At 40.0% G+C, this 72089-nt stretch overlaps 1 long non-coding RNA gene across 1 annotated transcript; it reads left to right on the top strand.

Moving 5' to 3' along the window:
• Positions 1-22104: 22104 nt before the first annotated feature.
• Positions 22105-71879, top strand: LOC127015136 (uncharacterized). The gene is made up of 4 exons (XR_007766284.1): positions 22105-22259; positions 52707-52837; positions 60117-60180; positions 71737-71879. It is a non-coding gene; the product is annotated as an uncharacterized LOC127015136 (long non-coding RNA).
• Positions 71880-72089: the final 210 nt, after the last annotated feature.

Here is a 72089-nt window from a genome sequence, read left to right as displayed (position 1 = left end):
TTATTATCCCTAAGGATAATGGCTCCTGCAAAATGGCTTGGGATTTCATGGCTGTCATGGCAAACATGGGCTTGTAGCATGTGCTTTATATATAAGGCAGATAGGCATACGCGCTGTAGTTTGGGGGCTAGTGCAGAGAAATTATGGCCCTAGGCCGTTTATTCCTACAAACACTGGGCCTGGATTGTATCGTTCTTAGCCTTTAGAGGCTGGCGATTCTAGCTAGGTTTCAGGTGTACCTTGGAGTTAAAAAATATTTTTTCTAGTTGCATTATGTTATCAGCAGCCTGGAGAGACGCGGAGATTGGGACCACTGGAGATACCGAGGTGTTAATAGCCAACCAGTTCTGAGGCATTTTCATCTGAAACCAAACTTTGTTGCTGTGCAGCATTTTTAATTCATGTTATTTGGCCATGCACAGCAGGTGTGAGCACTTCTGTGGAAGAATGCACAGCAAGGAGGCTACAAACATAATAACCTCTATAATTTTATACGGTCTAGTTCACTAAAGTTCTCTTATGAGGCAAAGTACCAGCTTTCCTTAAAGCAGTGGTTAGCTCTTATGAACTTAGCTTTTAAAGGAAGTCTTGCTAATATTCCCCCATGTCCTTCCTATTTTCTCTCCCTTCTCCTCCCCAAATTCTTCCCTCTCTGACAGCCACATGGCAAGTGTAACATTTAGTTTTGCCCACCAGGCAAAAAGTTTGGGATTTGCTGCTGTAGTTTGTCCCGTGGAGTAAGTTTTAGGGTAAATGCTTCTGTGTTTGAATGGTGATTATGGAGAGTGAAGAGAATGTAAGGGTAGAACTATTGCAATGAATTCATGCTTGATTTTTCAAGAGGCTGTGTTTTCAGTCACCTACCTTATAACATCTCTTATAATTAGGTCACTTATGTAAAAATGGATATAAGTTTCTGATGTTAGACAGTCAAGTTTTGCAATTTTGGCTCTGGTCCATTCCCATGTAAAGGTGAGATTGCTTCGTGCATTATGTTCTTCAGTGCTATGTTCTAACGAGTCTGTGCGTCTTAAGCAATGGGTCTGTCCCACTTACAGTGCTAATTCAGCTCCCTGCGTGTTGTGTGCCAAAGGATCCCAAAGCTCTCATTTACATTTCCTTAAAGTATGTCTAATTTTTAATTAAACACTAAAAGAGGAAACATTTTTAGCTTCCTAAGAAATCTTGCCCCTACTTTTGGAGTAAGCATATAGCAAACTCAATGCTCAGCAGTAATGATGTTTGAGAAATATAATAAGAAAAAGGAAATTACATTAAATAGCTTCATTACAAAGAATATCCAATAAAAGTATCAGTTCAGAGGGTCTCTATTTCTGAGTCAACATAATATCTGGACCTGTGAACTTTCAAAGATCAGATTAGTGTACAGAAACCCAGTATCTATCTTGTGCAACCATCTGAGATTCTGCTGGGCAAATATGGCAAGATATATCAACTCAAGTTACAATTGGCTAAAACTTGCTCTCTTGAAATCTGCAGCATTATGTGGGCCAGACCGATCTTTAGTTTAACACTGAAAATAATACTGGAATAGATTACCCAAGGGATGCGAAGCATTCTCCACCCCTTTGAGTCCTTCAATCAGTACTGAATGCCTTTCTGAAAGCGATGCTCTAGCTAAGCCCAAAACTACAGTTTGTAACAAGAATTTTTGTGCAAAATCACTGACTTAAGTTGCAGAAAAGGTTACACTGGACAGTCAGTGGGTCCTTCTGTCTCTAAAGTCTGTGGCCCCAAGAGCATGCACAGCAGAAGATGCTAGGAGTAGGCTCCTTGGTCTGCATGAGTGGCAGCTGCAAGTGGGGGCCTGCATTTGCAAGAATGCAAGGACTTGCCAAATATTTTGTATCCCATGGGGTACAACACAACCTAAAGATTGTCAAAGGGTTGACAACCCTTTTTTTCACACAGACTAAAGCAGTGAGAAAGATGAACTCTTCTGGCTGCGTGCTACGTTCTGTGCCTCTGCTGGCCCTGCGCATACAAAGGTTCGTAACCTCCCCCTGTCTCCCTGTCTCCGGAGCCCTGCCACCCATGCCAACATCTTCCAAACGCTTTTTAACCCTTTATCAACAAGTTATCTCTTACTCAAAGAAGATGTTAGCGAGCTGGCTGGCATCCAAGAAAGCCAAATCCTGTCAACCGAATATCCTGCAGCTGTGTGCAGAGCACACCATTACCAATCGGGATAACAGAGCTTTTGGAAATTTGTTGTCTATGTAGACCAATTGTCCCTACAATCAGTAATGACCAAATATGAATTCTACTTTGTACTGAATGAATGGACACATGAACAGATTAAAATTAGCCAACATAATTTTGTGACTTAAACGAGAAGGGAAAAACCACCATCAGGAGAAAACTATCTTCAGACATGTACCTGTCCACCCTCCATTGCAAAAAAGCACTGACCTCTTTCTTTATTACACAGCTTGCCTTTATGTACTTTGAATGCATCTAAATAACGAAGAGATTTGAATATTTTCTTGATATTGTTAAGGGTTCAGCTCTACAGGCAATTTTACAGCACCCCCAATTGAATCTGAAGTAGCCTTGTTCTGCACTCTTTGTGGAGCCCTAGACGTGGTGATTTTTCTTATGGGACTCCATCAGCCCTGGAGATGTGGCTAATGCCCAGTCTACGACCTTGAAAAGGGCAGAATGGCCCAATACTTCCCAATTGAGATTTTTTAAGACTTTTGAGACTTTAATTTGGCAGCAGGATGAGAAACTCTATATATCTCTTTGCTTTTGGGAAAACAGTTACTTGTAGATAAGGTGCAGCACTTCTGTTCTTGCACAGTATCTAAAAGGGTAACTTAAATGTTAGCTTTTCAACTTTAGTGGATACTTGCTAATGCAGAGCAATGTTAGGCAAAAGCAGTCAAACACATAAGTAATTCAGGGGATTTTTTGCTCCTATTTAAACAATTCTTGACTGAAGCTGAGAATAGACAACAGATGAAGAGACGTGCCAGGTTCTGAACTGGTTAAAGTGCTCTTTTCACCTCTGCTTCCACTAAACTGATACTTCTATTGGATATTCTTTGTAATGGAGCAGTATAAGGCAATTTCCTTTCTCTTTTTGTATTTGTTAAACATAATTCTTGTTGATTGTGGTTTAGTTATACTTGCATCAAAAGTAGGGGCAAGAGTTCTTAGGAAGCTAAAAATAGTCCATATAATGATCTCAATAGGAGGGAGATTATCAAATTGAAGAGGAAAAAGTATAGGGAATTAAGATGTCAAATACTGTAAGGCCATGTTAATAGTCACTCCATGTACTCTGGAAAACCAAGTATCCTAAATGCTCTGAAAAAACCCAAAGTGTACCTCAGGAAGGCCCCACTCGGCTGTTCTCTTCTAATTTCCTTACAGTTCCATTCAGCCCTTTTATAACATAGAAAATTTAACTTTAAATCAATTTAGGGAGGAACATAGAGAAATAATATTTAAAACTGGAATTTTCAAAAGAATGTGCAAGAATTTGGGAACCCTAATTCTTCTGGGAATAGATGCATATCATCATCTTCACATGCCTAAATTATATGCCCTTAGGCTATGAATTTCAAATATACCTTTATCTTCCAGCACTCTGGTATACAAATAAAGATGTTTCTATAGCAATTCTAATTTCAGGAAAAGGACAAAATGCTAACTGAATATGATCAGAGTGTTATAGATATTAAGGTGATGCACATTATCTAAGAGGGGCTAGGATGTAATATTAGCTGTTTTCTCCCCAGCTTTTCAATAAAAAATATAGAGGAAAACACACGCCCATGTAACAAGTCTTCATTGACCTTACCAATGCTTTTGATGCTATTAGACTTCCAGCTCTGTGAAAACTGTTGGCAATATTTCCAAACTCCTGGATGTCCAGAAAAGTTTGTGAAATTATCTGTCATCTGCACAATGGTGTGCTGGATAGAGGCTGTGGCTGGCACTCTGTTGGATCCATTTGTAATAGCAAAAGGAGTCAAGCAAAGGTATATTTTGGCACAGACTGTTCTTTGGACTGTTCTTTGTAGTAATGATTGATGATGCCACTAGAGACATGATGCCAGGAATATTTATTAAATTTTGAACATCTGGCAAGCTCTTTAACCTGAGCAGATTGAAGGCCTCCACAACACTGAAGGAGAAGGTTATATGTGAACTTCTTTGCGCAGGTGGTTGTGCTTTCGTTGCACACACTATAGAAGACCTCTAGTTCACGACCAACAAATTTGCTGTGGCAGCTAAAGTCTGCAGATTTATCGTCAGTCAGAAGAAAAACAAGGTTATGCGCTAGTCCATAGCTGGAAAAGCATGTGCAAGACATAGCCTCAGAATCAACGTATTAGTGTGGGTAATGGATTTAATTTATTTTTTAAGAGACTATCAGATGTCTAAGAAATCATATGCTGAATTAAAAATACATGTTTTGCATGTGAGATTGCATCATAAATTGACGCCTGCGTGGTATCCCACAGAATACCAGAGTTAGTGTTTATTTTGCTGTAGTAATTTCCACATTAGTCTGTGGCTGTGAAACATGGACAAGTCATTGCTGGCACATCAAAGAGCTGGAAAAATTCCACCACCAGCACCTTCAAGCTATTACGCATATCAAGTTATAGGATAAGAATCACAAATAACAAGATTTTGCAAAGAGATTGCACAAACAGTATTGAAGCAATCATTATAAAAGCATTATTTTACTGGACTGGACATGTCCTCTGTATTTAGAACATAAAGCTCCCACAGTATATGTTGCATAGTAAACTTACAACAGGCAGCAGATCAGAAGTCAGAGAAAAGGAGAGGCATTTGTCCAGAAAAAATCACTCCCTGGTTGCTACACAGATGCCATCATTTGGGAAACTCAGCACCAGCTATTAATATAGAGTACTACAGCATAAAGTGAGACATGTTGGTCAATGGAGCTGAAAAATAATTCATAACGGAAAACTTGTGAATAATTTTGCCCTTGTTGAACATCTGTGATTAAATCACAGTATCTTTATATGTGGTTGTACTAAATTCAGTTTTGAAAGAAATCAAATCATAGCTGAGGAACATTTAGGCATCATTCTCGCCGTGTCCAACGGATGATGAAGTTCTGCTTTAGGAAACCATCACAGAGAGTAATGTTAGAGACAGCAGTAGTTACTGGTGATGGTACTCTCTGTCCAGCCCCTGGGATTACATATGCTCTAGGTTTCAGGCAGGCGTAGCTCTGCTAATGGAGTGGAAATCAGTTGAGAGCGAATTGGGCTGAAAGAGAAGAAACCCTCATGTGGTGCTAAACAAGCTCCACAGCAGCCAGAAAGAGAAGGCACAAGCTCAGCTTCCATTCTGGAAACACTGCAAGTGAGTAAGCCTGGCTCCAGGAAAATGCATTTTTCTTTCCACACCTCTCTGAGAAGGCATTGGTTCATAGGGAATGGAGAGCTGCAGTCAGTGACTCCTGGGATCCCAGAGCGAAGCGCACAGGGGAGTGGGCTGGAGACTGTGTGATGTGGAAGTTCCTTGTGGATCAGGATTTCTTCTCGTTTCCCCTGTTTCAGAGATCACTGCAAGAGGCACACTCGCGCACAGGCCTCGTCTCCAGCAAACAAAGGGATAAATGTTCAGGGGTGTTGTTCCCTCCTGCTTCCTTAACGTGCAAGTTTATAATAAAAAGGAGATTGGAGAGAAGGAAATAATCAAATCAACTGCTGTCATTTACATTTAATTGCTGTGTTTGCCATTTCAGCACTAAGCATTGAAACGTGCTCAAGACGGTCTGAGAAACGCAGCATTTGGTTCTGTAGTTGTTCTTTAAACAAGAGTTATTCAAATAACAACCTAAGATGGCAGGCGCTCCAGAGTAGTTACTGTGCTAAACAGGTCAAATGAAGAGCACAAAGCACATCTCAGATTTTAGGATGTGTCTATAATAAATATAAACAAGCCGATGAGAATATACTGTTTGCTGAAATGAAACTTCAAAACCAGGGATTGTTGTACATAACCTATAGGAAATGAAGTGAAAGCAGTTCAGTGTGTGTAAAATTGATAGGCAGTTTTTATCTTGCTATCCTTTTTATCTAGAGCATCTGAAATTTGGTAAATATATTCACTTGCCCTACTTCTGAGAGAAATTTTCATCAGATTTTCAGTAATTCGATATCACGTATTTTATGGTCTTACTCTGTGTTGTTGGAATAGCCAAAAAGGAATAAAATGATAAATCGAATTACTTTAGGTTGGGTGGATTTTATGGGAAAGAAAGATAGACTGGATGTCTTAGGAGTAATCCTCTAGACCACATTTGAAAACTTTTAGACTAGTAAAAAGCCCAGTCATTGGCATGCAGTATTTCATCTCTGAAACAAGATATTGTTTACTGAAATAAAAAAAATCAACAGTGTCTTAGTGTAAAACCTGTCTAGATTTTTAATGAAATATTAGGAGGAGGAAATACTTTTGTCCTGGCAAGACCTCAAGGGTGCTTTTCGTAATTTCTCAGTTCATTTTATTCTCTTATCTAAAGTATGTAAAAGGGATTCTGTATTTCAGTTATGAAAATGTGCATATTTTATACCACACAAGAGAACCTTTTCTTTCTCCCCCCCCCCCCCCCCCTTTTTTGGTAAATATTCTTTCAGAAGAAACACAATCGATGTAGTCAGAGCTAACAAGCAGATGGATGTATTTGAATGCCATTATCTTATGTACAATGATATTATCTCTTTCATGAAAAATTCAGCAGTTTGGGCTGCTTTAGTCAAGGAGAAGGAGGAAGTAGGAAAGAAAAAATAGTGAGAAAAACATGATCAGACTTGGAATCCCTGAGGGGGTCACATTGCATCATTTAGCAGGAGAATAAGCAATGCAGAAGGAGCAAAGTTGGTGGAGTTGCTGTCTGCTCTCCTTATGGCGTTCTTGGCTCCGAGCTCTCTTCAAGCCCTGCAGCTGTAGGTGGGCAGCTCTTGGGCCTGCTAAAGCATCACACCATGACATTTTTATCATCAGTCTAGGAGAAGAAAATAAATTTGCTAACAGAATATAGTTGGCAGGCTAATACTGCCTTGTCACATTCCAGACATCTCCAGGTCTGGCCTGAGCCAGAGGAAACAAGAATGAGGGCCAAGAAGTTAATGATGGACATGTTATATAAAGAACAGAAATGCATTAAAAAAGGGGGGAGGCTTCTCTATAGTAGAAATCAGGTATTCCTCATGATTTCAGAAATGGGAGTGCTTGTGCAGATGAAATGCTTAGCACCTGGGAGGTGGAAGGGTTGGTTTCTGTAAAAGCTAACCTTAATTCTCTCTGACTTCTGTCAAATACTTTATTTCCTTTTATTGAAAAAAACCCCACAACTTAAACTTATACTATCAAGGTATAGGGTCTTACCCTGTTCTCAGGTATCCTGCTGTATCAAGTAAACTCCAGCAGCTGATCGAAATCACGTAACTTGTATGCAAAAGATTAGGTTTTGCTCTCTCTGGGAATGGTGTGTCAGAATGATTCCCACTGCCGGTATTTGGTGCTTGTGGCATTTTCTGCTACACAAATGCTTATCTGTTTGACTTCCTCCGTGGTGGTTACACTTGAAGAGAGAGTAGAGATATGCCTTTCGCTGCAGAGTTTTCCAGGGAAAACTGGCTGGAAAAATTTTAAGTTCTTGCCAGGCAACTCTAGAGTTGAACCATGTCAAGAATGGACATTTCATACCACACGTTACAGCAGGAGAGCCTACGATATAACTACTCAGCTAGGCAGCTGAACTATGTCAAATGTTTGGCAGAACAGAAGAATAAAGACTGTGATGAGGAATTTCACATGGGCAAATTGATGTGCGATAGAAGAGTCGCTATTCTCTTCGAAGCTGTGAGATGATTTACATCAGAAGGCAAACTGGTAGATTAAATTTATTTTTACTTGCCTACCCAGTAGAGCGCTCCTTGTGTCTGGGTGAAAAGATGGTGTTCCTGAATTGTGGGATCTGTACGCCAGAAGCGTCATCTTCCAGAGGGTTGCTGTTCTGTAGGACATCCATCCTATTTGACTCAATGACATTTGGAGGGTGGCGTTGAATTTAGCTTTGTTTACGCTAAAGAAAAGAAAATTTCAGAGAAATGAATAATTGAAAAAAGACGTTACGCAAACAGTGCGACTTCTTTGGGGTTCTGGATGTGTCACAGAATGTCTTAATGATGAATGTTTATGAAAATAATTCTCATAAGTGACCAGATAGATTGACTGCAGCTTTCCATAGCTCAGGTTGTGGGAAGAGACATGTAAACCCAAATCAGGCCTTCAAAAGTCCTTGCTGAATATATGATGTTTGTATCCAGTCGCGCTGCCTTTTTCGCTGTGATTTGTCCAGGATCAGAGCACATAAAAGTAAGATTTACTTTGGTGTAAGGTCTTGAATGTCATTGAGATGTCCTGCTTAACTAAATGGTTTATCTTTGCTTGAATTTTAGTTAAAAGAGGACATCAGGCTTAAGTATAATGGTTTGCTTGGACAACTTTAAAATTATTGCCTCTAATCAGGATTCCCTCCCCCCCCCCCCCCCAAATGGTGAGTTACTCAGTTCCTGTGTCATGTCCCTTTGGAAAAATAAAACTGTTAGTTAGGAAAATATTCAGATCATTCCTATAAAAATAACCCCCATTTTCTCTTTTTGATGAAATGAAGTTTGTTGAAAGTGCTGGCATTTGGTGGGCTGAAAGAAAAAGTAGGACTGAAAAAATATTTAATCTAAGTTGTAAAGGAGCTTGGAACCACACCACAAGCATCATAATTAACTTTAATAATTATAAATGTAAATGCAGACAAGCCACAAGGTTTTAATGGTGTGCCACATGCTTCTGCTAATTATTTTAGAGTTTGGACACATTCAGTGCCAGCTAATTATAAACCCTGCTATGGAAATCATCTGTTTATATTAGACTTATTGATCTCTAGTGTTTAAGCAATATGAAAAGGGAAATCTACAATGCTGTACCATCTGCTTTGTATTCCTAATTGCTTTTAAAGAATCAAATATATAAATAGTCAGCTTTTTATATGTTGGGCTTCAAACTCATTCAAGAAACATGTTTTGCAAATCTAAGCAAACAAGAAAAAGATGGAGCATTAATAATTTCTCTCTTCCCCTCCAACTTTTTCTATCCTTGGGTCTCTGCAGTTCACTGACCTCAACATGGGAGAACAAAACGTGCGTGTCCCAGAAGTCCCACATATTGGTCAAGCCAGCTGAGAAGTTATGCAGTTTATCATTTACATCTTTTAATTGCACATTTTCTTTTACTCCTTGCCATCAAACACACCTTATGGCCGTGAACATTTCTTGTTATTCCACTTAATGGATACACAAGAAGAGGGGAAGGGAAATTAATGTTCAAACTAACGATCACCTCCTCTGGGAAGTATTTGGCTTTATGGCAGATTAAGCCTATTGGGCTGCATGATGGGCATTTGGTTGAGGGGGAGGATTCAGACTTTGATTTCCGCCCCCCCCCCCCCTTTCTTTCTTTTTTTGTTAGAACTACCACTATTACGTATTTCTGCTATTTCACAGTAATTTCTTTGTAAAATTGCTGATTTTCATGCCGTATAAAATAACTGTTTTCAGTGCTTTAACTGCTTGCAGTGTCACTTTTACTGGGATAGTCTCTTTTGTTAGATATTTACTATTCTTTGACCCTTCAAAATTGCATTAATATAAAAACCGTGCATTCGGAGTGCTGCTTGGTGCTTGCAGCACTCCTAGGAGATGAGTGTTCCCTAGACCCGTTTCATAGATGGAGGAGGCAGGAGCAGAGCTGAAGTGATTTGTGTGTGAAAACTGCAGGTATTCCTAACTCGCCAGCCCTTTCTGATGTCTTGTCCTCTAGACTTTTTGTTCTGCTTTTGCAGGGTTTTTTTGTGCACAGAGCATTGGAGAAATTATCTCTTTCTAAAGTTAGAAATTCTAACTTAGCCTAATTGTTTTGTTGCCCCAAGAGAAGGTGTCTCATTACTGGGTTCGGCACTTGGGGTACATAATGATGTTACTTCTGGAGGAATCCTGTAGTGGACATAAGAAGGAGACTAAAGATGCAGAAGTGTGTCTGGTGTGAATTGTTGCAACTCCAACTTTTGAAGCCCGCAATGTTACAATAATTTGCATAGGACAGCAGCGTGCCCTAAGAATTGCCGTCTTTTTGACAAATTGAGAAACTGGGCCAGATCCCCAGCTAGTGTCAGTTGTAGTAGCTCTACTGAAATCCGTGGAGCTGTGCCAGGCTGCACCAGCTGGGAGTCTGGCAATAGCCGTTTAAAATTAAACAAGTTAATGCACTTGACTGCTGCAGTTAAGAGGTCCTGAACCTCTGCTGCTTTGCTTATTGAGAAGTTGCTTATGCCTGCTTAGACGACTCACTGCCCTTACAACCCAGTTACGCAGCCTTGCTTTGCACAAGGTGTAAATGTTTATGGTGGGGCACGGTGGAAGAGAGTTGATTTTTAAAAAACACACCTAAGAGCTGTGTTTATGCGTGTGGATCGCACTTTTGCTTTTTTGAAATGATATTGTTCTGTTCCCTGTGTTTGTTAAATCGCTCTGCTTAGCCTGGCACTTCGGAAGAAAAGTCTGCCACATATGGCTTTATGCTTATCCTTTTCTAGTGCACATGCACACCCTTATTTTAATCTCTCTGCGTGTACATTAGTAGTGCAGGCTTGTCTTATTATCTGAGTTTATTATAATTAGGGCTCCTGGTTTTCTGCAATTCAGCAGGGAAAGAAGTGCAGTTTCAGTTTTCTATTGCTTTAAAATTCAGGCTTCTTCCCAAAAGTGAGGTACCAAGCAAAGAAACAACACTGGAATAGGCTTTTGAATGACCTTTCTAGTAAATCGCACATTTATAGTGAACAATGTAATTTGGAAGCTTTTAGAGAGCTAGCCAAACTCCTGATCTGTTTTTCAGATATTATCATCTTTCCTTTTAATCCATCAGCATAAATAGTAACACTGAGAAGAACCACTGATCATGTAGCATCATCTATTCTCCTGGTGTTGGGGAGCAAGTAACAAGAGTGGGGAAGGATGGGTTCCTCTTGGTGACACTTGGTACAGGACATGCTGTGACAATATGGGATTTGGTTTGGCAGCTTGCAGTGGGCCAGAGCCTATGATGCCATGTGGAGAGAAAAATATATCAGTCAGTCCAGAGGAGGCCGCAGCAGGGTGGAATAAGCATAAGCATCTTCCTTTCTGAGGATGGACGTAGGAAGGATTACGGGTTTTTTTTCTACGCACAGACGACAAATATAATTATTATGACCTACTCTTGTTCAAGTCCCCTCTTGGAAATCATCACCTGAGTCAGTGATGATCCGTTTACGTATACTGTTTAACTTTTCCAGAATGTAAATGTTATACCTCTTCTGCAGTACTTTCAGAGGGCTCTTCTGGTGCCATTAGCATTTTAACATTATTATTAAGAACTGCATTACTCACTTTGTACATTCTGATGGCTAGGAAAATGAAAGTGAAATGTCAGATGCAATTAGGAGAGATGCCACCTACTGTATTCCCCCGACTCCTTTGTTTATCGCCTTCCCATATGACCCCTGTTGGGAGTAAAACCTGCAGTAGTCCTCAATGAAGTTATCATGGATGAAGCTTATGTTGTGAGCACAGCTCTGGTGTGGTCTAGATTACTTAGGGCTTTTGAAGATCATGGAAAACACCTAACATTTCATCAAAAAGGGTCTGTGAGCGGAAAATAAGAAGCAAATTAATTACATAGTTTTATTGGACAAGGAAAAAACAATTCTATCCTTTCAATAGCCTTCAGCTATAGCTCTAGGTACTGTTGATGTTAAATAATTTAGTCTTAACTTGCTAGAGTTGGGGATTATTGCTATTGCAGAAGCAAAATTTGATGGAAAGTGTTCTCTGGCTACATTGGACGTGGAAGTGGTTGGTTTTTGATGCTGCTCTTGTCTGGACAAAAGGAATTTGCTTTACAGATTTAGATGGCAGCTGAACACTTTGATGTTTTATAACCTGTAACTAATGCATCACTAAGATCAAGGCCATCTGCCCCCATTTGTTTTCCACCTCTTTGGTATTACATCCCACCATGTAAAGATTACTTGAGTCATCACCCACTCGGCCAAAACATAGGCGTCCAATCTATAACTTAGAATGTAAGCTTACTGCCTAAAAGCTCTGCCAGAATCATAGTGATACCGCAAACCGGGATAGCTTCAACCATGTTGTAACTACAAGGCTTTGTAACCTCCTAGGGTGAGAATACGGTAGTTTGGTACGGTGATGCATCAGTCTCGTTGCACCTGAATGTCGTATTCTCTTCAGAGCAAGTAGATAGGCTTTTGTATAGAGAGTGTCATAAAAGCAGTAAAAACTCTTATTTTTGGCAAGCAGAAGCTGTTTAAGAACCAAACTAAACTGCTATAAAAATATTTTTAAGGAAGAGTAAAACAGTGCTAACCTGCATGGCAAGTTTCAGCTGATACACTGCGAAATGGCAAAGACATTAAACTCCCCTAAGATAAGGGTTATAATAGGAACTCCAGTGACCCTCCAGTACAGTGGGGCTTCCGTAGCACTATAATTAGAGTTATTACGATGAAGTCAGGCATATAAATGTTAACATTCTGCTCATTAAAATAGTTCTTTTCAGAGAATTAAGGATTCTGCATTTTACATTCATAAAGTGAATAATATAAACTTAACTTGCGGTTTCTTTGATTATGTGTTGGAAAGAGTTAAAATTCTCTATGTAGATCACTGTAGTTTTATTATGTAAGATGACCTTAGGAACTGTCATCCCCCTTGAATTTATACAAAGAATTCAAAGTAAAGGTTTTCTAGGTTACACTTCTTTTTTCAACCCTTTGTCCTGTCAGCTCAGTCCTAGATATCTTCATCTGCCGACATGCCCAGATGTGCAATGAATGTTGATTTGAGCTGGCCCCTCAACCCCTCCCTGCTGGTGTCATTAAAACCAGGGAGGTAGCTGCTCCCCTGGCATCTTTGGCAAGGCTTGGCTTTACACTGTGGACTAAATTATTGATGAAGAGCACTTCTGTCGCAGTGTGTTTTACCCACCTTTAAATGAAACAGTGCGGATAGAGCTGTCATTGCCTCCTCACTCCCTGCAACTTCTACATGACATTTATGATGTGGTTCAGATTGCACTGAAGCAATTAATTTCCAGTAGAGCCTGCACTCAGAATGAAGTTCCCTGACAATTACCAAGGGCTGGTTTTTCAGTGAGCATACCACACAGTCATTGATACGGTATACAAAAGAAAACATCACAATATACCGTATAGGTTTGTTGGTCTTTTTTTCTGAATCTGATGCTTAGTGTCTGAACAACCTTTTCACACCAATACCTTTTCTTAACAATGTGGATGAAACCTGGTGTTCGGACCCATGTTTGGGCCTGATCCTGCTGTGCAGTGAATGCCCTCAGATCCCGCTACAATCAGTAGGACCCAAGTTTTGCCATCTGTTAAGAAAAGCCTTACCAAAAATGTCTGTCATTTTTGGTAAGAGACGGCCAATATCTTCACATCAGACATCTGTCTGCACCTGGAAGCAAAGCCTGTTTTTTAATTCTGCATTCAGCCATTAAAATGGTGCTGGTGCTAGCGGAGCTGCTATTTTATATCTCTTCTAGGTGCTGTCTGAACACGAGGATAGACTTTTCTGTAAAGAAGGTGTGCTCCTTGCTTAGGATTTGTGTAGGATAAAGAACGGAATACATTTTGTTTATATATGTTATTTCTCTCATACTTAACGGTCTCCCTAAGACCTTGATAGTGAGCTTGCCACATGAGCCATCTGCCAGTCTGCGATGAGGAAGTTTTTTTTCCAGGCTTGGGATTTATAACCCGTTTTATTGCAGAAGGGAACAGTGACCTGAACGCGGGATTATACCTGCTACTTCTCTTGAATTGGAGCCACTAGCTTCCAGAGTAGCTGCCAGAGATGGACATAAGTAGCCATGGTTTTGTATTTTAGTTGAAGCACAGTACAGCTCTGTCTTCCCTGATGACAGCGCTGTCAAACTAACATGGGGTGAGAATTCGAACTGGCACCTATGCATCAGGGTGATGGGCACTTTAGGAATGCATAGACAAAAATACAGACAGTATATTGATGGATAAACTAATGTGTGGACTTGTACTTACATGCTCAGGCTCAGAGGTGAATATTCTGACAACTGAAACATTTTGACACAAGTACTTATTAAGAAAATGTGTGAACCAGTTTGGATGAAATCGAATGTATCTTTACCCAGACCATGAAACAATCTGCTGGAGATTTGGAAAGACTACTGTAACTTGCCTTTCCTACAGTTCTGGTGTTCCTACTGTACCTCATGGGTTGGCAATATTAGAAGGTGACCCTCTGAAATGTGGTCTGATGTGTTTTGGCCCAGGAGATGCTCTGGTGTGAGTGCTAGGCTCCGCAGAAATATATGGATTTAGGAACCTCTCTTTAAGCATCCCCTTTAAAAAATTGTAGCTGTACTGCAGTTGCCTGTGATTTTTTCCAAATACATGAGATTTAAATTTCGTTCGAGGAAGAGGCACTGGTAAAGGTAAAGGGATTTTTTTCCATGGTATATTTAGCTGGAATGAAACTAGGAGTTCTCAAAAACACCCAATGCCCCTGCCCCCCAAACCTGATTTAAGTTAGAGTTCGAAGTAGCAAAGTGTCTGAAATATTTTGAAGGAAAGGCTAGCTTCCTTCTCCCGACAAGGAAGCTCTTTCCCAGTTGCTTCATTTCTGTTTTGTGGTGAGCTAAAATGTGTGTGTTTGTAAATCGCATGAGGCACTCAAAGTTGTTGGTGTGGCTGTATTTCTGCAAGCTGCCTTAAAATGTCTTATTAGTATCTACCAGAGGTCAGAGGAACTAATATTGAAATTGTTGGAACCTGAGTAAAATATTATAAAAAGTGAGTAAGGAATCTGGCATGTTCTTTATATTTTAGTGAAATCTCACTTTTAATGATTTTACCATCATTTTGCAGTTAAGGTTAAGCAAGAAAGGCTTATGGGATTCATTGCAGTATTATGTCGGAGAATGAGGGATGCTTATACAAGGAATTTTTGGCATAACAAGCAGCCTTTAATGAGCGTTTCAAAACTCCTGTAGATATTTATCAGATCTCTTTGGTGAGACATGAGGAAGGTCTTCTAACTAAACCATTCGCCTTGAAAAATCTTGCTGCTTTTGTCCACTTTTGTCCAATATTTCATCTGGTTAGGGACAGAGCCCATAAGCATGAAGTGTCCTTTCTGCCCTGGATCTGGTAGCACAAATGCCCAAGTGTTCACTGTGATGTTTCAAGTTTGGCTATTTTAGTATCAAGCTTTGCATCTCTGCCAGGACAGTGTATTTCACTCTGGACACCTGTACTGACACACTGTATTAGCTGTGTCTACCTTGCAAATAATTTTCTGATTTATCCAGTAGTTTGTTGGTAAGTGTGTTGGTTTGCCTATTGTGGCTTTAGCAGCAGATGTTAAGATAAGATAGTAGATGGAAAATTCGGTACGGTGTCACTTTCATTTCCGTGTTCTCAGTGGGTAGGCACCAGTAATGCGCTAAATTTAAAAAGGTTTGGGATTTGGTGAACTATTAAAAACCTGTCAATTCATCAGTTGTTTCATAAGGCTGATGGGCTATTGAGCAGTCTTCCTCTGGGCATTGGCATGTCAATGGACAGCAGATGAGGTCCATGCAGCTGAACAGCGCTACTGTCCAATGCTCATGTGCCTGCCCGTTCCCTTTGGTAGCTGCCAGCCCTGACCCCAAACAACCTTAGATCTCTACACAACCCCTTCTTGAACGGTTTTAAGCAAAGGGAAAGAATCAATCATCTTGTCTCTGCTCCCATGTTTTGAGCAAACCAATTTTTCTCCTGTTTCTTTTTTTGGAGGGGGAATAAGGTGATAGACCTGTTCCCTGCTAAGTCCCTCTTTGGAGGAATGTATTTTAGGCTGTGTACTGCCAGGCCATTTCACTTTTTTTTCTGCAGTAGATTAAGAAAGCCCCGGTCTTGCTACTTGTTCTTTAAAACACCCTGGGGATGAAATGCCTCAGAGAAGACTTGATTAGTTTAGTCCCTCTCCTTTTTTCCTCCCCCCGCCCCCCCCCCCCCCGCCTTCTTTATTTTTTAAATAAACCAGGAATTTATCGTCATGCCTACTTCTGCAAACTAGTGTTGTAATGTAAGCCTGATATACATTTTTCATGTAAAAACACAACCTATCAATCGGCATTTTAAAACTCCAATGTCTGTATTTAGCAATCTAAATAAAATTGCTTTATTTCCAGAGGTTCAGAAACCTATGAGGGATAAGGTATAGAAGGAAGGAATCACCAAGTGATTGAAGAAATAGCATCGCAGCATGTGGCACAGGTGGAAGTTGAACTTCCTATAGGTGTGGAGTGCCAGGGCAACTAAGGCAGTGATGACACTGGGAGGCAAGTACAGGCTGGTGCGCAAGAGAAAAGGATATGGATAGTTTGGTGGGTCACGTGTGGACAAACAAGCCATTGAAGACTGAAGGTTTGTTGTGGTGGTGGTGAGCAGGAGAGAGTTAGGTTGGAGCTTTATGGAGGATGGCTTGGTATAGGAAGAAAGTGTTAGGAAGACAGTATAGATTTGGAAAAATCCCACGTTTTACCATATTTGAAGTGATCCTTGTGTACAGAGGCACAAATGTGGGGAGCTACTTTCCACTTCAGTGCTGAAATTCAGAAGGGGCAGTGAGAAGTCTGGGTGCTGCTGCAAAGGGAATGCACTGTCTTGAACTAAATGTTGATCTTGTCTGCTGGAGCTGGAGAAAACTAATGATGAAACAGATTAATTTATGTTAAAAAAATATATTAAAAGACCCATCGTTAAAATGTTTACAAAAATGCGTATGCATGACTTAGGTCACATGATTCTTTACTGCTATTAGCTGACACAAGATGGGAGTCTGAGCTCCAGATTTTTTCAGGGGACAAGTTAAAATTTCTTTTTGAGTGAAAATTAATATATTTAAATATACATGAACAAATTCCCTTGTCTCCTGGAGAGTTAGGACATGACTCTCTGCTCCGTTGTAGCACTTTTCTGCTGGTGCTGCAGATATGCTTCGTACAAGTGTTAAAAAATGCTGTTACGAAGCAGAGAATTAGACCTCAGTATGTAAAATAGGGAGATGATGCAGAGTAATTTGAGTAGGAAATCCTGGGACATTAGCGATGCTCCAAGTGCAAATTTTAATATGGATTTAACTGCAGAGCTGCTACTGAGGCCTCCATAATGTTATTTTAAGGTTAATTTGGAAACCTCGTTCGGCGTTTTGGCTGCCTAACAGCCACTGTCATTAGTGAGAGTCGCATGGTTGAGTTCCAGTGCTCTGCTCTGAAAATCTCCCTCTCTACAGTTGTTTATGTACATAGAAATAAATGAGCAAATAGACCATTCTTTGAAAAGATGATTTTGTGTATAATAACGTGTTAATGTTTTAATCCAGTCATCTGTACTCCCACAAGGCAGGCAAAGGAGCTTCAGATCTGAGTTCTGAACCTTTTCTTAATGACAGATTTCTTTGGTCAGAAGCAAGTCAAGCTCTCCCTTTGTCATCCTGGCTTATTTTTCAGTCTTGCTGTCTTTCCACAAGACAGCAGTGAGAGATTGCTATGAAACTAATTAATGTCTGACAGACAGATCGAACCAAATATCCAAAGGATTCAGAGTATAGTTCATTCCCCTTTACAAAACAGAATACCACAAGGCAAGAAACATATAGATGACATTATTATACTAACAAATAGCTGAGGGAATTTTCTTGCTCATTTTATCCAAATTAGACAATTTAAGACAATTATGGTTAAACTCCCCTCCCAGACTGCAGCTCAGTTACCTTGATGTGTTGGTAGTTGTAAAGAGATACATATGAAATATTACCTAAGAGGGAAGCTGTGTGCTTTAGTGGACCTCTATTGTCTCTCAGAGTGCAACCACAAGGGAGAAATAAGGGTCATGTGTCATATATGCATAGCAAAAGTATGGAAGATTTATGACTTAGTGAATATGTAGATATGCTAGTGTTCTTGACCAAGCTGTGGAAGCTGTCCTTGAGTGTGTCTGAGGTTTTACAGTTTAAAAAAAAAAACAACTTCAAAGCGAGAAAGAGACAAACAATTATACACACACAGTCTTGGAACACTTGGGCAGTGTTCTCTGCAATTGCAAAAATAATGACTGCTCATCCTAGTCTCTTGGGGGGGAAATTTCCATATTTTTGCTTTCGAGGCACTTTCAAAGCCATTTACTGCCATAATTCATACACTGCTGGATTAAGAACCATATGCCTCTTAAAATCAGCAAGAGGCTATGTAGCGGATTTGCTGATTTAAGGAAAAGGAAAAAATAAAAATAAAATAGGCAGATTGAGACCTACTTTTACTTCAAAGGATATAATAATAGCAATTTGTAAGTCCACTCATTAAGAAATAGTTCCTAATTAATTGGATAGGGTGACAACAAAAAATATCAAACTCCAGTATGCTGACCACTGCATTTGATTTCTATACTTAGTATCTTTTGGTCACCAGTTATCCGTAATTGTTGACTGTACGTTCAACACGAGTTGTATCCAGAGGCTTAAGCAGTGCTTGTGGATCAGGAGAGGAACATTTCATCTGCGAAACGGATATCGTTCTGTCAGAAATAAGGGATGGTCCTGGGACGTTAACTGTGAGTGATCACAGTTTGCTACATTAGATTACAGCGTGATGCTAATTCACTGTACTTTTCAGCAGAACGTGCACTGATTTCACTGTTTAGCAGTAAAACACCTTTCACTGGTGTTATTACTACCTGCATGTCTTTTGGATTATCTAGTCTGTTGTCTGGAAGTTCATGTCTTTTTGGATCTGTGCTGGCTTCTCTATAGTGCAGCCCATGAATGTCCTCAGAATCCAGTATCTCTCACACATCTGTATATCAATACATACTCACTGTCTCTGTGATTGCAAAGAAAACTTTTCAAATAACAGGCTCTTCATCTACGAGTGGCACGTGAATGATTGCAAAAGCGACTGCCTGAGTCTGCAGACAGCCTGAAAAAATAGCTTCAAAAGGGTTATGTAAAGGTCACTGATAAAACTTCAAAACACAGCCATAATCTTCTCATAGTTAATGGTTGCAGCAAATGTATAGCCTATATAGTCATAATTCCTGTGCAAAGCAAGGAGATGGGGAGAAGTACATTGGCATAATTGGCAACTGCCAAAACCAGTAAAACATTCAGACTTTTCAACCAAATTTGAAATTATTCCTAATCTTTTCTGCAAAGGGAGATGGAAAGAAAATGTACTCCCTCTCCATCATCTTGATTGCTTTTTCTATTTAAAACCAACCAGCCCAATGATAACGTCGTTCCCAGCAGATAACATGATATTAAAATAAAATCAGCATCAATGCAGAGAACAGGGATGCAGATACAGTATTTGTATCTTCTTGGCTAAATTGTAATTATTAACTTTTCCTAAATTTGTTGCTGGTTTTTCTGTAACAAGTTTTTTGGGTTTGGTTTTTTTTTTGTTTGTTTATTTGCTGCACCAAAGCACTATTAAAGACAGTTTTGCTTCTGCTTAACTTAGACCTCTCTTGCATCAAAACAGACTCTAATGCTTTGACCCGCTTCTTACTGGACAAGGTCAGGACACCTAGATACACAGAAATGAAAAGGTGCATTCCTCTTCCCTTTGCGCTGGTTATATTGCTGCTGCTGGTAGGAAATGGGGAGCGGGGAATATGAGAACATGATGGGAGGCGTGTCAGTGTTGGCTGTGTCACTCTAGTAAGGACCACTGTTCAGTCCACTGTTGGTTTTCGGGACAACACAGTAACTTGTTTCACACAGTATTTTGTAGAAAGAACCTTGTTTATATCCCTCTTTAGTTTTAGTGCCTGGGTAACAGCTCTTGGGGAACATTTGCAAGAAGTTGCATTGATTTCTCATTTCTCATAAGGTCCCAGCTGGAGCCTTTCATCCTATTTGGGGCAATGTAATTCGGGAAAGATTTGGATCAGTCGGACACAGTTTAGAGGAGAACAGGGAGGATAATCAGAACCCCAGAAAATGTGGCCCACAAAGAAAGATTAAAAGAAATGGGTTACTAAGCCTGAGGCACTGTTTGTTGCCTTTGTATATGTAAAAGTCTGCTCTCTGTCGTGGTGGACAAAGCAACGGGACTGAACTGAAACTAGCAAGATTCAGGCTGGATTTTAAAAAAGACTTCCTGGGCAGGGAGTTTATAGCATCACTGGCATAGGTTGCTGGCGTCTCTTTTACTGTGCTCTGCTTGGAACTGGGTAGACAAACATGGGCTAGAAAGCACATAATTTGCTTTCAAAGGGAAAATGACCTTTATGTGTCAAGGTCCTTTCCCACCATATGATTCTGTATATCTCCATGCAGTTTCTAAAACTGCTGCTGTTACAGTGTATTATTTTATTCCTCGTAAATGGAATGAAGGAGAATTTCCTACTTCCCCTCCTTTACCTCGAACGATGCTATCAATAGGTGAAGAACCTCATTACAAAATATTTGGCTTGAGAAAAGGCTATTTGTTTCCTGGGAATTTTGCAGGGGCCAACAAGTTCAAAAGCATGTAGAAAAGAAAGATCCCAGGGATCTGGGAGGCATGACTTGACTGCTGTTAATACATATCATGCCGCAACATGGATTGATAAGTGTTGTATCTGTCACGTGGGCCTGTAAGTGTTTACAGAGCAAACTATAGTTCCCTGGAACAAACTACTCTTTCTTTTTTTTCTTTTTTTTTTTTTTTAACACCCCCCCGCCCCCCCCCCGCCCCGGACAAACAGGAGATCATGGCCTAATTGTGTCCTAAATGCTCTGTTTTCTTGTGTTTCAGCCTTTCAGAAATGAATAGAAGAGGGTCAAAGTGTGTTGCATTTCAGTGTGTTTGAAGCTTGCTCCATAAATGTATTTGCTGAGAGAATTTAGCTTAGAAAATTAAACCTTTTGTTTTTTAATGAAGAAGGGTAGCTACTTTTTGTGCTTTGAAGGGGTTTGTAAACCTCTACATCTGCTTCTAAGGGAGAGCTTCTCCTCTGTTAATCTGGGTGAATCCTGAATAGGACTGAAATGGGACTCAGGCCTAATGATGTTAGTCATTTTTCATCATTCATTTCTTCTTTTGAAGTCTTAAAAGCTTTCACAGAGAAACCTGATCTAAACCTCCAGTTGTATCCCTTCCCCTCAACAGACATATAGGAAGTCTGAGGATATTGTTTGAATAAGCCCCCCAAATACATGCCTCAGAATTCACTTTTTACTCCTGTTTGAAAGAGCAAACAATCACATGCCTGCAATAATGTAAATTTTACTTTCATTATGACCATACTCCCACAAGCTAATTACATTTCAGACACAAAGCCCGTCAACTTTCCTGGTCTGTGGTGATAAAGGAACCTGCTGGGTAAAATAGCCACCACTCATGTTATTTCAGGAAATATCTAGCCGACTGTGGGAGAGAGTTCTTGGTTTTGTGTTGAAGTAAAGAAACAAAACAGGAAAACTCTAGTAGATTTATAGTAAATGTAAGTGGCTATAATGATCAATATGATTGGACAACATAGTTTAAAATTAATCATAGTCTTTGTTTAAGGAACCTGTCTGGTTTTGCCTTGCATGTTCTTTCTCATATTTATTGAGAATACTGACTGAAATTGAGACCCTTTCCACTGGGATTTAAGGTAGCATGTTTTCCTTTGCAGCCAGGGTGGGCTGGAGCTATTCCAGAGGAGTGCTGCAAAAGCGGCTTAATTTCCTCCCAACTATTTGTTACTACTGATGTCCTAGAGGTTATCATCCTAACCAGCTTATCTAGCTGTCTGAGGAGAACAAAACATTCAATCAGTCCTTCTGCACTTTAATGCTAGTGCAGCCAACTTAGTTTTGAGATCTGTTTTAACTAAGCCATCTGATCCCCCCCCCCCCCCTTTTTTTTTTCAGTTAAGCAAATGAGAGCACTCACAGATTTGGATTTGCCAGCTGAAATGTGAAGGTGGCAACTTGCAGCTGAGGGGTGGTGAACAGCCAAACAAACCAAGGGTGAAGGCAGCATCTTTCACTGCATGGCCCTTTCCATAATACGCTTCTGGGTGGAACATAAAGGCGCTTCCAGAGGTAGGTTTAGAGGCCCAGCTGACAGGTGCTAACTTGTTTAGCTGCTGTGCGTTGATTGCATTTGATTGTGTGCCCGTAACCTGAGCAGATTCCAGAAAGGAGTCATATTCTACTTATGGCAAGTTCCTTATACAATACATCGTGGTTTTGGCATGTAGCTTGGCCTTGGTGCAGTTCTCAGGGGAAGGAGTGAACTCAAATGAGTGTGAATGAGGTTTTGAGGGGAGCTGGTGCTTTCTTGCGTGACCTGGGCCATGTGACAGGACATACTGTTGTTTTGGTTGCTTTTAGTGTCGAGCTGTGATTTGGAGGAGGTGCCCACCCCCCAAGGCATAGCGTTATAGCTTCTGTCTTACTCTACACCTGGATGTGGGGCTGAGGAGCTACAGAGATGTCTTGATGTGTTGTCTGAAATGGGTGGAACAGCAGTGCTGTGGGGAAAGGCTGGGAGATGAGAGTGAATAGGAGGGGAGGGGTGATGAACTCTTATTTAACTGCCCCCAGTAAATGAACACCAGATACTTAGAAGGATGCCCTTTCTACTCACGAAGAAGCTGATGTGAATCACCCTTTCTGAACAGCTGTCACATTGCAAGTTACTAAACATCACATGATTCTCATTCAGTCTAGCAGCACTAAGCATGATATAAGATCAGGGAGGTCAAACTCAGCTCTGATTGTTTAACATTAAACATTTGTTGATAGTTTCAAATCTCCTCCAGATTTCATCATGCTGCTGATAACCTGATGCCCAATAATTTCAGCTTCATAAAGGCTCTGTTTGTAGACTGAGAGTCCAAATGCATAAGGGCATGGCTCTTCAGTTACCTGGGTATCTCACTTAGTAAAATCAATAGGAACTGGTGTTTCACTTCCTATATGAATCTGGTCCATAATATGTAGCAATGCACAGTATGTGTCCAGATGTTTAATAGACTCAGTTGAGGTGAATGGTACTTGGGCAGGTGTCTGGAATTACTGCTGTGTGAATTACTACTTCATGCTTTTGGTCTGTCACTAATGAAATTGTGTGATGCGCATCCCCGTTCAGAGTCCTCAAAGCCTGTGCACAACCTGTATCCCCTGTAAGACCTCAGAGTCACACGAAAATGATACATTGGCTTTCTGCAGGGATTTTTCCGTGGGGAATGGTCACCCTGAAAGGTCTCCATTGCAGTGATACGAACATACTCACAGGCACTTGTCAGTCCCCTAACCTTTATGCTTTGAAATATCCACTGGAAAGTAATAGTGCATGATTTCTAGGACACAGTGATTCAGTCCCTCTGCTTTGCTGATTAACATGCCACTACCTTCTTCAGTGGAACAACATGCATTTATGCTGGTGAGAATCTGTCCCAAAGGACTAAGGAAGTAGGAGTGTAAAATAAAGATTTACTCTAATGTTATTAAATATCTCTGTCCTTGGAAAATAGCACAAATACTCCCTTTATATGTGAAATGAGCCTGGAAGTTTAGGTAAATGTATAAGTATCCCGTTAAGTAGTGCTTGGTTGAACACTTTTTTCATGAAATAGTTGTTCTTCTGAACATACTTGGTATTTTGAGGGGAAATGGTGGAAGTGGTGAGGACGTGGTGGCTTAAAAAAGCCCGAATAGTGCAAAGTAATTTTTTCCATACATTTTCATGAATATTTTTTATTATGCATTGCACATGTCCTAAATACATAATTACATACTGCCTTGGCCAATTGAGTAAATAATACTTTTTTTTTTTTTTTTTTTAAAGAATGAATATTTAACAATTGGAGTGCAATGGCTTCAATGTGGGGAACATAACATGGGTTTTAAAAACCTGCCTAATTATGCACTTAACCAAGACATGAGGACAGTTCCTCTAGAGCCATTCTGGCCTGTCAAGTAAATAATATGCATTTTACAAAACCAACTAATTATGGATTTACCCATGGGACTGTAAAAGATCTGAAGATGCAGGTAAGTAATATGCACTTTATAGCTAACCATGCATGGGGAATTTGATTTAATTAAAAATGTGGTAGGTAAAAAAAGAAAGAGTAAATAACGCCTATAATCTCTCAAAAGCCAGGAATTTCAAGTTAAGTTAGCTCCCGTGCCATCTTGAAAAAGTCAACATACCAGTGAGAAATATCCAAGAGCAGGATTCACGTGGGTGAAAGTATTTTCACTGAAGGAGATCTCATTGCTTTCCTGGAGCTCTCTGTGATTCAAAGTGTCTCTTCTGGCCATCAGCACTGCAGACTCGGGGCTCTTTTTTAAGATTACATTGTGGGTTCAGGGGTACAGCATGCCCAACATCTGCCTTTGGTTACACTTGTGCATTTTTCCCAGAGATTTTTATACTAGACTGGCTATAGGCCTGACTAGGAGAAAAAAAAAAAAGAATGGAAGTCTGGGTTCATATTTGGTTTTATTAATAGGCACTTGCCAAGGTGCTGGAGGAATTTTCGGATCTGCTTAGGGGATACGAAGATGACTTGCTATAAGCTGACATTGTGCTCTTTCTGAACCACTGGAAAAGAAACACTAAGGCTTGAACGCTCCATCATGTGTCTCTTTTTGAAATACGTTGTACGGAAAAGAAGGCAAAAAGTGACCATCAAGACTTTTAAAGAGTTTTGAATGAGAAAAACATTCTGAGCTTAATCCTGCAAAGTACCAAGAATATTGTGCATATCTTAGTGTATCACTAACCCTCTCTATACATGACTGCACAAAAATTTGTGCCTGAGGAAGACTGACGTTTGAGCAGACTACCTTATAATTTATCAAACCAAGGAAATCCAGATCTCAGGTGAAAGTATAATTAGGAGCGTTAACTAGGGTAAATGAGTAGTGCAAGTGTTTGTACATACATACACACACTTAGATGTACTAAGCCAGTGATATCTTCACTGAAGGCTTTAACAGGTGAGTCTGAAAGACTGCAGACAGCACGTTTCCTTAGGAAACAGTCCCTCAACAATAAAGCAGTAAACAGTCAGTTAATGGTGACCCATCCTTCCCACTTCTCAAACAGTATACAAAGCAATTTTTTTTTTTTTAAGTCTTCCCCTGTTTCTTCTAAAGTCTGAAAAACAATGTTGGGACAGCTAAAATGCACCAGTCCCCTCTCAGATTGCTGGGCGATACACAAATACATTGTCTGACATTTTTCCCCAGTTTTATACACCAAAGTTGTGTTCTGAATATAAATTCCTGCAAGCTATTGAGATCACAAGTATGAAATCTGAAACTGCTGGTTCTATGATGATAAAGGGACATGCTCTTTAAAAGAACCCATTTTTGCTGCAAGCAATGAACGTGCTATGTGGAAAGAGACCTAGATTTGAAGTAGAGTTTGAAATGCTGCAGGGATTGCATTACATCCTTCTAACACTCTTCTTCCTTGGTCAGATAGCTTTTTTTGTTGTTTATGTGTTTACTTTGAGAATGTTAGATTGGAAAACTTCTATTAACCCTCTTCTTGGTTCCCTTTCTTCCCCCGTCTTTCCCCGTCACCCACCTCCCCAGCGTTTACTGAATATAGCGGTTGTTTGGGATCTGAGAAACTGTATTATTTAGCCACAAAACCATCTTCTCCAGCTTTTTCTCTTTCCTTAAAAATAAACCATTCTTTTTAAAATGCAAAGTGGATTTGCAGTATTTGATTACTTACTGAAACCAGATACAGAAATTTATTATTAGGAAATCAAGTTTCATGCTAGGAGAGATTGGAGCACAGTCAAATTAACAACTTGGCTTGTATTTTAACTGTATTATGGTCTCACCATTCTGCTTATGTTTCTCACAAAAAAACCCCAATAGCAGTGATCACTGCAAAAAAAACCCAAACCCACAATTGATGTTTATTGCTTAGAAATAGCTGCTTTTGCTTCAGATACTTTGGAAAGCAGAGGAGTGAAATGAGCTAGTGGCAAGCTGTGAGGGTTTCAGGACCAAATACTGCAAATAAAACTCACCTGGAGCTTTTGAGGAGTGAAAGATCAAGACTGCAGTGAACAATTTCTTGCCAGCAATTGCCTTGACCGTTGGGTCACCATTGGAAAAATAATATGATAATCTTTACATTAACTTCAGTAGTTTTCTTTGTGCCAATTGCTCCTATTGTTGCTATGCTCAGCTAAGCTGGCATGACGGGAGGTGTATTACTGGACTGCTTAAGAGAAGACTTGCTTGAGTTCTCAAGCAAGGTGAATAGGACTTGGAGAATCTGACAAAAATGTTTTATCTGAGCTGTTCTCTTAATTAAATTAGTCCCATTCCAATAGCCAGCTGAATAGTGATGTCAAGGAGGAGACAGCCACCTTGCGAAACCTCTCCTGTAAAACTTACTGTATTTTTAGATTCTTGGATTCTTTCAGTGCCATCTGTAGCACAGACATCACATTCTTCACCATGCCATTACCTTACAGAAGTAGATGAAGAATAAGAAATTATTTTATCTAGGTCAGAAAGGGAATATGCTGAGAAAACTCCTTTGTTAAGGGAGAAATCAAGCCATTGCACAACATTAGGGAACACAAGCTGCATTAATTTAGATATTCTTTTAATATTAACGATTGTAGTAGCAGCATGTCAGGATCATGTATCAACCAATGCTGATGTTATTGCTGGCTTAAAAAAATTCTTGCCTCAGCTTTAGGCAATTTAAGAAACATTTTTGATTCCTTGCTTCTCTGATGCCTGATGGCCAGATCCTGCTCCCTCTGTCTGTTGGGGAGCTCTTCAAGAACTGCTACCTTTTGCTGCGTGATTAAGACCCACAGGATTTGGCCCTGAGAACCTTAGGACGTGTATGTGAAGGTTTCCTAGGTCTGAGCAAGGAAATCGTGGGGTTTTTTTTCTTTAACTTTCTTCCTAAGTACACCAAGAATTCAGAGGGAATTAGAATAAAATTTCTGTGGAATTTTCTTGAAGCAGAGGAGAGAGTTGTGCTTGCACAGGGCTTGACAGCTCTTGACAGTGCTTTAGAAAATGCAAACATGCTGCAGAGCAGCCCGGGCTGTGTACCGTAGAGTGTGAGTGCCCTCTGCTGCTCCTGGACACGCTGTACATGCTGGGACAGCTCGCTTTTGTTTTATTATTTTTAACAAAGGTAAAACCTTAAAAAAAAGGTGTTTACCCTTGTGATGCACAGTGAGTGAGCACTGGTTGCACCAGATCTTTTTAAGGAATGGGCCATATTCTAAGCTCGGTTAAAGTTAGTGGTGTCAGCAGTCAGTGGAGTTTACTGAATTGACACCTACTGTAAATATCATAATATTTTTATGAACGTTTACAGTGGCGAGTAATTTCCAGAGCTGTAGTAACAAGCTCTGTGAATAATTCCAGTATCTATATGTGAATAAAGTGAAATGCTTTGAAGTACTTAAAATTATATTTTAATATATTCCCTTAGTGCTCAGGTCATTTATGGTCATAGTTCCTAACTCATTTATTTATAACAGAATTTAAAGGGAAAAAAAAAAAAATTTGAGTTTCCCAGGTGGAGCTTCTACAAAATCTAGCAAGTCTATTTTAAGCAAAGTATTTGAGCTATTAAGTATTCATATTATTTTGTGCTTCTCCATATAACTTATACTGACAGCAGCTTTTATGGAATACTAATATTCTCTCACACACATTACATATCTAAAGCTACTAATTACAAATCACATTTTACACAAGCTTTGAAAAGAAAGCTCCGACACTTTGTAGGATATTCTTTTAAATAGCCTAGTACAATATTAAATAATCATTAGACAAAGATTATTATAAAATGAGGCTGCCAAATTACTGACTTTGTGTTTTCTGCAGCCCTAATCTTTCATTTCTTCCTCAAGCAAAACTCCCACTGATTTGAAGAGCACAAGATTTAGGTCTATTGCAGCAAAGTGGAACATCCATATGAACTACATTGTAGCTAGATATAGTATTTCAGTATTATCTAGAAATCGGGTGCAGATTGTATATTGTGAACCTGCAACTGGGAAACTTCATGGCTCTTTGCCAAGTGGTCTGAGGACATCAATAGGATCTAAAGTGTCTTCACAGTTATACTTGTGAATGTCAGCTGGAAACAACTTTAAAGTGAATTCCAGGTTTACAATAAACAGCATATTGAAATCTGCTGTAAAAGACAGTTCTCCAGTTCTGGGGCAGCTGCTTCCATGGGACCCACGGAAAAATGCAGCCTGTGGTAAGCTGTACGGAACGGAAGCAGCTTACATGGTATCTCATGGTGACCTCTTTTGATTCACTAAAAATGCCTCCATTCTTTTTTTGTCCCAAGTTCAGCACTATTCCGGATAGAGCCTTAAGCAATTTAAAGCGTCACCATGAAATTAATGCTGTGAAAAATCAATACAATTGTAATTTAATGCCACGCAAGTTAGCTCAAAGTGAATGTGCTGTAGAATTGACTGGAAGGAGCATCCCACAAGTAGTGCAGGTGGCGCAATACATCTGCGCCTCCTGACACCTCAGTTCAAATATGTGTTTGTTTTGTTGGCTCAGACCAGTATTTTTTCATGCTCCCCACGATGATGTAAATCAGAACTAATTTAGTAGTCCCTACACAAGAAATGTGTACTGCAAAGGTCTGCAAATCAGAACTGAAGTGCCTTGACAAAGCCGTGTGTGGTAAATTCACGCACAGATATATCTTCCCTGTATCTTCTTCTGCTCCATGCTATTGTTCTTTTGCTTCCACAAGGATTGAAACTCACCTCAAATCTTGAAGATAAATCAAATTCATAACCTTAAGTGGATATGCAATTCCATAGAGAACGAGCCTGACAAAGACAGCGAGGCTAATACAATTGTAAGACAGCCGACTAGCCTAGGGGTTTCCTTTAATGTTACTTCTACTGCAATCAGACATTGGCACAAATTCAGACCTGGTACAGGCAGGAGCTGTTGAGAGCTACGTGAGATCCTGGGCTAATGAGACTGCTCTTAGCACTGCTCGCTAAGTTCATGGGGAATGTCAAGGCTTCCTGCCCTAGGAGGTTGCAAAGAAAGATGCAAATCTGTGGCCAAGTTGAAGGCTGGGGTGAAACTTGAATGAACGATGTTCAAGCAAGGTCTGTGATGAGAACTGGCTGAAAACAGGAAATCCTGTGATCTTGGATGTCTACATTTCTATGTGCTGGTAGGTGAGTAAGTACCAGCATGGAAGAGAAGTAGTATCTTATCTTAAAACTACTGTGAGTTTTACTTTCAATACCGTACCTGGTAACTGAGTCTTTTTCATAATGCAAGTGAATTCTGTCTGTTTGGATAGTAGATCCTTAAACCAGATCTCTTCATCTCATGTCTTACACAGTCAGAGTTTTAAAAGCAAAACTTAAAACTGAAATAGTTTCTTGAGTGTTGGGATTTAGCCCTTCATCTGAAGGGCACTATTTAATAAGCTTGGCCTTCTTATAAACACCATTTGTCTTTTCTGTTTAAAAGCATCTCTACAGGGAGTCATGGGTGATCAGGGCCCCCAAGAGCTACCATAATACTATGCCATGAATCATCTAGTGAACTGGCTATCGTTTAAACACCTTCCCCTTCAGTTCTGCCATCCCTCCTAGCACCTCATTTTCGGCTATGAAGGCTGGGGAGTAGCTCTCATAAGAGCTGCTAAGAATATGATTCTATGAAATATCAGAGGTAGTTTTTAAGAGTGCATCTCACTCCATATCACATGGTACTATAAACATTTCATATAGTATCTATCACATAATGTGTCTGACATTGATTTACAAGCTGTTAATATATTGCTGCTCTGGAACTGGAGAGAGTAAAGCAAATAAGCTAGCTTAAGCTAAGCCTCAAAATGAGAAATAGTTGTTGCCTCTACTGTTGCCAACTTTGTTGCCTTTTTGATGCCTCACAAAACTAAGAAGGTGGCAGACTTTGCGTTTTCCTCAATGTCAGAGTTTTCTTTTATGCATTTCCCTTTAGAAAAATGAGTTTTGAGCAGTCAGAAAATATGGTCTCGTAACTCTACAAAATTGTAGCTTTACTAACTTTGTGCAAATTGTTACAAGAAGAATTGAGAAAACTCAGAATTCTGTGCAGATATTGGAATGGAATCTGTATTTCTGCAGGAACATCTACACCGATCTGAAGAAGTTAGCATGGCACAGGGCAAGTGTTTGCTAGAATGCTTTCAAAAAATAATGTCAAGCCAGAAAAGAAGTACAAATTCTGGTTCGTATGCTCTGTACCTTTCCTGTCTTCCACACAAACCCATGAGCTACAGCTTTAATAAGTCCATCTATATTACCCCTTTCTGCATTTCTTCCTGCCTCAGTCACTTGCAAAGACCAAATTCGGAAAACTCATTTCACAACTCTCTATCAGATGGCTTGTTTCTCTCCATCAATTAGTTTCAGGTTATGTCCATGTGGGATGGCCCCATCCCAGCCCGATCATATGCATGCTACCTTTGCCTAGATGGAAAGCGTGTGTAGTCTTCTGTCTTCCTGACTCTTTTCTAGGTTAGCAAGATTGTTTGACATGTTGTTCTCCATCTTGAGGTTCCTTCTGAAACTGTCAGTCTGGGTTGCTCAGCAGCTTTTGTCCTTTTATGTGGATAGCATGGATATTTTAAATAGCTACGATAGAGAGGATACTTCTGCTGTAGAACTAGAAGCAATCGTGGTGACTGTGAAACCCAAGAAGCCAATAAGGCCTTATTTGGTCCAGTAGCCATATAGAATATTTTTGGCTGTTTTAAGCCCCCCCAACTCTAGGCTAACAATGCAAATTTGTGAGGATAATTGTATATCAATTTCATACACAGGTCCCTTTATTGAGAGGAAATATCAGAAATTAAACCTTACAAGTATCCAGAAGCAATTATAAAATGAGTAGATTATAGTGGTAATACTGTAAATGGAAATTCACTGAAATGTCAAAGTACTTGCCATAAAATGTAGCAATAATATGATACTAAACACAATACAGAGAGCTTTCAAATATTAATACCGTTATTATTTTCTCTATTAATACTGATAAAGTTCAAACAATCATCACCAAACTGATCAGGGGAATAATAATATCATTACCGTCATCTGCTGGAGGGAGCTATAATGGTGCTGTCATTCTGTCCTACTGGAAGATCACTTAAGAACCGAGTTGGATTCTGACATAAATCCCTGGAGGTAAATGACAGGACATTACAAGGCTCAGAGGATAATTGTAAACTGGCATGCTAATGACTGAGACTTGTAAAGATACCAATCATAACAAAAATGGTAACAAATAGTAAATTAATTTTTCAGCTTGCTTGGCACTGTCTGCTCAGGAAAAAAGTTCATTGTATCTGAAGGCTTAGTGAGCTTTGCTTGCTATATTTATTCTACTATTACTTCCTTTATAGTGATCTGTACATAATGCCACCCCTCATGGCTGGTTTATTTAATGACCTAATCAGCAGGCAATTCCTGGAGTTTTAACAGGATGGATATGCCTTTTCCTGCAGAAATGCCTGCTTTGCAGAGGAGGCTTCTGAGCTGCTCAGACCAAGAGACCTCTGACAGATGCAGATAGTACATAACTTGAATGTCTTCTAAAATCTGTAGCCACTACTCTGTCACATTGGGTCATGTTGAGGCTCTCTCAAAATCTGCACTTATGTCTACATATAGCTTTGCCATCACAACCATGGCAAATAATACTAGCATCTAATGTGGAAATTCTGAGCTAAGTCCTGCCTCTGTTTATGTGTATGGTAACTAATTTTAATCTTCGGTATGTCCACGTATTTTCATATGTCTGAATTCTGCTCTCATGTTCACCGGCATGAATCTGTCACATCTGACTGACTGCTGAGAGGACGTAACTTTGTCATCTGCTGAGCACTCTGCTTTTCATCAAAATGTATACCCTGTGCTTCTCTTTAAAACAGTGTGTCACAAGAGACACTGAAGGCGTATGCTTCATATTAAGCATGCATGCAAGTGCTCTCTTGGATTGGGAGCACAGCGCTTACCTTCTTGTGGGAACAGAGCCGTGCAGGTAAAAGCAGAAATTGGTTCTATTTCTTGAGGCCACACAAAGAACACAATATTGGCCTTCTTTGTTATTTATATAAACTATGTGTGTGTCTATGGGAGATTTTCTTACTATGTTTGTCTCCTTTTTCTCACCGTGTTTATGTTTACGTAAGACGGTCATTAAAAAACGTGGAGAATAGAGTACAACTAGTCCTATTTTTTCCCTCTTCAAAATAGATTTCAAATTTTTGCATTAAGATACACTTTTTTGTTTTGTATGAGCTACCAAGATCTGCCAAAGTAAGTCACATCAATGACTGATTTTGTTAAAAATAACTATATCAAAATAAGATATTTACATTAAAGAGAGGATGAATATATATAAACTATTATATTACTTAAAGGTATAGATACTCCTAAAAGAGCATATTTTGGGTATCAGGCTTAACGTCAGGGGCATTGCTAGCTGCTAAGGATGGGTTGAGGAGTAACAGGGCCTCAGGCAAAGCTGTGGGCCACATTTGTTGTAAGTGATGGCGTTCATTTCTGTTGCATTGTGCAGGAATCTGTTGCTGATCATGTACTTCACAGGTATGTTTTTAAAGTTATTTTTGTTTTAGAAACAACAAAAAAAGAATTTGCAGAAGAGCAGCCTGTGCATTTAATTATAATACTGAATATTAATTAATAAAAAACATCAAAAATAAGTTGCTGGCTGCTGTATAATTAGGTATCTACACCCATCAGATCAAAGTATGTAAATGAACTACATTCTAATAAGCCCCACTGTTTAGCTCAAGAATGATAATGAATCTAATTTGCCTGCCTTAACTTAGCCAAAGCCACTAACTATGTGATTTTCTTTTCTTTGTACATTTTTTTGAGTTGGTACAAAAACGAGATAATCAATAATGGGGGATAGTCTCCTGAGTGATTCCCGCTAATGCTAATGGGAGTTAATTGCTTATATTTAGAGGAGACTGTGCAGTTCTGGCACCCCAGTGAATATAAATTACACAGCGGCGGAGATTGCACAATGGGCTAAATCATCCCCACCCACAGGAGGGGGAAAGTTATTTGGGGAAAACAGCTTTATTCCTTCCGCGGCATCTTGTCGTGTTGCTCATGGGAGGGTTTTGCTGGCCAGGTGAGAGCGGTCTCACGGGGCATGTCACGAGGCTCCTCACCGGACCTGGGACCTGTGGGATGTGTTCCTTGGTGCCCACAGCCCCTGGGAAGAAGAGCCACCTCGGGGGTCGGCGATGCTGTTGTGCCCTGCCAGCACACTGCTGCTTTGTGTGGCTTTAGAGATGGCAATGCAAGGCTCACTGTGCCAGGAGGAGCCAGCTCTGGGATTCCTCCTATTTTCTGGCATCAGATGGATTTGGCCATCCCAGCTTCAGACTCCACTGTGTTTCTTTCAGCTCTCTGCTGAATAACCACAGAAAAGGGAACAGCATCTTGTCTGTGCTCCCACAGTTTTCCTGTCCCCATGTTTCACTTGCATTTTGTCCTCCTCTTCACTTCCTTGCACCGGCTCCAGGGCACAAATGAAAACTCTGCCACAGACTGTTGGCACCAGAAAGTCCCTGAAATCCCTGGCACAGGGCATAGCAGCTGTGGGGTTTCATTTACCCTTTGTTGTGTTGGCGTCTGCTTCCTGTGGTTCAGCATTGAAGGGCTTGGAAAGTACAGCTGGAAGAATAGCATCAGCTCAAGGCATTTATAGCTCCTGAGGCTTCATGAGGTGGGGTCAGGTTGCCACACGGTGCTGCGCTCTTCCTGCATCATCTGGGCAGCATTGCCTGGAGGAAGGTCCTAGCCAGAAGTTCTGGAGGTTAGTCTGGCACCTTGGAGGTGTCCCATGGTAAAACTAGTCTCTGCTGGGTGACGTTCAAGGAGCAGCCGACTCTGCTGTTTCCCTCCTTGCTGGCACGGGCGTGGTACTGATGAGGGGAAACTGAGTTTTTAATGGGATTAGGAGTTTGTCAGACCCTGTTTTGATAGGGCTGTGCAGGGATGCTGGATTGTTAATTTTACTATTAACATTATGTAGAACTGAAATTCTGCCACTTCACTTCTTAGTCTCCGAACATCCTATTTAAATTAAATTGGCCCGACATGCCTTTATCCATTTTTAAACAAGAAACAAGACAAAACAAATAAAAGCTATCACAGTTTAGCTGAGTCTGTGAAAAGTGCTGTGTTATCTTAGCTACAAAAAACCCTGTAGACTTATTTGAAGATGAAATTTTGCATATTGTTAGTCTATAATTTAGGCACTTCAGGATTTAAAAAATTATATGGCTGAGTTATTTACAGCAGAAGAGAGGGAGTTGTGCGTACAGATTAGCTTCTTGTCATCATGTTTTTAAATCTGTAATGGGCATAATGGAGTCAGCTGTACAATGGTAATTTGCAAAGCCCCATTGATTTCAATGAAAGTGCAATGAGGATGGTTAAAGGTATTGGGAGGGCTGGTGCTTCCAAATGAAGAAAGATTAAAAAGTCCAATATTAGCAAAAGGAACAAATAGAAATGAATGGGATTAGATAGAAGGCTTACAATACAGAAGTCTAGGCATAGGTTAGCTGATCACTATAGCGAAATCTTTGCCCTGTATTTAAACAGAACTCAAAAGATTTGTGCTTCCATTTAAGCTATTTGACTTATAAATATGTGTTTTCATTTCTTCTGAGCTGCGTTTCAAACTGACGTTCGCATCTACCCACTGCTTTTTAGGTCATTCATTACTCTTATTTTTTATCAAATGAGCAGGAAAGGATGAGTGCTGTGAGCACCAGGCATGTGTGGATGACGCCTGCTTGAGCTAGGAACAGGAGCAGTGCCAAAGAAGCGAGCATAGAAATGACCTGTTTTCAGTTGCTCGCAGCTTTGCCAAACCTGAACTGCTTGCACAGAAGTTGTCTGCTCCAGCTGTCTCCCTTAAGCTCGAACTTTTGGAAAGCTTTGGCTGAAGTGATCCAGCTGTTTCCAAAGATGAGGCTAGGAAGAAATACAGGGTAACCTTTTTGTTGGATGCCTCAGGAAGCCACCCATGCGTACTGGTGGAGAGGCGGTTTGTGCGCTGGGGATGCTGCCAAGGAGTTCTAGATTCGTCTGCCCTGAGAACCAGCCTCGGCTAAAGCGAATCTTTGAAGCTCAGTGTGAGTCCAGAGTAGATGAAGTTAAAAGTGTTTTCAAGGACTCTCTTGATTACTGGGCATAGAGGAGTGGCAGGACAGCAGTTCATGCAGTGAATTAGTGTCCTGCCGTGTGGTTGCTTGCTCAATGCCTGATGCTTCCCAGCTCAGCTGTTCACCCTCTGGCACGCTGCAATGAGGCTGCCTTTGAGCTCCTGGTAGTGTGTGTTTAATAGTAAAGCATCGCTGACATGACCCTCCTTCCCTGATACAGTCAGCAGTAAGAGCTTGTCCTAGCCTTTCTCTGCCTTCCTGATACGTGTATTTGGCTTCTGCTGCGAGCAGCTTTGTTGGTCATGAGCTGAACTTGGCAATTCCTTTTGCTCAACATGAGCTGAACCGAGAGACTCATCAGCCCCTTTTTCTTTTAAGTTTTTCTTTCTAAACAAATGCTATCACATGAAGTCACTTCACAAAGTCCTCTCGTTATTGCTTACTAAATCCTTTCCCAGAGGAATGTCCTGTTCCTAGGAAGGGAGGAGTGATGTTTTGCTGTGACATCTTTGTGGCAGTATCTCAAGACCGTTCCAAACAGAAATGGTGTTTCCTTTTACTCTTGTGTGAGGATCTCCCCCAAATATTACCAATGACAGCTTTTAGGAATCAGTTGTTAAGCATCATCAAGGCATAAGTCAGTGAAAAGATGACGACTTACAAACAGCAGGTTCAGCATCATCAGAAATAAGAGTATCAGCAGTAAAGACCTGGAGTTGTCAGTTCTGTGATATGTTGCCATTTTGCTGTCTTTGTTGATATCCAGTGTTTAATTTTTATAAGTATCCAGCATCTTACTGCTTCTATTAAAAATTATTCTCTGAGGTTCAATGATGTTCTATGCTTACATGAGAATTGTAAGTAGATGAAGACAGTTTCTGTTTTCTTAAGGGCTGGTATATGGAAGGCACTTCATGCTAATTTTGTATCATGCTGGAAAAGAGTTCTTAGACATTTGCAGGACTATTTTGTTATTTTCCTTTAATTCCTCTCTTAAAATTCTGTTGTGACAGGACGTTACACATAAACTTAACAGCAGCTAGGCAGCTGGTGTGCAGAGACCTCTGGCCATCAAGCTGACCAGTATTATCACAGTGGATTTTTTTTTTTAGCTCTTTCCTGTTTATCTGTCTGTAATCACATACTGTGCCTTGCCCTACTTTTCAGTTACAAGCACTCTTTAAAGTGTTTTGTGTTTGTGTGACACCTAGCATAATGAAGTTTTGACTGAGGATTGAGATCCTATACAATTGTTACTAGCAAGTGTCATAAACGTGCGTGTATGTATAGGTATATACATAGATACATATGTACATGTGTGTGGGGGGGTGTAGGAAGGTTTTCAAAACGGTTAGCAAGAGAATCCGCAGGAGATCCCATTTTAAAACTTCCTTTCACCACTTTAATTTTTCTTTGTAGGGACATTTCATCCTTTAATGATAATAATGATTAAAACTTCTTATTTATAACATAAGCATAGCTCTCTTCTATTCACTAAGGAGTCAAAAACTTGCTTTCTTACTGTAAATCATGAATTTTCTAGATGCATGTTGTGACGTTAAGCCAAGTGAACTGTCCTGAGGTGCTAGAAACAATTTCTTTCGTATCAGCTTGTCATCATTTGTTACTGTTCTCATCAGCGACAGAGGTACAGGAAGTTTTATGTCTGGCATTGAACATGAAAAGATAGCAATCCTGCCAAGGAACAAAAAGAAATATCAAGATTCATTTCAAGGTGTTCCATGTCTCTGCATTTTGAGGACTAAAACCATCGAAGCAGCTAAATAGTTATGTCAGTGCTACTTAAATTGAACCAGTTTTACATGACTGAGCTATAGGCTTTTTGTATAGAAGGTCTGAATCACCAAACATCTCATTTTTAGCAGCAGTGTTAACAATAAAAATAATACTTCATTATCTTTGTAGATAGTCAAGTGTATCTAGATTGCTTTTAAATTCCAACTTCACTTTTTTAAATCGTGTTATGAATAAGGCATGCAACAATGCATCCATTGAAATAATTGTATCCTCTGCTTTTAGGCAGCAGGGAGATATTTGGGGAAATATATTTGTATGTAAATTGCTTCTTTTGAGTTAGGAGGCATATTTATTTTAAAAAAGATTCCAAATGTCCCGTAAGACTGCAGACGTTTCGTGGACATCTTTTACATTTGATGTGTAGGGCATGCAGCAAACTCCACATCTCTGTGTGTCGAGACAGCTGCCTTGTTTGCCAAGACTGTAAAATGAATTTGAAAGGTATTATATAGCTCTGCATATTAGTGAGTGGATATAAAGGGGATAAGAAAAGTACATTCATTCAGTCTTTCTCTCTTTCTCTGTCTTTATATACATAAACATAGTGGAGCCTCTGGGATGACACTTCTCTTTTATTGTGGTAAATCTATTGACTTAAATGGGGATAACTTGTGTAGAGAACTGACATTCAGATCAGAGACAGAGCGTTAAGAAACTGATTTCTGTGTGGTTGAGCCTGGACATAAGTGCAGTTTTTCAATCCAAAGTGTATTTTATTGTGAACTATGTTCTTATATTTGAAAGTAATGTGAGCTCTTTATCTGACATTGACAGTCCTAGTGTAGGATTTCAGTGCAAGAACATCTCAATTGCATCGGTTAGACTGACACACGTGTCAAATCCATGATCTATTCTCACACTTACACACATCTTTCCTTTTTTGGTTTGGTTTATCCAGGAAAAACGTGCCAGATCTTTAGAGGTGAGGCATAAGTTGCAGCAAATGGGCTTAGTTCCAGAGTACAGAAACTGATTCTTCATTTTTGTATTTCAACTCACTCTCTATATTTCCAGCTATAGGCTGAGACATAACGTTTCCTAGCTAAAAGTAAAAGAAGAAAGAAAAGTTGCATAAGAAATTTAAAGTTAAGGTATTTCCCCAAAACTTCATCTGATTAGTCATTGTAATAATGCCAAAGCCCCAGATTTTTTCCATATCTATGAAGTTACACTGAGTGCAGCTCAGTTGTGTCTCAGGTACAGTTGTTTTGCAGAGAGGCGGCCTTTTTTTTTTTTTTTTTTTTTTTTTTGCAAACCCACAGTTTAGTGTAGGGCAGTATTACACTGTGTTATGTGAGACTCTGGTATACCTGTGGCACTTCAGTTTTCTCAAAATCACACCTTTGGGGTCTGATCCAAAGCCTGATGCTTGATTTCAGGCTCTTCATTGATATCAAAGAGCTTACGATAGGGACTTCTGGCTCATTCAAAGTCTCAGCAGCATCAGAGAGCTACACCAGTGAGACCAATAGTGCAAATTATATTGCAGATGGGGCCCGTTCATTTTTATCAAGTGAAAAATTAAACAATGCAGTTAAAATCCTGAAACCTTCCTTGCACTAGAGCTCCCATCATCACCACAGTAAGCTACAGCTAGAAGGTCTGCTCATATAGCCCCAAAGAGAGGTGCAGTGTTTTTACAGACAGGCCTGCAGTCGGCTAGGTGTCACATACCCATTAAGTTCTTCAGAGCATGTAACAAAATGATCTGGGAAAGTGTTTCTTTAGCGAGTCAAATCTTAAGACGGCATTAGGCAACTTGCAAAATGAATGCAAGAAGTGCCACAGTACAGAAACATGGGAAGCTGACAGAATCCTACAGGGAGCTGGTTAAAATCTACTTCACTTGAGTGGCCAGCCTAAGAGTACAAAGAGGTCAATATATCCATAATTATTATTACAATTTTCTGTTTAAAATATGCCAAGTTCTTTAGGAAAAAAAAAGAAAGAGTTTCTTTAAAAAAATCTTTTAAATTACAGCTTCAAAGCATTAACTTGTCGAGTAGATTCCTGATTTCCCCAAGGATCTAAGAAATAGGCATTAGGATTCCTGGAGCAAGACAAAGACTTTTAAAAGTCTAGATTTTTTAATGTACAAGCATTTTATATATGTTACTGAAATGAAGCAGCTAATTTTGTGTGACTTCTACTAACTAGTTACTGGAGCCCATACAAAAGTACTGGTATTTATAGGGAGAGTATGCTATATTTTAATCTTCAGACTACCCTTCGGCAATTGGAAGAAATAAACATGTTTCCATTTTGCATGTGTCTCAAAAAATGTTTTGCTTGTGGAGAATGACTTCTATTTCTGAATTTGGAAAGTTGCACAGGTTGTAAATAATGCCCATCTTATGTTTTTTAACATATTTATTTTCTACGGCAAACGAATGAAGTATACTTCATGATGATGACAATGAGGAAAACATTACTGATCCATTATGCAGCACTTGAGGTAATTAATTTTAGCATACCAAGTAAATAATTCTTCCAACAGCCTTATGAACTTTCTAGATAAGTATTTTCTTTCCAAAGGTAAGTCACTGGCAGCATCAGTATTAAAAGAATGGGATGCTGAGTTCTAATTTTCTTCCTTATTTAAGCAGGGCAAGTTGGGATATGTATGTGACAATTGTTCATAATGTCAGTCCAAGAAGTTTATTGTGCCAAATGACACATGATGTGCTAACCACATCGTACTTGCCCCTAGTTCAAATTCACAAGAAGCAGTAAAATTAGGAGTGGTGCAATACCTTCCCATCAGAGAATATTCAGTGGCACACAAGGATCATATGCCTGTAGGAAAAGGAAACAGTGTTTATTGGAAGAACTGTTGTATGTTGAAGGGCTAAACTAAAGACCTCTCACAAAAATTAGCCTTTCTGAGTTCACTGTAATTATTTCTCATTTTTACTGGCATGAACCAGATCAGAAATTGAGTGCCATGACAAGAGATGGATCTGTTAGTTGAACAGAAGCAAGCGCTATCAGGGATGGGTGCAATGAAAGTTGGCCGAAATGATCAGATCCATATGGGTTTATAATCTACCAATGGGTCACCAGCTCCTTTCACATCTAGCATACGTGAACAAGAAGACAGCAAAATCACGAGGAGTTTAGTCTGCAGCAAAGAAGTGAAGAATGCAATGCCATAAAGAACTGAATCCAACAGGGGAAATTCTGTGCCAGACCTCATAATGACAGACAAAATGATCACAGAACTAAAAATTAATGACTGGTTTGGTGTAGGTTGTCATAACTTCATTACAGATGCCACGTGTAAACAGAGGAAAGTTTCAGCAGTAATATTATCTTGTATTTTAAAAGGGCCGCTATTAATGAAGCTGAAAATGGTTCTGAGCCAGTCATCCAGGCAGAAGAATTAAAACAGAAAAGGCAACTGTGAAAAGGTAAAAACTTTCAGTGGAATCTCTCAAAAGCCACAAAGGCCCAGTGGAGAAGAGCCTTTCCTATTTATAAAGCAGTCTGGCTTAGATGAGAGAAAGCAGATGCAAACAAATGGAAAAGGGAAATCAGTTAGCTAGTGTAAACTGTAGGAATCGTAGAAAATGGATAAGGGAAATGAGAACATAATGAGGAGTTTGGAGCAATCAGGGATGAGATTATTAGGAAAAGGGAAAATTTAACAGGGGCACTGATTCATCACAGCATCTAAGTGGAAAAATTCTCAATGTAGAATAAAGAGGCTACCGTTTCCAGTAAGTATTTTTGTTCTGTATTTAGGCAGGAGAACAGCCATGTGGTTAGACCAAGCAGTGGTAATGAAATACTTACCGTTCCAACCATAATTCAAGAGAATATTAATGAGGAGTCTCTCGGTGTGGAATGGCAGTTATAACATGTATCTCTGGGTTTGTTGTGGATGGTCAGGCAGATGTGAGCTCTGAGGAGACACCATGGCCAAAAGGACTAATGAGATTCTTGAATGAATATAAAGGGAAATTTCAAGAGAATGAGAGAGGGTCTGCTACCTCTGGTTTTGGCACTAGTGTGACTGCTGCTGGCATACTCCTTGTATGCAGTTCTCCTCTCCATAATTCAAGAGGATACTGACAACTGGAGAGTGTTCAGAGAATAATGACAAAAGTGATTAAAGTATTGGAAATAATGCCTCGGCAAGGAGAGAGACGGGGACTCAAGGAGCTTGTCCTTGTACGTACAGTCTTTCTGGCTCCTCAGAGCACCCTCCTTCTCATCTCGTACTCAGTAGTGGAATTACGGGAGCTGATAATGACTCTGTTCCACTGGGGCATTGTCTTGGCTTGGCACTGAGAAGGGGAACTCTTGCTGTTTCTCTGCTATAAAGGTCAATGCAATCCCTGCCTTCAGAGCTTCCCTCCGTATCGTGAGGAAGTGTCAAAATGAACCCAGTAGAGATGGAGTTAGTCAGGATTAATTCACTCCTGTATTTTTTCTCGAGGCATTTCATTTTCGGAGTTGAATCTACCAAAATACATAGGAAACAATAGTTACTGTCCTTACGATGCGTTATCTGTGTGGCTACAGGGACAGCACCTCAGCTTCGCGCTGTATTCTGTTAATTTGCACCACGTTAGGTTTGGTTCCCAGTGTAAAGGCATTGTTCATTGGACATTTAATTTAAAATGGTTTATTTGAAAGGACATTGTTTCCAAGGCCAGTGTTTTAGGCCTTTATGTAAATGCTGAATAAGTTTTATCAAAATAAGAAAAAGCAGCAAATAATTATAGCCATATTATTATATGTAATTTAAATGTTGGCCTTAATGGAGTACACTGTAATAGAACTTTTCAAGGTAAAATGGGTCCTGATTAAAAGGCATTATGAACTCTCCATCTGCTTTTTTTAAGAACACTGTATTAAACCCTACATACAGTGTGGTACTTTTGTGATCTTACACCATTTATATGAAAATCTTTAGTTAAATGCTTATCCTAATGGGAAGCTCAAAATTTTATCTCTAGAGATGTTTGAACAACTCAAAGAATAGGCTTTGCCGATGTCCTTGTTTTGAGGTGGTTTGGGCTATAGTTTGTTCACATCTATTCCTATACAATCACATATGAAATGTAAAAAAGAAAAAAGGTAAGGCTATACAAGTTACTTATTTGAAAGGTTAAAGGCTAATACTATAGTGAAATCTATGCAGCTATGTAGAAAATATTTGCTTTATTTTTAAGATGCTAACTGGAAGTTCATATCTATTATTTTTCTTTGAAAATATGGAAACATTGAAAGAATATTGATATAATAGGTATTAATAGTCTGAAGTACCTTTGATACAGTTTGTCTTTTCATGATAATGAATTTGAGATCATTTTATTACCTCCTATTTCAAGAAGTATCCTTGGGACCCATAGATTTCAAAACTGTGTGATAAAGAAGCGTATGTAACATTAATTACTTTAGAAAAAAAAATTATCAGTTCTTTTCAGGCATTTTAAAAGACTTTGTTATTAAATTAGTTACAAGGTACAAAATACCACGAGAAAGAAAAGAAAAGATGTTATTGTTGGTTCAGTGGCTGATGACAGCAATTGAGAATCTGGTGAAATGGATTTGCACAAAACTGTGATTTAACTGCCGTTTCAATAATACGGAACACTGGATTCTGAGAAAACATGGGAAAAGAGTAGGAAATTGTCACATAAACTAAACAAAATATTCTGTTGAAGTACAGTCTCCTGGAGTAAACAGTCATTACTGTAAGAATGGAGAAGCAATCACATCGGTTAAGTGTTTTGCACTTGTCAGTTCTGCTTGTATTTTCCATCCGCAGCTTTAACTGGGCTGATGGACTCCTGGTACAGGAGGGGACATAAGCAATAAAATGCACTGAAAGAAGCAGCATGTAGAGGAAAAAGTGTCAGAAAAGACTGCAGAAAAATATGCAAGTTCAGCTTCTTACTCTCAGGAAAAGCGTCATATTTAGCTCTCTTAATAAGACCTATAGCCATATTTCAATTTAGAAACAATTCCTTTCCTTAACAAAATGTTATACAAGTGATATGCTTTGCTATTTTTAAATCATTCTGTTCATTTATGTGGGGGAAAAAAGAAGGGGTTTGTTTCCTGGATGAAAGCATAGCTCAATATTTAATTTCTGGTTTTATTTTGATGCATATTTTAATACTCTGACCATAGATCTGAGAAAAGAAATCATATTACGTATGCACATGATATGATGAAGTCTTTTGCACCCTCTGATATGCACATAAGCCTGCAAGCCCTTGAATTTTTGCATAGTCTCATACACTCCATTGCAAGTTCCTGTTCTGGAGTCTTGGAAGTTTTAAAGCTGACTTGGTTGCTATCATTTTGTACACCTTATTCTAGTACTCTCTAAATGGTGCCTTCTCTTCTGTGTTCCATGACAGAATAATCCACAGATTCAGAGCTCACCCCTAACAGACATCAGGATGCCCAGAGTCTGTCACCTCTCTGATGCAAACCTGTTGCGTAGCCTAGCCCTTTCCTAGTACTAGCATAAGTCCTGCAGCATCGGTGTTGGTTTTTCTGCTGGTCCAAAGCTTAAATATCAACAGCTTTGATACTATCTGTGGCAGAAAATCTGCAGTGTAGCTCTCTGGTTCTCCTCAGAGGGCACTGAACGCTGCCCAGGGGGAAAAGTCCTAACTCTGCAGGATTTGCATCCTGCATGAGCAGGAATTGGTCTTCTGAGACAGCCACACAAAGGGTTTTTATGGGAGTCCCTCTATTTCCTTCAGGTGGTTTGCAGGGACTGCCGTTGTCCTGGCCCATATGAAAAAACCAAATAACAAGGAAAAAAAATTCCTGTCTAGTGAGCAGGAATTAAAACAGGTTGAAATTGGAAGAGGGTGTGGGAGAGGTTCACATTTTAGCAGCCAGGAGTTTGCTGGGGAGATTCAGCTTCCTCCGGGCTGGGAGGCGGTGGGAAACTCCTCTGCTGTTTCTAGCAGAGATGGGGGGCAGAGACATTGCTCTCCCCACAACACACCTTTACTTCAGTCCCAGTTGCAAGACTGGAGGGGGCTGTAGGTGTTCACATCCTTCTGCTGGCGAAGCGGGGGGGCTAGGTGGATGAGAGTGGCAACAGGGGCTATAAAAGAAATTAGACCGATAAATAAGAGTTTAAAGTCTCTAAAATCTGCAGGCATCCTGAACCGTGCAGTAATCCTGGATAAGCTTTGCTCTTGGCAAACATTTATTCAATGGCCGTTTAATAGCTCCTGACTGACAGCAAGTCTGTAGTGTAATCTAAGTCATTCCCTCCCCCCTGTCCGTCCGTCACTCTGGAGAGAGTTTCCTTTCCTGCGAACTGCGAGGGAGAAAGGATATAACTGTTCTTTCTGGAAATTCCACTTGAACCAGGGTTCAAGGATAAATATTACCTCCCCTCGGATATGTTAACTATTTTTTAATGATGTGATCTGATATTTTAACAGTGTGCGCAGTGCAGCAGAGCTTTGGGTTTGTTGTTTAAATATCTTTGATGGTATGTCATAACAAATTAGTTTCTAAATGTTGCCAATTTGGCAGACAAAGCTGATTATTTCCTGCAATCACACTGCATATGTGCACAAGATTATAATTAATGACCAGGGATGCCAAGCACAGTTTAATAATGATCCTTCAGCATTTAAGGGACTGTTAGAGTTATTGGCATTTGTGCCTTGTGTTGCAGAGGATAGGGGCAATGAATACTGATAGATCTATCAGTGTCATAGAATCCAATAGTTTCCTGATTTTTCTTATAAATTGGAGGATTCACTGGGAGTTATTGACAAAGCAGCTGCAGTGAATATTAACAGTGTTTGTGCTGCTTTCACTGAAGCAGTACGAACTCCTAATTAGATTGGAATTGCTCTTTTGGCAACTTCGCAAGGCAGTTTTCCTTAGCATATTGTCCATTTTGTGTAAGGATTACAAGGAAATCAGTGATGGATTTTGGAAGAGCACCTGAATGTCAAGACAGCGGAGGGCTGGATCAGAATAAAAACTAAAGTGGAAAGGCACAGTGGATGTTTTTTAAAAAAAAAAAAAAAAAAAAAAAAAAAAAGAGGGGGTGAAAAAAAAGAAGGTAAAGCTTGTAATACGACCCAACAGAAATAGGATGTGGAACCAACTTCAGTGCTCTTTTCAGGATGCGCAAGGGAACATCTCTTTACGGCTGTTCATGTGCACAGCACAAGTGCTGTTATAACACTGTATTTGGGGCAATGAGAGGGTGAAAAAAAAAGGCTACCAACTAACTTTGTTTCAGTGCCTCCCTACCCTATTTGCTCCAGATATTTGCTCTTGGGTATAAGGACAGAGATAGTGGTTCTGATTTTTATTTCCTCTGTGTGAATCAGTTGATATCAATACTGCTCTGGCACTGAAGGTTGTCCTTTAAGTTGTAGAGGTGCTTGTGACATCTGCAGCAAAAGCAGCACAAAGTATGCCCTGAACTCAAAAAGCATTGTAAGGTGTTTCTGCTGCCTTCTCCCTAGGGATGAGGTGGTGTGTTTTGTCACTTTTCCATTGGAAACCTCACGCGGCATCTTCTTCAGCTTTCCTAAAAGGAAGGATGCAAGGAAGGAAAAGAGGTGAGGAATGAGATAGAGGATATGATGGAAGGAAATGTGCCACATGAACCTTCTTGATAAATTCAACTCACAGCTCGCAAAAAGCAGTTACTAATGCTGACACGCGTTATTACATAGTATGATTGGAAAAATCTAAATTTACTCTCTGGCTATCTGAAGCAGGGGTAGATTTCCTGAATGTTTCTGTACTTTCTGTGATCTCTCTGTGAAAATCCTGACGCGACGTCTGTTTTACATGGATTGTTATCATTAAGGCAGACTTTAATCAGAAAGCCAGAGTATGTCTCCACAGCTTCTGTATACTGATAATGTTTATGCCTGTGAACATTCACCAAGACTCTCGATCCCCAGCTTTTAAGTAGACCTTGTTGAAATTGTTGACAGTAAATGTCTTCTTGTTGAAAATCTATATATTTTTCCAAATTGAAACTTTATGGACAATCTCTCAGCTATAGATATTTTCATCAATATTTCTGTAGATGTTTGGAACCCAAACATTGGGTTGGGTTTCAGTGGCTTGAAACCCAACTATTTAGGTTATTAAAAAGCCAGGTTTTAGTAAAATGTTATAATTCAAACTCTGGAAAAATACTTTAAAGCTTATCATAAATTATTTTACTTCTTGTCAACTTCGGTTTTGAAATTTTTTTCAGTCAGATCTAATTCTTCACCCCTAAATTTTCAATATGATTTGTGAATAGGATTCTGGGATTTTTTGGTTTTGTTTTTTTTTTTTTAAAGGTGAGCTTATTTTATTGAAGAAACTTTAAGAGGACAGACTTCAGCTCATTATTCTTTAGCAACTTGACTTTTTAAGTAAGATTTTATGGAGACAGGTTTGTGGATTGATACGTATGCCTTAAATTAAAACCCAGTTACCTCAGATATCTATGAGGGAGCAATTTCCCAAGAAAGGGAAGGCTGTGTTGGTGCTGATACATCTCATTAAGTCCAAACCACAAAGTTCCAACCAACTGAAAGTTAAATTTTACTCTGACTCGTGTAATTGAACAAAATTTAAGTGCGTGATAGTTTTTACAGACCAGGCAAGTACCTGAGAGGGAAGCGGAAGCAAATTCCTAGTTCAGTGAGAATTAAACACCTTGGGTGTTTTGCACAAGGCAGTGGTGGGACTGGCAGGAGGGGCTGGAATTTCTGACTTTCAGTCCCAAGGTCAGACAGTTTGCTCCTTTTGGTGGACACTTCTGCTGAGTAGATGTTTATTTTGTATTTCCTTGTATTGACTTACATGTGATGATTTTTGCACTTGGTTGTAATTATATGTGATGATCTTTATGCTAGAAATGCTGCAAGAACTGGAGATGGGAGAAATGAAAGGCACAGTTTTGTTGTGTGGTATCATAAATTAGGTTTGTTAAAGGAATTGTGAAAAGAAAAACCAAGGAGGACTTCTGTCCTGAGGACTCTTATCAGTATTGTAAATACTGACGCATCTTTCAGTATAACGAGCAGGTCAACATAGATGTGAAGAGCTTTGCTTAAAAGTCTTCCAAGATCACTTAGATGCACACAGAGTGCAGGTCCCTTGCTTCTCTCAGTATTGCAAACTGCAGGTCTGAATAGTTTTGGTCGGGTGCTTCTGAAACAGAATAGTTGCTAATTTTTATTTTTAAAAAAAAAAGTCTCCTCTTGCTGTGAAGGTCTACAGGGACTAGTATTGCCAGAAAACAAAGTCCCCAGCACTCAGGAGATCCAGATATCTTACAGCTTCTGCCCCTGGCCTTGGCCTTAGGGAGGTCAGTTCATCTTCCTGCAGCTCAGCTTTGCAGTCTGTAAGACAGGTTATAACAGTATAGGGCACTGGGCAGTAAACCTTTTGCTAATATGTAAATCTACTGATAACGACCACTGCCTAAAAACATATGGTTGTTCTTCACTAACAAAAGGGAATTAAAATTTCCCTGGTGATAAAAATTGTGGAATGCAGTTATATTATGAGCAAGTAAGAATATAATTGAGGTCTGGTATAAACAGAGGTGCCAGCATATGAGCTGCTCCTGATATTGATCAATAACCATCTTTCACTGTAATTGTTCCAGTTTGTTTACTGCTGTGTATGTGAATTATTGATCTTCTCTTTCTAGCTTCTTTGTGTTCTTCCAGTTTCTAATTTATTCTTACTTTTTTTCTCTTAGAGAGTTTAAATAAAAGCTTGAAAAGGATTATCAAACGGAGCCTTGAGAAGAGATTGCTTAAAGCCCTCTCTCCCCCCCCCCGCCCCAATCAATAGTCCTGATGACCATTCCAGCTTATCAGTGAGCTGTCTAGTAAGGACAACAAATTAGAATAATTTATGTACTGTGATGAGAGGTCCAGCATGGAGCACAACTGCTCAGCATTGCTCAGGATCAGTTCTCTGTATTCACTGTCTATCTTCACGATGCGATGGGGCTGATACTCAGAGCTCCGTGTATTTCAGTGGGGTTTATCTCTTGTCCAGACTTTCAGTGAAGACACAGAATGTCTAAAATGCTCAACCCAGGGCACTTTCTGAAACCTGATCGCTGGGACAGATGCAGCACTAGTATTTTTAAAACCCAGGCAGTTCCTTCATGTGTTTGGTAGTGAGCTGGATTTGGGGGCACTGTTCATTTTAAGCTGACGGTGAGCAGGGGCACCCCTTAGCTTCTGCCTGAGTCTAACACCTCCTCTCATTTTTGTGCGAAGAGGGGAAAGCAATGCCCATTCATGTGCCCAGGTTTCACTTTAGATTTTATGAAATAACACCCACACTTGAAATTCTACCCAAAATGCCTTTGGTTGCCACTGTAGATGCTGAAGCATTGCGATAACCTGATGGGCTTGTTAATGGGTGGGAAGACACTCTTTTCTCTAGCTTCAGTTTGCAAATGATCTGGAGGGGGAACCCAGGGATGGTATAGTCCATTAGTCCAGTGTCAAAGTTATTGTGGCATGGCTAATGTAGCATACTCGCATCTAAAAGTAGCAGACATGCTCGGCTTAATCAGCTGCAGTGCTGCCACCAGAATATCCAGAAATAACTTGGAATCAGGTGACCTATTCATCTTTTGAAACTCCCTGAGTGTATTTTTCTTATTTGTAACAGTATTCATATAGCCAAAGCTTTACTGCAAGGGAACAATCATGCTCTGTAGTTTCGCATCACGATGTAGTTTAATGTCTTTGCATGAAATGAGTTTACTCCTCTCTGAAGAGCTCAGTTTCCACGCTTTTTTTCACTCGGGCCTCATTTCAGTGGAGCACATTCTTCTTATTGAGTTCCGCACTCACAGCTTCTGCACTGGCTTTGACGTGCCCTTACAGCCTTGGTGCCTTCGCAAGCTTCAGCAGCTCCAGCAGCATCTCTTGGTGGATAGGCAGCCAGCATCAAGGGCAACACCTGGGGCTACATTTTCTCTCATCTTAGATCTGGTGCAATCTACAAATGACAATGATCTTTCGCATAACTAAACTTAAGAAATATCTGACATCATTACTTTTTTTGACATGCTATCTGGGAGTATCTTCTCGTTGAATTTGAATGGAAATGCGGTGCCCTACCAGTGATACACAAACTTTTCCTTTCTCACACCTCCCTTCTTGCCTCAGCTGCATCCCTCAGGTTTATTTTGCACCCTCCTACTTTGTTTACCTGCCTTCTTTGCAGGCTGCTGCTTTAGCTGTCCCTTGGCCCCTTTCTCTGGCATTGTCCAGAACCACCTTCGTTTGAGGAAGGAGAGTAACTCAGGGAAGCACAGTATCCACATGACTGGAAAGGCTGTATAAAAGTAGATTTAAATTGTGAGATCCCTTGCATACACTGTGTGTTCATGTGTGCTAGCTTCATGATAGATAAGGGAAAGGGGAGGGATGAGACGCAGGGAGAAAGTGGGCTACCTGATCCCATGCCTTGTGGTTTCAGGGCAGCTGCATGAACCTAATTTGTGAACAATTTCTTCGGCATACGTGAGTGACAACGCTCTGAAAAGCAGAACACATATTCAGATACCTGAAAGAGGATTTAGGGGTCTTAAGTTTTTAACAAGCTTGCTGATCAAATGATGAATACCCCCATCATGAGCTTTTTGCATTTATCTTCATAACTTTATCAAGACCTGATAGCAGTAGCTTTAAGAGTGCCCCTTCTTCTCCTTTCCCCACTTTCATCCCTATCAGCAGCTATTAAAATGGCTTGTTTCCAGATAAGAAAAATATATGTCATATAAAATATCTGTGGTTTTCTAAATGGCTTGCACATCTCATTAACTTAATATTTTTTCCATTGGTCACTTTGGATTTATTACTTTCCAACCATAATTTTTTAAATTTAATTTTGACCTGGCATTACCCTAAAATTAAATTCTGATCTACCCTCCACCTAAAATGGTCTGGGGAGGAAGCCATTTTGCATTACATTATCATCCTATCAAATTTAACTAATTTAAAGGTGACATGAATAAAATATTCATTAAAAGTACAGTAACCGTTTGTCTGTGATCTTTAGCGATGTCCCCATTAACTTTCAGTTGACTCTCTGTTGAAAATAGCAACCTCTCTTTCTAAGCCTTTCTGGAACAACTTTGATTTACATGAAGAACGTAGCCTGTCTTCTTGCTCTCTTACTCATTATTTGTTAAACTTCCTTTTTATTGCCTGTCTCTGGGCTAAAATACTTCCCCTCATGGTAGTCTGAAGTACTGATGCACTGACATATTAAAGCAAAAAGATATTATGACATTGTCGAGCTTCCTTTAACAACGTTAAAGAAAAATATTCCGGGGGGAATTCAGCAGCTGTTTGGGGGATTAAATGTTTTCTATTTAGTTAAGCAACTTCTCACTGGTTGCCTTGCATCATTCTTGCATGCTTCCTCGCTCCTGACATTCACTGGGTCTCATTAGAAGATTACTGAAAATAATGAATTAATCGGTTCTCAGACCAAGCTGTCTGTTTGTTTACCCTTGAGTTCAAGGGGAGCAGAACTCTGCTAAATCTGAGAGTTTAAAATTTTTTTATTGTTATTATTTTTTTTAATTTTCTTTTAATTCTAAAAATTGATGAGAAGTAGGCAGCCTTAAAGCTCATGTTGAAGGTTATTATTTTGATCTGTGTCTCAGTGAGTAGTGACTCTCTTGAGCTTAGGAGCCCCTTCTTGCAGGAGCTGTGTCTGCATTGTGGCCCTGAATTTACCTTCTGTGAAGAACAGAACAACTCCTTTCAGCTCAGATTACTTACTGCTGACGATAAAGCAGTGTTTCATATTAAAAAAAGATAATTACCAAAATTTGAGGTGATTTAGCCTAAATTAATGAATAAACACTACCAAATAAGTTGTGTTTGTTCCTTAGGAGTGATACAAAAATGGATTTGTAACCTGTCACATTTGCAGATTTGTATAAAAAGGTACAAGGAATAATCTTTCAGGTATACTCAAGGATATTTTCTTGCACTTAAACAGGAGTTACTACTGTTGTAAAATGATGATCTACGATCCTTGAAATATAATTCCTTTATACTTTAAGGAGAGAAAATTCAATATTATGACCAAGTCTTATACATATGTGTAGCTCCATGACTAGTTCTCACATTTGGTTCCGCACTACGGAATTCAGCCAAGTTGAGATATTTTGCAGCTGTAATCAGAAAAGTACTGCATGCTGGGCTAGATTCTGAGATGTTGTAAATGGGGATAGCTCAGCCTTCAATGGAGCTGTGCTGATTTGTCCTAGGTAAAAATCCAGCACAGTATAGCAGAATACAGGAAGAGGATATTCTTTTTCAGTTTGTTTGGTTTTGGTTTTTTTTTTTTTTAAACTGTAGCTGGGAATATCTCATACATAAGTTTATATTAAATAATAAACAGAAATAAAAATTCTGTTGGGCATTTTAAACTTGGTTTGTGGCTCATATGAAACACTGGACACTTAGAAATGCTCTGTTCTCAAGTTACAGGTGCCGTGTTATAATGGTGTGATGGAACCATAAATAACTCTTCCGCACACTGTTTTTGCCTTATTGATTGTGAAATGATGGGATAATTTCAGGGGCTTTTTTCCTTAGAGATTGTCAGATAACGGATTTTCCTTCTTTCCAAAGTTAATAACCAAAATCAGTTGATGCCACTGGGGTGGGGATGTGGTCCATATTACAAATACTTGTCATTCTTCTTCCCCTTTAAAGTGTGAGTACTCTGGATTACTTTTAACTGAAATTCAGCATTGCTTTCTTTTTCAGACCTTAGCACCTGAAGCTTTTATGATTTATAAAACCTTGAATTATTTTAAAAAGTAATTTTAAAAATCTGTTTATCTGTATATGTAATTTGAACAAAAATAGCCATAAGTTAATAATAGCAAAAATGGTTCTTCAGAGTCCAGTGTCCAAGCCTGAATTTTTTACAACTCTTTAGCTGAAATCAGTGAAACAGATTCTTACCTCTGTTCCCATAAGAGAAATTGGGGTAGTCCAAAGGGAGTCATAACGTTTTCACTCAGCATAGCTGAGTTTAGAAGCAGGCCCAGCCACCTCCTCAATATGCCTGAGCAACGGGTAGAGTATTGAATGAAAGAACACGGCACGATGGGTGATGCGTATTATTAGGTGATGGATTTTAATTGTGTTGATGCTTTCAGTGTAGGAATACAATGATCACTGTTTGCAAATTACTAAGAAGCTATGGCCCCATTAGATATTTCTTATATACTTATATTCATAGATAAATTGCTTATTTGTTTGCCAGTTCTCCAGTTTCTGCAATAATCAATACTAAAGCAGCCATGCAAAAGTAACAGCTATGTGCTGTTCAATAAGGTAAATGCCGTATTTCACTCCAAAACATGAGCTACTGTTTTAACTAATGGCTACTTTATGTACGCATTCATTCCATCTCCTTATGTCTTGCAGTTGAGGCAGCGGACATGCGTCTGGTCCTGCCAGCGTTACTGGTGCTGGCCTCCCATCTACAGCAGATAAAAGATAGAGGGATTAGAGCCGCATGCCCTGGCTGCAAACCGAGGAGTCTCAGCAACCACACGGTACAGTTACTAAGTTTACTTAGTCCTAAAGACCTGTGTCAGAGAACGAGGGAGCTGCAAACCTCATCCTCATGTATCATCATGGTATTGCTTAACGCTTTCAGCCAGGCTCCAATGTTGTACACACAAGCCTAGTACTAGAGTATCTTTCTGAGGACACCCTTTGGTTTGTATATACGGTGCTTACCTTGTCAGTTTGCACAGGAGATAAGGAGAACATCTCCTATGGCAGGAGTCACCAGGGGAACATCAGTGGCAGGGTTCGCCAAACCTTGTGCCCCTAAGAGCCAAATACCTAAGTCTTTGTATAGCTTTTCTATCTTTGTTGGGAGATAGAGGCCTGGGCTTAACAGAATCTTTTACAGACTTACCAGAAGCTTTAAGATCATTTTAGTGATTTACACAAGCCTCATCCACCGTCAGAGATCTCTCATATTAAATAAAAAACAAAAAAAACCCCAACCAAAAGAAACCCCAACGTCCTGAGATGAATTTAATAACTTTGCAGGTTTGATTCAATTTTTAAGGGGTCCAGTGAGTACACAAAAATCAAAATTGAAGTTAGATCAAATTCATTCAAGTCAATACAATGTTAATGAATTTAGAAGATACATAGCTTGAAAATTTCCTTAGGGCCAGCCAGGCAAGCTCTGCCAATATATGCCAAAGGGTTAACAAAAGGTTCGGTAGCAATTACAGCAGGACTCTGAGTGGAGTGAAAATTTTTTGTACTAACTTTTGCTTTTTGTATCTTTCTTGAACAAAAATATAAAACCCAGGAAATGCATATTTTTCATGCTACGGCAGTGAGAATTTATGGATCCAATAATTTCTCAGATGCTACTTGAAAAATGTTTCTTTATCCAAAGGCTAACTCCTTTAGGAGTACAAACCTCTAAATTTTCTCACTTGCTCTATTAGTTGGTACAACTAGATTCACCAGAGTTATAAATCTATCAGTTTTCTAGTCTATAACAGAATAATCTCTGAAATCTCATAGATATAAATGGAATTGCTAATTTTCAATAAATCTGCAGTAACAGGTAATAGTGTCATGGTCCCCAGTTCCAATCATTTTTGCAAAAATAAATGAGACTATAGAAGACTCACTTTTGGCCATAAAATTTACTGTTCAGGGCACAGATTTTAACCCCCAAAGTACTTAACCAATTCCCCTCTCTTTGTTGTTGTCACTGTTGCACTGCAGCATCTATTCCTGATGTAAGATCAGGGCCATTTTGGACCACACGTGTTATTTATAGGCTGATTTGGGGGGGAAATGGAGAGTGTTTTTCCAACGTATATTTTCAGCCTGACAGTATTCAGTCCAGAGGGGCAAATTCAGGCTATTTGTAAGAGCCCAGGGATAGATGCAATTCACCTGAAGCTTCCCCCCCTGCCCAACCCCAAGCCTGAAATCTGACTTTGAGGTTAGACAAGAGTACTGCGAATGCTGCTGTCCTTGCTGTGCTAAAGAAAACTGGCTCTGCTGTCCATGGAGGCTTTGAAAGCTTATGCTCAGGTGCCTGCTGCTAAGGGCTCATGGGCTCCCTAATTCTCCTAAATGCTCCTAAAATGAGGCACAGCTGGCTCATTTTGCTGGCATTTTTGGCATTTCAGTCTGCAAAACCCGCTGGCTTTTTTGGGGCGCTACAGGTAGAGGCTGGGTCGACTCTGGGAGCATCAAATTTTGTAGACAAATTAGCCCAATTCAGCACAATCTAAGAATGCACAATCCAAAGCTGTATCTTACAAAGATTTGAATGCTGGATTTAATAGTAACTTTAAGTCACCAGACTGCTCACGGTCATGCAGTTCACTAAATACCTTCATAGTTTATACAATCAAATACATGCATACATCTTTACAGAAACAAGGCCCAAAAGGGAATGGCTGGGAACGGATATAAGGGCCTGGAGAGCTGTAGTTGCTTGTCCAAGATGTTAAAAACGGCTCCAAGAGTAGAGTACATATCTCTGGAGTCCCAGTTCAGGGATCTGCCGACACGGCTTGGGCTTTCAGTGCGAGCAAAATAACACTGAAAAATATTAAACATGTTAGAAACATGCTGAAAGAAAAAGTTATATTAACAAAAGATGTCTCTCTGAGCTGTATCGATTTTCAGCTCTGGGTGGAAGAAACTCTCTAGGCAGACATTTAAACATATTATTGTCTTCTATTTACTCAGCAGATATACCTAACACACTTTATGAGATGAGTTCGGGAGGGAAGAAGTCAATTAAAATCTGAATCTCATGCAGTTATAGAAGATTAAAATAACCCCATATTTGTTACGTTGAGCTCTAATGCTAACACCCAAACCACAAGAGCATCTGAACCTAGCTTTCAATCTTGAACACCACGTGCTTTCCCTGCACGTGGTCTGTGAACTGGTTTAAGCTTAACAAAGTACATAAGCAAATTTCTTTTAGCTAAGATGTTGTGAAGCTTATAGTTGTTCAGCAAGGGATAAACGATCAATCAGGAGCCAGCTCATGAGCTGATACCAGTCAGAAGAACTCTATGTTGGACAGGTCAAGATCTTATGCTATTTCTTAAGGATTTTTCTGTCTGTTAGGGCTGAGATACGATGAGCATATTCAAGAAAAAGTTCTGAATCAAAGATAAAGCTTTTGCATGACAAAGTTATGGGACTTTTCTGAGCTGTGTGACTTTGTGTAAGTCACTTTGTGCCTCAGTTTCCCTATTTGTCAAGTGTAGACATTGGTATTTGCTTCTCTGTGAAGTACTTTGAGATCTGCAGACAAAAACTCCATTGAAAGTAACAGAAATAAAAAGGCAATGGCTATCCTAAAGACGACCATAGGCAGTTCTTTTCACAATCACATATTTTCAGCCTCCTGCCAGCTGGGCTCGTATGCTTTATTCCAGGAAACAGTTTGGCAAAAGAATCAATACCACTAACCTGTATACCATCAAATATGGACTATCACATCGTCCTGCCAGTATGTTTTCATGAGCAATGGAAATGTGAACTTTTTGCTTTATTAAATGTTCTTTTGATCTACTCTTGCACTTTTACCAAAGCTTTCTAATACCATTGAGCTTTTGCCAGGATGCATGAGATAATTGTTTGATCTTTCTGAGGTTTTTCTCTAAATGTTGACTTCTGTTCTTTTACATGCAACAGGCACAGGATTAAGTATTGGTAGTGGAGCAAATGCTAAAAACATGTTTATTCTAGAGGTTAATGAGCAATAGAAAGGCCAGACTCCATGTATTGGTACTTGCATCAGTATGGAGTGCTGCTAATTTTACTGTGCCTTTAGCTTCATTTGGCTATCTAGTAGTTTCATGGGCAACCATAGATCATCATCAAAGAACGCTTAGTTAGGAAGCATTTTATTTAACATAATAACATTTTACAAAAAAGGCACTGGAGATGCATGAAATAGATCTTGTGCTACATTGGTAGCACATATGGGAAATAGCATACAACATATACAAGTGCGGGTACTGAAGGGAAATGTTCAAGAAATGCCATTAGACCAAAATCTGCTCCCTTTCAGGTCAGTGAAGTCCCACTGTCCTAACCCCAGTTTATCTATGCTGTGACAGGTGGCTGGATGTAAGCATCTTTGTACGAGGAGGAAAATGAGATGTGATTAAGTGGTGACAAGTCTTCCACTGAAATCCTTATAGGGGATATAGGACTTTTATACAAGAATTAGAAGAGAAGCAGGAATGCAAGGGAAAAGAAACATTCACATCTTCACATCTCAAAATGCAGTAAATTATCCGTGCCAAAAACTATCCAGCAAATTAAAACCTAATCAAATGAAAGCCCAAATGACGCTAGCAGTAAAGGGGCTGTAAAATGTAGGCAGGTTCAGAGGGCATTTGAAGATGGAATGGTCAGAGGTAAGTAAAAAGGAAAATGGATATTCTGATGAGAGTATTTGAAATAGGAAGTAAATGAGAAAATGGATGAGTTAAAATGAGAAAGGAAAACGATCAATAGTGAAAAAGGAGAAGTTAAAGAAAATTACATTGAAGACATAGCAAATTTCTTTGTTTCAGCCTTGGCTACAGAGCCTAGTGCGAAGCAGTTGCCTCAGGACTGCTGTGCTGGTTAACAAGGAGGGGTGCTATCCGAGGCGTTGCAGGGGAAGGTGCTGGAGGAAAGTGTTAGAGGAAGCAGCACGACATTACCAGGCATAGAGGATATTTAGTCAAGAGTCTGGAATGAATTTGGGAATGTAGTAGCTGAGTCAACGTTGCATTTTACAGACTCATTACAACTAGTAAATATTTCAGAAAGCAGAGGAAAACATCTGTCTTATATTCCAGCCAGTCACTTCCCAGTACTTCATGCTTTGTTTGAAATGGTAAACCAAGTTGGAATGTAGATGTGTCTTGGGTAATGCTTTCCAGGAGGAACAAACCAGCCCACCTTCTGGAAACACAGGCTGGTGTCAGCGCTTCCACTAAGGGTCTTTTAAGAAACCATATCTGAACTTGCTTTTGTAGAACTTTTTTACGATGCGCTTGTATAGTGCTGAAGTAAGCATGATAACTGATCTCCTCATTCACACTCCATGCCATATCTGTGGTTTCTGCATATATAATATATGTAATGAGATTTGTTTTGTTGTTATGTTCTTGAAGTAATAGAGTGTGGCTTGTAAGATTTTGGCAATTGTGTACTTTGCTGTCTATTTTTGTTTTTTTCTGAAAGAAAGGGCAAGTCTTTGTGGAAATAGGTAGGATTCCCATTACTTTTCTCATTATTTTGTGGATACACATAAAAAAATTGCTCTGATTAATAGGCTGAAAATTTTAATAGAAGGATTTTCTGTCTAGCAGGCTTCCAAATCCTTCAGAACATCTTCTAGAAGCTGCTCCTCACGATAATTTCATCATTTAAAAAAAAAGAAAAAGAAACAGATACAGATGTCTTTTTACCTTCTATCCACCTGTTAAATAAATTTGCCATTTCTACAGCCAATTCAGGAAAGGAGTTATCAGATCCTTTCCTTGGAGACCTAAGTGTAACCCTGCAGGTCTCTGGGGTCAACCTCATACCTTCTCAGAAAAGCTCCCTGCACAATTTGATAGTCACGGCAGTCATTATCAACCAGCTTGGCATAGGCCTCTAGGGTTTTCCCATTGAGCAGGGTCTGAACTGTGCTGCCCATGCCTCCTCTCACCAATTATAAGTTCTGTACAGTTTTTTAAAAGACTGCAAAAACATATCAACATCATTCCCTTCCTTGTAATGAGGAAGCAATTTTACCTTATTATAACTGACTAAATATGCATGGGCTGACCCAGTAGGACCCTCATTCACCCTTATTCTTTCCCTCTGGAAATCATATTCCATTTTCATCGTTTCCATTTCAAATTTTTCTTCCTCCCTATCCTTTCTCTGCTCTCTCTCTTGATCCCATTCTTGTTCCATCTTTATCTTTCCCATGCTGAATTGTCACTCTTCACGCTCCTGCTCTCATTACAACTTCCTTTATGTTTGATGCTCGCTCATACCTGTTTGCAATTGCCTTCCTTTTTACCTTGTGCCTTTTTATCATCTGTAGTGGCTTAGCACCTATGCAGCGTAGTTGCTGTTCAGACTCCTGTGCATAGCTTCAATTAGTTGATAGGTGTCATTAATGCTGTTTCCTGCCTCCTCCCTGCTGCTTCAAGACATTAAAGAACAAGCCACTGGTGGGAGAAAGCAGAGAGAGATGGGTGTCCTCGAGTGGCCATAATATATGTCTGACTGCGCCCTTCAAGAAAAGCGCTTGTACTCAGTAGTACCCATTGGCCACTTAGCCCTTCCACCACGCTCAGTCCGGTTTCGAGGGTCAGCCTGGGCAGCTGGCTTGTGTACCCCTCAGCTCCCCAAATGTAATTCCCACCTGAGTTCCTCTGAGAGCTCCCAATGTGGACCCGAGTCCTTTTCATGGTTTTGTGCATAGCGCTGGCTCTGTCTGGAGACCACAGTCTGGACTGCGAGGAAGTTTATAGCTTTGTGAAAATCACTTCTTAGCCTTCTTAGTAGCATCTGTTGAGATTGTTTAGCAGAGCGTGTGGAAATCTGCTTTCTCAGTGACAAAACGCTGCGCATTCTTCATGCCTATCATGCCCGAGGGCTTGGCATGAGAATGAGGTAGGTGATGCAGAATAAGACAAGGAGACTGTTAAATGCCTCAGAAAATTTATGCCCTGAAAAGTGCCCTAGGCCTTAATGTCAAAGATAAGAGAAAGTCATGGGCACATCAAACCTGTGAATCCCAGTGACCACTGGAGGTAACTCCCAGCTGGTCTCTGGTTGGTCTTGGATCATACATTTACGGAAATGAAAATAGCTTCAAGAGCTTTATCTGGGATAAACTGATAGTTAAATCAGCTGAGTATCTGACCCAGATAGCATCAAGGGGAAAGGCATAGATGGCTCCCAAAGCTGGCGAACACTCTTAGACCACCAAGCATTCCCAACTGCCCAAAGCCTGCACACAGGGTGTGGTGTAAACTCAATACCCAGAGGTGATGATGGGAAATAAAGAATTGACAGAAGTGAGGAGTGGGGTAGACAGATTATAAAGCCTTAAACTGAGGCCCTCCTCCTACCCTATGACAGGCTGACTGCATATAAACCATTCCTGCCAGGTATTTGTCCAATCTGTGCGTTACTTTCCTATGGACAGAAGGTTCTTTGTTTTGGTTGAACAAACTCTCTTTTTTCTATATTTTATGCCCCATATGTGGGTCTAAGGGTGCACAGGTATTGCTCTCCTGTTGACATTTGAAAAATATTGCTCTCCTTTTGACATTTGAAAAATACGACAAGCAGTCATATTTTTATATGCAAGAAAGATCTCTTATGATCTGTGACCTTTCTGCAAAAGGTGAGTAGCCCAACAAACCTTGGCTGTAGGTGTGGGAGATAGGAAAATGCAAGTGGAGAGTGAAGGCATCCAGCTACCTCTGTAATGTAATGACTTCAGCCAAAGGTGGAGTGAGCGCTGCCAGCTGGTGCTGGAGATGCGCTGCGCAGGGAGCACAGCACCACATTTTCTGCATGGCTCCTTATGCACAACTCCTATCTTCCGCCTTCAACTAGGCATTGGACTGTGTGTGCATCTTGCTTGGAGGAGTTCAGGCTGAGAAAGGATCAACCTGGATATTTCCCTTTATTGATCTATACTCATGTTCACACGTGCAGGGAAATTCTTTCTGTGCAAGCAAGCTGAACTAATAGAGCCAGTGGAGTGAGCATCTCTTAACAGCTTCTTATTATCATCTGTCTCTTCTTCAGATGCATTCTGCTGTGCTACACATTTAGCTCTGTCTGCTGGAGAAGTAACAAAGGTCAAATGAAGGTGAGAACACTTCATTCATAATTTTTATGAGTTATTCAGACCCACTGTATCATTACCCCTTGGAAACATATGTTTTCTGGTAGCAGTTTAGAAAATATTCAGCACATCTCGACAATCTCTCATAAGTAATACAGATCGGCTGTCACACTTTGTCATGTGGCATCAGGTTGTGTAGAGCAGTGAATTCACTGTAGTGTGATATACTACAGCCATTCGAGATCCCATCCTGATAATTTCTGCGTCTCTAAATGTAATGGTACATGATGTGTCTTGCTAGAAGTCAGAAGTATTTTAGTATATCCTCATCTGAGTTACAATTTAAAGGTTTTCAGAGAAAATACTTGGTCACCCCTCTCCTACTAGTTTAAGTGTCTCTGATATGAGTACGTTAAACATAACTTTTGATTAAATAGGTACCTCAGAAGGCTTAATATTTTACTGGCCTTTGGCTTAGGCTGATAAAGGTAAGTATTCTCAAAATACTTTTTGCCCAGTGCTAGGGTAGCTGTACCTACCATACTCAGGTTGTTTGAAGTTGGGGTTTCTCTTTGGGAATCCCAGGGACTGTGCTACCATAAAAGAAAGGCATCTGTGTTTACCTCTTCACTGGTTAGTTGTGAGGCAGGGGAGGAGAGGTAAGACCTCACCATCATACTCCTGTCCCTGCAGAAGCACAAAGAAGATGAGACTGTATTTCCCAGTAGGATTTTACTAGCTTTTCTACAGGAGAGTGGGAACACAGAGCAAGATCTAAGTGTTACCTCCTACATTGCCCACCCATCCACAGAGCTGGGTGGCACCTGGCCCTCAGCAGCCCGTTGGCCTAATTTGGGAGCATTTCTACTTCACCTGATGCCTTTTCCTCAGAGGAGACAGGGACCAGTTACCTTCATTAGGGAACACAGCCTTTGCCTGCCTTGCAAAAGGCTGGCAGGTTGCTGCTTAATGTTGCTGCCATCTCTGCTTAAGGATGAGGATAGGGGTGGGTATGTGTGGGGAGAGAAGTGACTTCAAAACTGGGAGCCAGTCCTCACAGCTGATAACTTGAACTGTGGATTCATTTTAGACATCATTCAGAGTAATTATGTTAATTATAACCTTTTTAAGCAATCCTAAGGCTAGAAGGCAGGAGAAAACCAGACTGGTTCAAGCTGCCTCCACCTTTGGCGAGTGGTTGCCACTCATGTTTGTGGTGCTGCAACACGAGCAATGAGGATAATGATTTTGCCAAGCAATCCTCTCTGTTTTGTGTTCCTTTACCAAAAAAAATGCCCATAACTATGTTGAAATTTATTCATTTCCCAGAGAAGATTTTCACTGTGGTGTTTTGCAGCAGTTGGACAGGGACCTTAACTAATATTCTTTGAATTTCAGCTTGCAGGTAATTGGTGGGGTGTCTGATTCAGGCAGAGCTTGGTGGAATTATGTTAATTTGTGATAGTTGTGTGTTTGGATCAGAGTCGAGCCACTGAAAGAGAAATCTCTTTAAAATTATGTGTAACCCAGGCTATTACGCAAGGTTATCAACATCTCAGCTACCGGTAAAGTTAGATTGGATGGGGCACATAAAGCTTGCATTCACAGCAGCTATCTCAATGGGTACATTGCCACTCAGTGCGTTGGGAACAAAATCAAGCCTTCATAATCCCAGGTCCTGAATGTAAGGATCACATATTTTAAGTCTGGTCTCCTAAAACAAATCTACATATTGAATATGGCCCCAATACCTCTTGAATGGTGTCTACCAGGTCACAAACAGCCCCTGAATTTTTCCCCACAGTCAGGCATTCACTGTAGCATGGGTGAGCTGAAGGAACCATTTGTTAACTTTTTGCCCTCACTGTGTGTACGTTGGAGGACTATGGCTATAGGTGAAGTTTTCCAGACTTCCAAGAAAATCCACCTTTATCCCAGCAATCACCGTGATTTAGAAAAAATGAAATTGTGAGAGTTTACTGCCTCATTTAAAAACATCTGTTTGGCAAGAAGAGTTTTATTATGCTTGCACGAGCTGACAAAAGCTTAAAGGACAGGGCTTTTCAGCTTCATCGTGCTGTGCTCCACGGTGAGTGTACCAGTCATCTGCTCCACTTGCAGACTGAACAGGTGGGAGAGTGGCGATACCACATTTTTTTGGAATGGCTCAATGGCTTTTCTTGCATTTCTTGTTAATTGCACCCTCTCAAATGCTGCAAAACTAGAAGACTAGAGGCTCTTCCCTCTGTTGCCCCATAAGGCTGGCCTTAAACATAATTCTTCTCGCATCTTTAAGCCGTGCTGTGCCAACTCTGTGGGGCCCCACACATGCAAAGGTGCTTTGCTTTATGATGAACAGATTTCTGAACCTCAGCAACCTCTTGGTTTCCCAGTCTCCTGCTGAATGTTATGAGATTTGAAGAGCACTGAGCCAACATATAAGGTGCCATTACGGATTCTGAAGCGAGAAGAAAACCTTTCTAAGCCATCCATTCAAATGCTTAACTGCATCTGCTTTTCTACTACCACCTCATCAGTAGCAATTTGGAAACTGTAACCACAAAACAACTAGCAGGCCAAGTATGTAACCAGCATATCCAAATGATCTCAAACTCCTGGTTTCTATAGATTCTAATAGCCTAATAAATGGATTTTTGGTCCTGAGCTAAGTACAGTCATATATAATTGCAGTTATTCTCACATTAAGCTGCAGGGAAGTGGCAAACCCAATTAGATTAAATCCTACTGTGTCTCCTTGGGATTTGCGGTAGACATTTAAGCAGAGAGACATGTCACTTCCACAGACCAATTTGCTTGTACCTGTCTGCTTAGATTTATTGTGATTTGTCTTTGTTTTTGTGTATGTTTATTTGCAGAAGCCAGCTCCAGATGCAAAAGACATCAGTGTAGCTTTGGAACATTATTTTTAATTAGCTGGGTTCAGTTTCTAGTAACATGCTTGAATTGCTTCTGGGCTACTAATGGAGTGTGGAAAATAAATATTGTTGCTCTCGGATATTTTTTTTTTCTGGTTATAGAAAACTTCCCATGCTTTGGCATGGAAGCTTTATTTGCCATGAGCCTCATGACACGGGGCAGCCAGTCAAGAGAGAAAGTTGAAACTGAGTTTTCCTCTTAAGCCTGTTTTGTTCTCCTATCTAAAACCCTCATAGGCATCATAATTATACTGGAAAATATTACAGTAACTGCAGGGAAAAGATGAATTTATTTTTGCTTCTTTCTGAATTTGAACTGAATTGGATAAAGTTTACCTGAATTGGCACCTGGCAGAAGCAGGGCACATGAATGATAATGAAATGTGGGTCCTAATCCCAAGGAAGAGGGTTTGCTTCTCTCTGCCAGGTGGAGTTTCTGTATTCTCCTATACATGCGTATGAAGAAACAGCAAAACCTTTTATTCTCCTTTGTATTCTGTGCTTGTGTAAGTGACTGTACAAGGAGAAACACTGTGAAGGGCTGAGGATGGCATATGCAGACAATTGCTTATTTACTTTGCAGGAAAACATCACTCAAAAAATATTACCAGACTAAGACATATCATACAGGACACATTTCTTCTTTCAAAGGAAGAAAGCAATGCAGATTGACAACAAAGACCAGAGTTCAAAGTTTCTACAAGGCAAGGGCTGCCTAATACTGACAAATCATATAGTTAAATTCAAAGTGAGTGAGCCTAAAGCCCTGCAGTACTGAAAGCACTGGATTTAGGATAATTCTTGTTGTAAATAGCCTTTTCTACAGCGAGTGTAAACTGTCTTCCTCTGCCCACTCTTTCTTCGGCCGAGGAAGCAGCCATGCCAGTGACTGCATGTCCATCCATGAGGCATTTACATTCAGGCTTTCACCATGGGCAGTGATTTTACAAAACTCAGGTAGTCGCTGGCATTACGCTAGGGAAGAGGGTGAAAAGCTCCATTCAGACCACAGCAGACTTCACTGGGCAGACTGAGTTTACCTGGCAATTACCTGCAGTGATGGGTAATACCAACAACCCAGGAGAGGTGGGAAAGAGCAGGATTCGCTCATGCTGTGGGGCTGAAGCGTGAGAAAGCGCTGCCTGCAAGGGCAGCCTGAGCTTGGCGGAGAGGAATGGCAATAGGGCTGCCATCTGCTGCTCGCAGGTTGAATAGCTGGGAATGAGGCTCGAGGAATATTTCCTTCTGAGTTTTTGTTGGGTTTGCATGGCTTGTGTGTCTGTGTGTATGTATATATGTGGACGTCACATATATATGTATTGTATATGATGCATTTGGGGCAGTGCATTATCATGAAAGAGTCTGAGGCACAAAATGGGTGAAGGCAGAAAGGAAGTTGTGGGGCGAGAGAGCAGCAAATGGAAATTCAATGTCTCATGGCCCTATTTGCTCATCCCAAATGTACTGAAAATGTTCGATTTCTAATGCACCCCTTAAATATTTTCCTGATTGCTGTACTGTCTCCCACGGGCAGTCTCCAACAGAGCACTGTGGCTGAAGGAGCACAGAGTGGGGGATCTACTGGTCATGCTTATATCCATGCGTGCCTTGCCGGTGTCATTGGAGCCCAGAGCTGCGTCACTGCATTTGCAGTCCTGTGGCAGGAGAAATTTATCCCTGAAACTGTGGCCTAGATCATGTGCCATGCAAGGAGATTTTATTTTGGTTCTTGCCAGTATTTATGCTCCAGGCAGGCTAAGGCTAGTGCCAGCTACTCATGGCCATATTTGCTATCAAGATGCCAAAGAAAAGGATGTATCTTTTGGAGGACTTCCTCTGATGATGGGTGACAGTTTTGCTCCATGTCATTTGCACATTTCTGAAGGGTTCAAAATTAGTGCAGCCACAGGAAGCAAGTTCTGGTTTTACTGGAGATGAATGTGAACAGTTTTGCCTCAGGGGAGGGATACCCTCACCTAATTTAAAGCACAAGCTGATAAGTGCTTTAAATAAGAATCCACAGGGCCTCGTGCACTCATAGGGCAGTAGGAACTCAAGGGGCCAGGAGCACTCACAGGCAAGATCTGGCAGGCTCACAGCACAAGCTCATGGTCCCAGCACGGCCTTGCTGAAACTTTGGGCTGGTGAGCTGCCCCATGGCGCTCGCTGCAGCAAGAGGGGGCTCCCATGAAGCTCATGGGAGCCAGGCACTGCTGAGATATAGACACATACTCAGGAATAACTTCCCATGCAACTGTCAAAGATTGTGCCTGCAGGTATGTTAGTAGAAATTGGCTATAGATGATACCTGGTCACAGCAAGAATACGTTATTTTATAAATTTGTTTATTTTTAGTTGCACATTAGTTGTAGATGTGTGATCCAAAACCCACATGAGAAATGGAAAGACTTTCCATTGACTTCAGTAGGACTGGACAAGAGGAATACATTTTTAAGATTAGAAAGGACCATGAGACAATTCCCACAGGAACCCAAACCAAAGCCAGTAATCTGAATCAGATCCATAAGAGATTTGCAATGCCTTATATAAAATATGTGTTTTGGATTCCTAATATCTGTCATCTCTAGTAGTAATTTGTAAATGCATATTTTAAATATTTTCAGTCCTTGGCCCTGTCAAACAATGTAGTCTCTGTGGGACACATCCATCCAGTACATGTCCATCTATTTCCCCAAACTGAGTGGAAGCTGTGGTGAACTTCAAACAAAAAAGCTGTGCTATGAATACGAGTGATACGGACAGTAACCCTGGCAGTTACAGCCCTGTATAGAGGTTATAGTGACAATTATCTGCAAGATTTGACAAACTACCCTTCTTTCTCTTTTTGTCTGGTCATGTCAGTGGTTATTTAGATACCAATAACAGCAAGACTGTGGGAACACAATTGCATTGTTATTTATATCTGTCTTGTGAACTACTGGGACCAATACGATGGCTTGGAAAACAAGTCAGAAGGTATTTATTCAATAGTCTGTTCTATTGATTGTTATCAAACAACAACTCATAATTTTGCACAGTGAAAATTTTATGACTGCAGTGATCTGAAGCATGTCTCTCTGCTCAGAAACCAAGCTGCTTATTTAATTAAGTACTTCTGGCTCTTTGGATTTAATAATTCTAATTAAATTGTTATGGTTATGACTTGCATTTGGATTATGCCCACAGTCTCAATTAAGACTATGAGAGAACCTCATAAGCACACGGAAGAATACATTGCCTTCCTCAAAGTGATTAGGAATATGGGATTGTGAAGGACCTGTGGGGTCATCAGATTCAGTGTCCTGGATATTTCAGGGACCATGCTGAATAAAGCAAAATATGACAGTCTGATTTACCACAAGAAATGATAGGTAGGAAGGGTGAAGTAAACCGTATCACTAACAAAACATGCTCTGTTCAGGCCAGCTGCATGCATAGATTGATACTTCTGTGTCTTCAGAAATATTTAAAGGAACATCTAAATTATAAGAGGAGTTCACAAGAACATGCTGATTTGGTTTTTTCCAAACAGTGCTGAGCACAAACACCTTCTGTCGCCTTGTGGCTGCTTAGTAAATGTGAAAAGATGTGTGGCTGCCTCAATGAAGAGTTAAGCATTCAGTTTTAGACACTTGCGTTCAAAAATTGCTCTATGATTGTGAGCATTATCTTTAAATATATTATGGAAACTGTTGCTAGCTCTGTTTTGAGAATCCACCATGACTGAGAAACTGGTGTCTTTGAGTTACAATTATCAGGTGCTATCCTGCTCTGGCCAGGCAGATGTTAGCTTTTAAACCCATATAAATCTGTTCTTCATACTCAAATAATCACCTGTTGTTTTTATGTTAGTAGCCTTGCCTCCAGGAGGTAGTTGGGGCAGCTTTCTCCAGAGACTGAGGGAGATCTCACCCCTTCTGCCTCTATTGAGAGCAGAGGCAGACTGAACTTATGGGAGATAGGAATTGAATGTTCAAAAGGGAAAACCAGGTGAGACAAAGGTTATTGTTTGAATTGCTGGGGGAGAGAGAAAAAAACTTTTCTGCACTTGCAGTATTAGGCAGGTGATTACAGAACTAGGAGCTGAAGTTGTAGAAACTTTGGATGGAAAATAACCACGTTTGGATAATGCAAATAGCAATTGGATGTCATGGAGCACTGAGAGTATTTGTTTTTTCATAGCCATCAGTGAGTAAAATGCACTTGACATTTCCAATCATACCACTTCAGAGTGTCACAACTAGAAATCCATTATTTTTCGTACTCTGAGAGGGCTATATGCTTTATCTAAGATCCTATTGTCCTTCTTGACTCCACTCAGAAGATGGGAATGTGTGCTAATGGTTAGAAGGAGTGGTGTGACTTGTCCGTAAGAAAGCAGCAGCAGAACTGAACATCATAAACTGTCTCCTGTCATTAGAAATGTGGGTAAAAATGTGACTGTCAGTCTGGTGTGGAGATCTGACTAGTTCAAAACAGATAACTCATCAAATCTAGTTTCTTTTCACAAACTTGTTTTTTAATGGAATACAAGAACAATTTATTTTTCTAGGCCCTTGCTTCAGCCAGTCACTTGAAAAATAGCAACGTTTCTGCAGTGGAGAGGAGGTCAAGAGCTGTGTTTGATCAGTGCACTGTTATATATTGTTGTGTATCGATCCATCTTCAAACACCTTACCTTGTCAAATGCCTTTGAAGAGCGAGGAGACAAAAGAGATCCCTGTGCCTGGCTCCACAGGAAGGACCTCGGGTGGTATGCCATTGCCCAGTGCTGTTCTTGGGAGAGTTGCACGTTCACTGGGTCAGGATCCCACAATGAATCACAGCAGACCTTACGATTAGTGATGGCAGAGGCTGCTGAGCCCCTCAATTCCTTTAGCAGAGGAGTGTTTTTCTGCAGCAATCACTAGGGACACTTCTTCAGCCACCAAAATCATAAGGATCTGTGTTCCTGGCCAGTTATGTATATTGAGTGACTGGCACAGAAACTCTGCAGGGTTGTAGAGAACATCCCATCTTTACCTTCTTGATCACCTTTGTTTGAGAAAATGAGGTTCAGCACAGCTATTACTATTACTAAAAATTAGGGCTATTACTGATCAACGCCTCTTTCCAATGTGAACAGTGTCTGGTTGAAATTACAGCGATTTTGCCAGCCACAAGAAAGCTTTATTCATCATTTGGGCAACCTGCTCTAGGTGGCCCTGCTTGAGCAGGGGGGTTGGACAAGATGACCTCCAGAAGTCCCTTCCAACCTCAATCATTCTGTGATTCTGTGATCTCCATCATCTCCACTGGCCTTACAGTCCATAAAAAGCATCTCTTGCTCTTTGAATGAAGTCCTAGTAGACCAGTCAATAAAGAGTTTATCCTCTGCCCCCTGCTTTGCTACTCTTGCCTAAAAAGTAGGAGCTATCCTCTGCAAAGCTGCACTGAAAACTGTGTCTTATCATGGCGAAAAATAATTCTCTTATTGAGTCTGAAGGACTAATCACAATTCAGACTACTGTGGTCCCTTTGGGAGTTTGTGGTGATGATGGTGATGACAACACAACAGCATTCAGAATTTTGTACTTCCACATGCAAACTCCTTTCCCATTTAGAAGGAAAAGGAGTCTGTGTTTGGCGCACTGGTGGTCACACCTACTGCAGAAACAGTAAGAGACAGCTGCCCTTATGAAACTTAATTTGCATTCCTGCATTTGTTAGATGGTGAGTTAATCTTTTTCCTAGTATTTTTTGTCCTAGGTTATTATACATCTTTGCATGTTTGACACTGCTGTCTTAAATTACCTCCCAAGTTGTATCTCGGCAGGCTTTTCAGTTTGCAGTTCTGCACTGATTCAGATATGGCAGCTTTCAGTGTTTTGGAATCTTTTTGCACATGTTAAAATATGAAACAAAACACTGGTTTGAGCACTCTGCACTAATCCATTACCCTGTTTGAGGCTGACAGCAGGTTCAAAGGAAATAATTTCCCCCACTGTATGAAAGATGGAATCTTTTCAAACCTTATTTTATGTCTGTCACTAAGTTCAGCAATACTTTTTTGATATGTGTATGAACTACAAGCAGTAAAGCTGATAAAAGCCATGCCAGCACTGAGAAGAAAAATCAGATGTAGGGGTAGAGATTTGAAGATGCCATCTAGAAATACAGCCAGGCAATGTTTGACCCTTGAATTTTTGCATATGGAACTTATCTTTTTATGCTCTAACTCTGCAGAGGTATGCTGGAGAGAGAGGGAAGCTGATGGTCATGACAGATGACCCCTATAGCTCTGACTGATGATGTTCGTCTTTAAAGGGAGAACAGATTTTTCCAAGTGCTTTCCCGAGATAAGCCTTTAATGACAGTGCTGGGAACTGTCTGGTACGAAGACCACACAAATCTTTCCTAGAAACTGCTGTTTGCCAGATTTTTATGGCTGGTTATGTACCTTTGCCAAAGGATTGCTTAAGATCCGGGAGCATATACAGCAGATGCCAGGATATACATTGTATAATTTAGGAATGCTATGTTGCTATTTGCATATTTATTGACACTGCTAAGAAATTTCAACATCTACAGAGAATGAGTTGATTATTTTACAAAACTTCATTTTATGAATTTATTGCAATCATGAGATATTATTCAGGATTCCTACAAGGTGAGTGCAGGAATATTAATTTTATACTTTTTGTATATATAGGTGAATTCTTGGTTTGAATAAAAACAGCTGCAAAACTGGCACCATCACATACATACCTATTTCACCTATCTACTGTGCCAAATTATTTATATTATTTTTTTGTGAAGACCTATAATCTTGTCTTGTCAACTTGGCGTGGGCAGCAAGCAGGTCTCACTGCCAGCACACCTGTACCCTGTGTCTTGTTTACTTTCCCTAGTATCCTATTTTTTTCCTCACTCTCCTGGTGTGTTTTCAGTAGCTCCTTTAATACGTACTTTGGCAAAGCTTCCTCATCCTCCCCTTGGTTTTCTTGGGAAGTTTACATAAGTTGTTTTTTTCACTTGTTTCCCTCCTCAGCTTCTTCTGTGTCTGTGATCCTGCTCTGGAAAATCTTTTCCAAAGTCTGAGGTGATATAGCTCACATCCAGCCTTCAGTTTCCATCCACACATCTAAAATACATTTGTTTCTGACAATTTCGTATCCTCAGTTCTGCAGTACTCTTCCCTCTGACCCAAACACATGAAGTTTCTCCCAGCTGATATTAATCCTGACCTGCAAAGTTTGTCTCCAAGCCTGTCACTTGGACCATGTCATTCTATTTTACATATTTCCTCTGTGAGCTTATTTTCTCATGTCAAACATAAAGCCCTTGTCTCAAGTACCATCACTACTCTTTGAATCTCTCCTTCATTACTAAAAGATTGACTGCCACTGCCAATACACTGTGAAGCCCCGTTAAATTTTCAACTACTTCATGCTTTTTTTCATCCTGTTACTTGTTCCAAAGAGAATATGCATATATTGCGCTTGTTCTATCAGCACAGTTCACTATATGTTTATAAAGTTCATAGTATATGTACATAATATGTGCTTGTTATATTATCACAGTTCATGTATGGTACAATAGCATCACATATATGGTTGAGAAATGCTTTCTCCATAAGAGCTGCCTAAGATCTTTTTAACATACATGTAATGATTGGCAACATTTGAAGATTTTTCTGCAGATTAAGTATAGAAAACTCTGGAGACTGCCGTGGACATCCATGGGGGCAATTTCCCCTGATTATTATTAGTTTTGCACTAAGATTTGTTTCTTGTGAGGTCATGTTTGAGATCATTCACTTTCTTCCCTAAATTTTTGACTGCTTTTACTATTATGGCAATCAGAGACCACTAGAGGACTCTGTTTTCCATCATATTAAGTAATACTCTGTAATCAGGTTTTGCTGTTCTGTATTTTTTAGGCATATATTTTTACAAAGTATACAAATATACTCGTTCACACAAATATACTCCTTTACAGAGTAACCAGGTAGGCATTGGCCATTCAGCAATCAGAATTGCAGTCCGAATGATGATGAAGCCGCTATGGAAAATGTGGTCTGAGGTCTGCTTCCTTTGAAACAAAAATAATGTATGGCCAAATCTGTCTATCTCTCTGTAGGAATATTTGATGTAATATTAGGATCCCGTCTTCAGTTCTGGCCTGCACAATTACTTGTTTGGTTGTGGGCTTTCAAAATACGCAACTGATGTAAACAAGAAAGTCTGAGAAGCTTTCAAGGTTTAATGATTTTTAAAACCTTTCCCCCATCTTTTCCCATTGGACTCTTACAGAAAACTTTCCCATCTTGAAAGGTGCATTGGATTTGGATCCTTTCCAAAGAGATCCTAATCATTTTGCAAGATAAGGGGATCCTTGCTGTAATTTTGAAGGAAAGGAGCAAAAATAAAGCAGATTATATCTCTGTGTTGTCTTTGGGCAGACAATAGAAATAATTGCGATTCAGAGCCATTTGGTTTTTTCCAAAATGTTTTTCTACCAGAATAATAGAGATTCTTATGTCAATCACCATGACTGTTTACCCAGCAGCTGGTTGGGCACTGCCCACCCAGCAATGAAAGATGTCTAATTGCAGTCAAGTGAAAACTGCCGGAGGATATCTGGCCCTCTGTTTGCTTTTCAGTTGCAAGGCAGCCCATCAGAGACAGCCAAAGCAACTTAGGTATTCATGGAGGATTTGCAGTTCATCAGTGCAAAAGAATGAAGATAACTGCATGGAAAATAACCAAAGTGCCCCACGGGTTCCTGAGTCTAACAGGGAGTACTCAGAATTTGCTCAAGTGAGTACAAGAAGAAAGCCCACAGAAAACCTCCTGCTAATGGGTGGTTTTATTTTATAATCACATGACACATTGGAATGTAGTACTCTCATGACCTTACTTTTTTTTTTTAAAAGCAGATACTTTGCATTTTAAGAACATTTCAGCATTGTCTACTTCGTGCAAGTAGAGATCATCTTCAAACAAAAAAATGAGA

Source organism: Gymnogyps californianus, chromosome 3 (assembly GCF_018139145.2).
Source record: "Gymnogyps californianus isolate 813 chromosome 3, ASM1813914v2, whole genome shotgun sequence".
In the NCBI taxonomy this organism is placed as follows: Eukaryota; Metazoa; Chordata; class Aves; order Accipitriformes; family Cathartidae; genus Gymnogyps; species Gymnogyps californianus.
The sequence above is the reverse complement of the archived record's forward strand: the minus strand, read 5'-3'. Positions and strand labels throughout refer to the sequence as shown.